Source organism: Accipiter gentilis, chromosome 2 (assembly GCF_929443795.1).
Source record: "Accipiter gentilis chromosome 2, bAccGen1.1, whole genome shotgun sequence".
Classification (NCBI taxonomy): Eukaryota; Metazoa; Chordata; class Aves; order Accipitriformes; family Accipitridae; genus Astur; species Astur gentilis.
The window spans coordinates 39,418,835-39,490,923 of NC_064881.1; the positions used below are offsets into that span (position 1 = coordinate 39,418,835).

Consider the following 72,089-nt stretch of genomic DNA (forward strand, 5'->3'; position numbering starts at 1 on the left):
ATTTGTCAGGTTATGAGCCAATTAGTCCTGCAATTAAACTTCATAAATGTAGCATCTCATTGCTACCTGTACCTTTTGGTTAAACTTGATTTCCCTATCCTGTGTTTGGAACAGAATTATTTTGGACAGCATTAATTAGAAGCTGAAGTTTTCAACTAATATACAGTTTTTGTAGCAGACTAGTCCAATGACCTTAAACCATTATTTTTTGCTTTAAATGTCGGTCCCAAATTTACTGTAACATTTTAAGTTACCTCTTTGGATTTAAAGTCTGGTGCTAACTTGGTACCTCTCCATTGGAGTAGGCAGAAAAGAGTCACGGACGAGCATTCATTACTCACATTTGAGTAACATTCAGGTGAAAGCAGCTTGATATCTGCTTAAAGGTTGCATTGTCTTCACATTCCTACTATAAAGCATACAGACACCTTTTTTGTCCACGGGCCTTGTCGTGGCATTCTAGTGTAAGTCTTACCCAAGTGATGAAGACCTGACTGTGCATCAGTGACTTGGGTGCAAGGACTCTGTCCTAACTGTGAGGCTCCTGGTGAGAGATGCTCTCTCCACCTTACTCCTCACCTCTGCCACTGGCAGGTTGCGCTGTGACGGGGAACAGAATATTGGCTTTCCTCTGCAGCTGCAATGTGCTTGAGGCGACAAGCTGTAGGAGTGAAATGTCAGGGCACACACCGCAATCATATTCACGGGGTTCTCTCACATGGGCTTCACCCTGGTTAGCCACAATTGGGCATTCTAGTAGGACAGGCTGGGAAATTCCTCTGCCGGAGGGGAAGGAGAGTGGGCGCTTTGTGGTCCAGGTGACTTGTCAAGTGCCGTTCGCGAAGGAGTGTTTACACACGTGTCCTTGCAAAGTGCATCCCTGAGAAAAACATCAGCTCCTGTGGAGCAGGCAAACCCCAAGTCCAAGGCTGTCAGGGAACTCTTGGCAGCTCACAGCTGAGTACCAGACTTGGGTCTGCCGCATAAGAGCATCCATTTTCCCTTTGGACAAAAGAACATTCAGGCCAAGGTTTTTACCCGTGTACTCGGAAATGATGTGTGAGCTGGTTGCTACGCTACAGGAATGCTACAACTGTGGTACCCTTCTCCAACAGTGCTGTCTCTCACAACCAGACGCAAACATTGATACCGTGGGCCCATTTTCTTCACAGATGACAAGTTATAAATCCCACGTACTGCACTGCCATGTATCCAGGCATTTTGCAGCCCAGCTCCTCTTACCGTAAGGAAGAAAGTGTTATGTTGAAAAAATTGCTGTTGTTTAGTTGTTAACTAAAACCACATACATCGATACAAAAATCGAAGTGCCACACTCAGGAGGTAGGAGCACATAACCACCAAAATCTAAAGAGAGTAGTCTTGTCTTTCCTTCCAGTATGGTAAGCATGTTTTGGTTGTGTTTTCCCCCTGATGGTGCCTCATTTGCGCGTGAGGTAAAGGTGTGCTTTGCTTTACAATACAGAATGAGCACACATAGCCTCGGTTCCAGAAATCTGGTCCTTTGACAGAAAAAGTCTTGGCTGTAAAATTAAGCAGAAAATTCTGTCACAGCTGAAAAACTGGGCCTCAGGGACAGCAGAAACAGAGAGAGGTTTTGAAGAAAGACCGCAGAGACAGCACGTTCATGTTTGTACCCGTGCATCCTTTGGACAGGTGGGGAACTTTGTCATATCCTTGTCCCGGCAGCCAGACTGCAGGCCCTGGCTCTCATCCTGCTGAATCCACCTCCACAGCTGGCAGACCTTATGCCTCCACCTCGTTTGCGATGAAAATCCACCGTCCTCTCACTTTCAGTCCAGCCTCAGGGCGTCAGAGTCCTATGGCTCTGCTATATGTATGCCCGGCACATCTGGCTGGATTTGGTACCCCCTGCATTTCCCTCGGGGGTGAACGATCTGCACATCACACTGAGCCACAAGGGCCTTTTCCTAACAGAAAAGGCATTACTGAGTCATAAGACCAAATTCTGCCATAAATGCAGAATACTTTTAGGTAAGGTTATATGCGTACCTATCTAGCTAGACCTAACGCTCCCCTCTGAGGTAGGCTCAGCCTTGCGTGGGGGGGAGCGATCTGCAACTGCCCTCCAGCGAACAGCTCTGGGCGCTCAGGACGCTCAGGACAGGGAGTACGCGCTGCATCGCAAACTTCCACCACAGCACCCGTGTGCGCTAGAGACGGAGCCGCTTGCTCAGTTGTGCCCCATCAAAAGCAGCACATTGGTAATCAGTAAAACCTGCTGCACATCTGCAACGCTCCGATGGTTGTGTCCCCCCTGCCAAGGGAGCAGCGCAAGCGAGACAGGGGAACGATGGCTCTGCTGCTGACGTGAAGGATGGTTTAAGCATTCCTGATACATTCCTCTTGCATGCAGTGGGTCTGCTCTTCTTGGCCTTGGTTTTAAATCTTTTCAGTATTAGGGCTACCTGCTCAGCTCTGAACAGAGCCTCCCTGTAATTCCACAGGCTCAGCGGCAAAGGCGGCAAGAGATCCCAGCCCCAATTCACACCGTGGGGAGCAGCCTGCCACAATTAACGAACTGGAACTGCTTCTGACAGATGTGAAGATGAAACTTAGCACTGGAAGCAACCAGTGTCTTCCGCACTTATTCCAGTCTTGAGAAATGATCAAGGAAAACCTGCAGCTTGTGTTGCTAAGTAGCCGCCACCATAACAAACCTTTTCATGCCTTTTCTGGCTCATTGCTGCCTCCCTCAGCATCAACAAGACCAGCTACAAGTTTGCGTTCCATGTAATTACAAAATGCAAAATGGTACATTTAGCTTATTTTCAGGATCTCTCATCAGTTATTTGACCAATCAGAGAACCATTCCTAAGTTAAGCACCCAATTTGGCTTTTGAATCCAAATGCTAAGCTGCTTCTCTTTCTATTTTTTCTCACAACATTGACTGTGGTTTCTTATTCCTTAAACATCAGCATTTCTTTTGTTTTGGAGATTAGTCCCGTAGTCAAGGAATACGAGAAGCAGCTTAATTTGTACAAAAACAAATTTAGCTGAACTTTTCTGCAAAAACGCTCAGCGGTGGGATGGTTTATGGTATTCCGATCCCTTCGTTTCAGAGTTAACAATCCACTGCGATGTGCGGTACACGCTGCCTGCGAAGCACACGTTGACTCTAATTCTGGCTTACCCTTAAGTAACGTGAGGACTGGATGTGTTAACTTTCACAAAATGAACAGAAAGCTAGTGCAGACACATCCTCTGGCAGAGGCTGGACTTGAGCTCTGCCATAGAAACACCCGATTTGAGGGAGAACATTCAACTTCTGCCTTGGAAAAGCATAATATTAATACTGGTGTGCAAGGTGACGATAAACATGCCAATCCACCAGTTTTAGCCAGCGCTGGGACTCCTGAATTCAAACAGCATTATTGTGAATAATTTTCTTAGACTGATTTAACACACATGCAAAGTTGGCACAGTCATTCGAAAAAAGAAATCCTCACCCCTTCCCTTCTCTATTCTCCTGCCTGGTGCTTCTTGTGTTATACTGGCACAAGTTTCTGTATGGCTGCCCAGTGCACAGGATGTAGGAATTGATCCAGCTGGAGCAAAGAAAACACCATGTTTCTTTTGGTGGGTTTTACTCTGAACCAGTTCCCACCATCCCCAAACCAAAATAACTAAATTGTACAAATAATTGCCAGCTCTACCTGGGCGCTGCAAAGCAGGGAAGGGCAAAGTATTCCAAGAGAGTAGCAGAACAGTTTAATTTAAGAGACGAGTCCTTGCATGGAGAATCTACTGGCTTTAAACCCCCATCTGCTCTAGAAGGATGCAAAGTCTCATGAGCAGATCTGTGTTTCTCATCGCATGTATTCTTGATCAATGTCAAATGACATTTATAAACCTCCATGATTAAAGGTCAACCACACAGTCCTCAATCATTTAGCGTTAGTTTCAGGCTATGTTATAATGTTTAATGTTTTTATTGAAAACAAACGTTGGGCAAACAAGAAAAGCAGAGGGGCTTGGGAAGGGAGAACATGTAGAGACCTAGCTCATGACAGCCAAACTACTTCTTGTATCCTTCCTGGCTGCTGGGGAATAGCTAGGGCCAAATGAAATTGGAGGGTGTGTTCTCCCAGAAAGTTTCTGGCACTTTATTCTACTTATAACACAACATTAACATTAGTATTTGGCTAATATGAATATTTTCTCCTAGCTGAGTTTTTTGATTTTTTGGGGCTCTGCATGAAAATGTTTTGAACTAAAATGAATGTAAAACCAGCTCCTGTGAGAGTAGCAAGGGAAACCCTTCCATTTTTCTACCTCTTGTTCTTGTCTCTCCAGTGGCTTTAGCGGATGCTCAGAGGTTAGCAAGAAATGCAGAGAGAATTGTCCTCTCTTCATTGTGTGTTGGGACAATCTACTTCCTGGTCCTTTAGCTTTTCTATATATTCACCTTGCAGAAGTTCACAGTATATAGCCTAGCCAATTCTTGTAGGCATAACAAAACAAAAATCTTTTTTGAAAAAGCACAAGCAGGAACACGATAACCACTTGAGAAAATATGTTCCACAATTAGAGGACACTTGAGAGCTTTGGAAACAGAAAAACTTACCAGAACGCCACTGCCTCCCCCCAAAAGTAGTTACCTACCACTGCACAGACACACATGGCAGTGGGATGACAGCAGGGAGCAGAGAATAACCCTTTGAAGTTTCACTTCCATTATCTGCAGCTGTAGGAGCACATTAGCTGGAAACACCAAAGCAGAAAAGGCAATCTAGTATTTACAAAAGATGGGCATAGCTCGCCATCCTTAACACCACATACTTGACTCTCCAACAAAGTCCCTGAAGCAAAGTTGCACACAACAGCTGCCAGTTAGGTTGCTAACCAAGTTGGTTTAAAATCCTAAAGTGTGAGTTCCAGCGATACTTTTAGCTAAGTTAGAACCTGCCTTATAAAATGTCTTGTGAATCACAAAGAGTCCTCTACTCATACCCTTCCCAGAAGCGGAGAGCTATTTAACCTACAGATGTAGATAACATTACCTGCCTGACTTCCTCCCTTCCGCCCCAGCTGGAATGAGAACAGAGCTCTCTCAAGGGAGAACTGGAACAGTATGTCTTCAGGGTGGTCAGACATGCAGGGCAGGAATTCACTCAACAACTGAATCTCCTTGCAGGAGTATTTCTTTAGATTCCTGAACTGTTTTCCTTTTCACCCACCAAAAAGGAGTAATTTGGAAAGCAGGGCATGCATAGTAGTCACTGATGTAAATACTTAAGATCTGCAGACAGAACAAACCTGCTGCCAGTGGGGAAGAGGGAGCACCGAGAGGTATTCACAGCCATTCCTTCCCCTCACAGATGCAGTGTAACACTGTAGCCAAACAGACTAGAGACATTCCAGCCTGAATGGTAAAGCAGCAAGGAACACATTTTACAGTAATGTTATCGATCAAATCTAAATCCCTCACAAGATTGGCTTCTGAAAAATAGATGGTGTTACTCACTCAACTGCTAGGAAAATGGCTTATCTAGTAAAAACTAACTGAATGCTTATGGCTAATTCCTTTAAAGACAATTAAATGTTTATTTGAAAAGGAAGTATAATAAAATGCAGATGCTGTACTTTTAAGTACTCCGGTATCTTTGTAAAGAACAGCAGTCGTAGGGAAAACAGAACAAATGCTGTGCAACAGACAGCCTTTCTGCATCTCATCATCCGTCTGCACAATAACCAAGTAGGGAAATACACTTCTTGTAGATACAGGAGAAATATAGAGAGCAAATGCTTTGTCCATCACCACTCCATAGACCTTATTCAACAGCTGATCAGTATATTACTGCAAAGCCTGCTTTCCAAGAAATGCCGAGTCTGTCAGCGCTACCTGCAGGCCGCGTTCAAAACTAGTAACAAATCCTGTAAGCTATAAACAAGAGTTTGCAAGTTTGCATTCATTGCCTCAGATTATATTTAGTGTCATCAGGAGTATACATCTGTGCAAAATCAACCTGTCATGAGTGCAGATCACAGTGGCGTAACGAAGAGCAAAACTGATGATAAAAATGTCCTAGATTATTAAGAGAAGAAAAAGGCAGAAATGCTACCTTTCATTCTAGTCTCAATTACCTGAGTTCCCGTACTTCTCTCCCTTACAGAGTTTTAATCAAAGGAATGAAAAAATCAAGTCCTTATTTTCTGGTGCAGGCGAGTTGTACACATACGCACACACTCAGGCTAGCTCAACACAGGCCAGCCTGCATCCCACAAGACTTACAGCACTAACAAAATCGCCCAACTGCTTCCACAGGTAGCTCAAAAGCAGTATAGCCACTTCTGTGTGGAGCCTGGATTAAGTCAGTTTATTGGATCCAGGCTGGTTCTTCAACTTCCAGAGACAGCCCATGTCGAAGAGAATTCATGACCCCGGGCTCTGCATAAGCTCTGCAGGTAACCTGAGTGGCTCCAAGGGAGATGCACTGCTTCCACAGGCTTGGATCCAAGTGTCTGGATCTACCAGGAGCACATAACTTCAGAAGCACTGACATACCCACATGCAGAGGCAATTCCAGAAGCAAGGGAACAGTAGAGCTAAAAGAATTCAAGCTGGGTATGTTCTGGCATTCAGAAGGGACTGGCATGCAGATGAATTGCATTTTATAGACAGTCTCCCCTAATTTTCCACAGAGACATTCCTAGCATAGAATGCCTGAACAAAACCACAGTACGGCCAGTAAAATAACTCTTCTTTCCTAATAGCAAGAAATCTGTTTACATATTCAAGCTTTAAATCTCTCAGAGCTAAATCGTTACACTTCCACTCCTAATACCAAAACAAGCAACCTGTAAATGCTAGGTCCCCACACTACATAAATGAAAGGTGTTCAAACAAGATACAGAGCTAATACGTAACAGCTTATAACACAACTTTTATTAGAAAAGTTATACATAACAGCATCAACTATTTTCAAGAATATTAACCTTGAAAAGCAACAAAAACAGACTAAAAATGTGTAACAAGAAACTAATGACCTTTTCTATAATTAAACATTCAAGTTATCTACAATGTCTCTTTTTACAAAGGGGAAAAATTATGGTTTTACAGGCACATCATGTTGAAAATAAAGCTGCAGTAACTTTATACAATTAACTTTTTCAAGGATTATTAAAACATGGTCACCATGTAGTCTCAGATTTTTTCAAACATTCACATAATTTTACAGTTGAGTACACACTGAAATTTCAGAGTCCCAAAATTATTTTGTAAAAGTGCCAACATTAAAACCAGAACCTTCAGTGTGAATAATTTTGCCCTAAAAAAAAGTTAAGACAGGTTTCCATAATCAACATATTCACATAATTTCTGGTGCTACCTGGTCTAACAGTAAAGCTTCATTCTTTAAAATCAAATGGGACTTCTTTTGCAAAACTGATAGAATGTTTTGAACACAGGAGTGTGCATTACTGGAAAAAATTGATACTAAAACCATAAATATATCCGAAGAGCCATTAATAGACTACACAATTAAGTGGAATTGTGCCTGTTTGTACTGTATATTCAAGTTTGTTGCCCTTTCGGTACAGGTGGTATCTGAATTTAGCATCTTTACAAAGGCAATCTGTTCAACTTCTCTTATCCTTATCTTCATATGCCTGCTTAATAAAAATCAGATAATTTACAATCTAGAAGTCTGTTTTAAAAAGTCTGGAGTTTATATACAGCTCTAACAAACCTAAAGCATTTGATATCTTAAAGGTTTAAATGAAATGACTAGAGTTTTTATTTGACGCTTATTAACAGTAATTAGCCATTATCAGTAGTGGACCATAACGAGGTGATAAGTGAAAAGGAATGTTTTGTCTCAAATGCTTAACACATGTTCCATCCTTTCATGTATGCAATAGTATCACGTAGAGGAAGTGCTTTCCACAGACACCCGTTTCCCCTTAGCATCAAGGGCTACAAAAATCTGACTGCAAAAACGCAGTGACAAAGCAAGCTGACATATCAGGCACTACCTTTCATATTGGCAGCTTTGAGACCCACGGTATGCACAAATATCTAGGGAAAGGGAAAAAAACCACCACTATGAGAAGCAGACTGAACATTTTAGACGAGTTTGGCAAAATTTTTAATCAGACAATAGGTTGGCCATTCAGGTTTACTTGTATAGGTTAAAAATATCACTATTGAATCAACTAGTCAAATTATCGTAAGACATTTCCATTGATACTCGACATTACATGCACCAATATTGCACACATCTGCTCTGAGTTGTTAAAACAATCTTCATCTGGGTCCTTGAGCCGTCTGGTTTCTGCAGTTGGAACTCAAGCCACCCAACCCAGCAGTTTCACTAAAAATTTAAGTGGTAAATTTAAAATACAAAACCCAAAATAACCCGAAAAGAAAACCAAGGACTTTATACAGACAATAAAATCTAAATTTTCTGCAATGGTCTTGTGGGCCCTACAGATGGGGCAATACATGTACGCACTAGTGAAATGAACACTAGCTCTGCTGTACCTAACCATTCAAATAATATGAAATCTTGGACCAGGTGTTGCAATGATGTCACTGTAAGGCTCCTCCTGTGTCAGCTCTATAGCTTGCTGTTTTTTAAGTACCAGGAAACTGTAGAATTTTGCAGCTGCTTGTTTTCTATTCGTATTTCTGCACAGCTCAAGCAAACTGATAGATTCCGCTCCAGTCTTAGCAAGAGCTCTCTGAAAAACACAAACATTGATACCATAAATTAAATAGAGAATTACATACAAACAAGAATGTCCGTTGGCAAGATTCTGTTTGTTGTCACTCCCAGGACACTGTGAGGGATTGGGAAGGACTCAACATTGGATAGAGGGGCATTACAGCATGTACATGAACATTTCTATACAGATCTTATTTAAATGAAACCAAGTAGGCTTCCCAGAGATGTGTGAAAAAAACATTCAATCTTGAATCTGTGCAACTTATACCAGAAACACTGCAGTATAGCACAAGGTTTTCTTTCTGCACCAATAGCTAGCCAGTCTTTTTTGACTACAGGACAAATATTTTTTAAATAGGAATAAAAAAAATTCTGTTTTATTTCTCAAAATAAAAATAACTAAAAAAAGTTATCTATTGTTTAAAACAAAATTTTAAGAGCTAAGGTTCTTTAAAAGATGCATAATTTTCCCAAGGTGGAAGCCTGTTTATTTCCAAAACTCTGTCTGAAACTAAGTACCCAAAGTCACTTACATTTTTTCAAAGTCTTAGCCAGAATATAAAAAAATGCAGGAAAATACATCTGTTTGCTGGCTAGAACAACAACTGACGTCTTCAGTTTAAAACAGAACCGTCTGCTCTGGAATATCTACTAGATGAAAAAATATTAGGCTGGCCAAACCAAATTACTTTATATTAAACACATCTTAAATTCAAATCTCATTACAGACTAAATGTTTCAGCCATCCAGTGTCATGCTCTTTTGGGCACATGGAAGAAAGAATCGGGGCGGGGGTGGGGGGAGGCTAGACATGGTCCAAAGAGAATTCTGAAGCTCTTTTCAGAAATCATGATGAAACATTCAGAGGAAAAAAACATTACACAACATTACCGACTAAACAGCTGTATACTTTAAAAATTTCTTTTAAGCAACAATTGTACTAGTTTGGGCTGGGACAGAGTTAATTTTTTCACAGCAGCTCATATGGTGCTATGTTTTGGATGGGAGCAAATGTTCTTGTTTTTGAGCAAGTAGGCTGGGGGTGCAGAAGAAGCTGAGAGGGGACACAGCTGGGACAGCTGACCCCAACTGACCAAAAGGATATTCGAGACCATATGACATCACGCTCAGCAAATAAAGCTGGGGGAAGGAGGACGAAGGGGGAGGATGTTCAGAGCGATGGCGTTTGTCTTCCCAAGTCACTGTTACACGATGGAGCCCTGCTTTCCTGGAGATGGCTGAACACCTGCCTGCCCATGGGAAGTGGTGAATGAATTCCTTGTTTTGCTTTGCTTGCGTGCGCGGCTTTTGTCTTACCTATTAAACTGTCTTTATCTCAACCCATGAGTTCTCACTTTTACCCTTGTGATTCTCTTCTCCATCCCACTTGGGGGCGGGGAGCAAGCAAGCGGCTGTGTGGGGCTGAGCCGATTACCAAGGTTAAACCACAACAACCATTTAAAACTATCTTACCTAAACTAGCAGAATTCTTGCAGGTGTGCAAGAGAACTAAATTAAATCACATTAGTTTACAGTGTAATCTGAACTAAATTTAAGTGTCATAAAGACTACTTAGGAGTTTAAAATTGTTTCATTGTTTAGAGATATAAGCAAGTAATTCTTATGATATAACTGTAGTAACATTTTCCAGAAATGTATACCTTTTACTTGATTATATCATACTTTTGATAAACTTAATAGAATATGAAATACTACTAAACCTCAGTTTACTGAAAATTCAGCAGTATTCCCCCCTGACCTCCAAAATCCGCTATACTGGAAATTCAGAGATACAATGACAGTGAGCTTTTATCAGCAGAGATGGAGCCTATCAATTTCACAAAAAAGTGAGGATGACTTTGGAAAACAAAAACAGCTTAGAGAGAAAGAACTGAAACACTTCAGTGACAGTAGAATCTCAGGAGTTGCCAAAATGTTTAAGGGAACAAAGGGATAGAAACCACAACCTAGACAGAAAGACAAAGGTAGTCCAAGAATATACGAAGTAGAGAGACCTAAATGCAAATGGACAGCAGTTTGTACTTAAGTTCAAGTGTATACTAGGAATGCTCAACTATCTTATCAGAAAAAAGTTCTTTAGTTCTAGCAAGCAAGAATCCATCCTACAAAGATTATCTGTCTGTGCAGACTGAAGCCACATGCTGAAAAGTAATGCTGTACCTCAGTCAAGGTCAGATTCCCACAGTTGTTAATAGATTCAGCTTATCATAGCATGGAAGTTTTCAAACTAGCCTAGCTGGGAGTAAAAATCATATAAAATGGTTTTATCCCTAGACTTTGATGGGGTTTGCCTAGGGTCACAGAGCACAGTCAGAGCTGCTATAGTTTCACTGAAAACACAATCAAACCCAATTATTTTAAAATTCGAATTTCTGGGACTCTTACTTGCACACCAAGTGTGGACATAAAGGTTGAAAAACACTTCAGCAAAAAAATTTTACTTCAAATGCTCTTTGGAAAAAAGTGACAATTATATTACCATTTAATCAATTACAAGCTCCACCCCCCCCCCCCACCCCATGACAAAAAAGATATTTTAAGTTTGTAACCTCTACTGCAAAGAAAGCTCTTTCTTAACCTTTTAACTCAGGTCAAAAGTGTCATTGGGCACACTCAAAAGCTACTTTAAAAGAAAGCAAATTATCATGTGTACCTGAAGTCCATGAAGCATTTGTTGAGTCCTCTTGTTCCATCTCCTTTCTTCTTGATCCTGATCACCCCCCGTGCCGTCTTCTTCCTGCAAGCAGCCAAAATTCACGCGTTTAGAAAACAATTATCTTTACATAAAAGTTCTAGGTATCACTGCAGCTTTTTCTTTTCATCAAGCCAGAAGGTTTAGAAAACTTGAGTCACAGGATACATCTAGGGAAGGCAGGAAGCGGGATGGAGGAAGACACAAACGTAAGCTGACGTACCATAGTACGGTTGCCTGCCACTATGATTATACCTCGAATTGTTATTTTGACAATTAGTAAAACAAAGAAGTTCAGTCATGACAGCTGAATGAGAAGAGACACTTCAGTCTAATCTAGGATTGCTAGTACTAAACACTGTATCAACAATGCTTTTATTTTGCAAACATTAATAGACACAGACATTCTCATTTCACTGGGGAAGCAGAACCATTGAAAAGGAAAATAGGTTGCTGCTAAAAATTGTGAAGGCCAGCTGTAATGACTCAGCTCCCCATGTCCTATGAAGCACTCACCTACAGAGAACAGTACTTGTTTACAGAAGATGTGTTAGATATGGCTTTTAAAATAAGAACTTTACTTCAAATCAGCAATTAAAAAAAAAATCACCACAAAAGTGACACATGCAAGCAGTGTCTGCTTTGTTTCCAGTCTTAACCCAAGAAACTTAAACTGTGCAAAGAACTGTTTGGCCAATTTTTTTATTTCTCAAAATTAAGTCAGCATGTATTTCTTCCCTTTCATTGTACAACTTTTAAAGTAACATTTCTCTGCATTCAACAACATCCTGAAGTGGTCAGGCAGTTGGACTAGACAATCATTGTAGGTCCCTTCCAACTGAAAATATTCTATTCTAACAGCTTTTTACATTGCTAGGACAATCACCTTGACTGAAGTAATTGACTAAAGCAATTCACATTTCTTTGTACATGTGACTTGTTACAGAAGAAAACTTCACATATCCAGATACATTCTTTGTCCAACAAAACAGTTTTTTAAAAACTAATTTATTATAATACATTTTGGGTGTAGAATAAAAAGAATCAATGAAGTTTGGTTTTATACCCACGGAATATTAAATATTGTAGCTATGAAACAACTTCAGTTATCACGTTTTAGGACATGGACCATCTCTCACAAAAATCCACTTTTATTAAGTGGCATGAACTATTTAAAATGCAACCATAAAAATAAGTTCAAAACTGCTTGTATAAGGTATCATAAAGTGGTTTAATCCAACCATGTGTGAGAATAGGAGAACCCTCTAATTCAAAGCAGAATATATATGCAATTTATAAAATGGAATAGTATAAATAAAATAAAATGTTCATGGAATAAATTTTAAAATCTACATTTCCAAAGTTGGTAACTTCCCAAGTAAAGACTGAAGATTTATTTCTTATGCCATTTAATGAATCCAAAGTCAAACAGTGCTGGGAAACACACAAACCCTTTCCACACAGAGTTCTTACCTCCTCTTCTTCTTCCTCCTCTTTCTCTTTTTCCTTCTCCTTCTCTTTTTCTGGCAGAAGTTCTAGCTCTGGTATTAGCTGGCAGATGTTTTGGGGCTCCTCTGGAGGCATTTCTACAGGTGGTATTTCCAGCTGTTGTGATGGTGGATGCTTTAAGAGTATGCAATACAGTTAAACCGATGGCATCATTTTATCAGTGCTTTTACAATAGAATGCTGATGCTACAAACCAGTTCCACAAAATCCAAGTCTCTACATCTTAGTCATTTGTCAGAAGTTTTCATTTTTTAAAAATGAAAAGCCATCTGTTTTGTTTTGTTGTCCATACATGTATTTTTAATCCTTTAGATTCTACCCAAACCAGAAATTATGACACCACTGTAAGGAAAAAGGCTTTTCAATAACTTTACTTAGTCCACCATCCAAACTACTGATCTTGTTTCTCAGATCAGCACATGCAACTTTAAATCCCACATAACCAGATGCAGTGCTACATGAACACACTAACACACTGGAACAAGACATCTTCAAAATATCAAAATATTGCTCTTTGCAATACAAGCATGAAGGCATTAAAACATAGGTACTTTGTAAAGTTTCCAAATATGTATGAGTGACTTTAGTGCTCAAGTATAATTCTCAGAAGATATTTGTATCAAGAGGAAGAATCCAGAAAAGCAGTTTAACAGGATTTATGTAGTTGGTTTTAATAAAATTAATATACCATATTCTCCCCCTGAATCTATATGCAGTTAAGTTTTTGCTAGTAAAGTTACCTTGACACCTGAAACTGTTTCTACACATACCCTAAAATAGCTCAAAATAACTTCTGTTTTAGAGTCACACAGCAGGTATCACTACAGGTATGCTGCTAGAGGCCTGATCTGGTTGGCATGATAAAAGAATTCCCAACACATACCAACAACATTGACTTCAACACAAGGTACAAACAGTTAATGCCAATTTCACCCAATGACATGGCCAACAGGAACAGCAGCTGCTCCCCTTTTTAATAAGATAATGTAACATCTAACACGTCTCATCCTATGGTAAGCAACCTGTTAGCCATGAAATATGTGCAAAGAGGGGTTAAAAAATGCACAAGTATGAGAAAGACATAAACCAGGACTGTTCTCCTCAGGTAACCATTCAGAAAAAGAATACACCTTTCATTTTTCCCATTTCCTCTCCCTTTCACAAATATGGTTTCCTTTCACACTGTATCACAGATTTTACAGAAGAGGTAGATATGAGCTAGTTTCCAAGTCTACTCATAACTCAACTAGGAAATCTTTCCTGAAGATCAAAGTTTTTCTTTGAACCCTTAACCCTGGAACATTAGGATTGTCTTGAAAAGAAAGTTTGTGCAGCTAGCACAATCCTTTCTTCATCAGTGAAAGCTGTTCACATACGCTTGCCAAGCAGAAGAACTTGATAGCTTTGTAAGCAATACGCTTTACTCCTTGAAGACTTTTTCTGTAGGACACAGTGCCATTTCTTTATCCTACCTGCATTTTAAATGTTTCAGTAAGCTTTCATAACTCTGTGGATGAAAAACACCATAAAGACTACCCAGGGACAAAGATTCTGATACTAGTCCACCATATCTTACACCACCACAGAAAGCTAGTGCCTCAAATCTGTGTCACTTCCTGCTCAAAGACACTACTCACTTCTTGTTCTGAAAAAAACAAAAGGAAAAAAAGAAAAAAAAAAAGAAAAAAAAGATCTTACTCACAGGTAACACTGGCTCTGGTTCTACTTGCTGCAGTTTGCGTTTAACACCTGTCTGAGGCGGTGGAGGTGGCATAACAGATTCATCCAGGTTGGTTCTGCTGCCTTCCATCATCGATTCTTGTAAACGACTTGGTTCTTCCAGAATAGGTTCATCTATATTCCACAACAAACCCAGTTTTAGATACTTTGGTACAGTTTCAAATTACATTACTAAGTCCAATCTGCTATTAATTTAGAATTGAGCACTCTCAAACAGCCTGCATAGCTTTTGCAGTGACTTAAATATAATTGGTACAAATGTGCACACAACCCAATCCAATATCTATTTAACTCACTGGATCAAATGGAATGTCTTAAGTGTCTTCTACTTCAAAAAAGCTATTTTAAGCCACAGACTGTATATCAAGCTAGACAACCATTCCAAAGCTCTTTGCTTTATTCATAATCTTTGGTGTCTTAATATAAAGCAGAAAAGAGAAAAATAAGCTCTGAGGGAAAGCAGACCATCTTTGACAAGACACAAACCAATGACATCTCGTTGCTGCTGTTGCTGTTGTTGCTGCTCCTCTCTGGGAACCTCTGGGTTTTCAAAGTCTTTAAGGAACTCGTCAAGGTTGTCAGCTTCTCCACCTTTCCTCCTCTTTCTTAGGTCTTCTGGTACCAGGGGTGTAAGACAACGAGTAAAGAGCTACAGGGGAAACGTTACATTATTCACTATTGTAGTTCTCAGTGTCCCTAACTTAGTTTCAGATCACTTAATTATGGGCCATCTTCCTTTTCTGTTTTTTAAGCTCCTCTCCAACAGGAGTAACATCAAAAAAATTCATTTATTTCTGTAACTGATATACATTTTGAGCATTGGTGTTATCTTAGTTGTTTTAATGAGTTGGGTTTTTTTTTTAAATTATGAATACTGCTATCACTACATCACTATTCATATGCTGATGTTTACTATATATGAGGCACAATCCTGAATATAGTCCATTTAGAAATGAACCTGCACAAAAACATTACCTTCAGTAGCCTGTTATTCCACAAAGGCTGTGCAGGCAGAGAGAAAAGCTTTTCAACTCCGCCAGTTTCTTTCCACATCATCAGTTTCTTAGTAGGAGGTGCCAAGTCCAAAGTAGTAACAATATCAGAGTAGTCACTTAATTGGGCTCGAATAGTCTTGCTATCCAGTTCTTTCACGCTGTCCACAATCAGTTTTCTCTTCCTCTTTGCTTTGGTTTCCTTGACTGTTGAGATTTTTAGCAAGTAATGAAGGTTAGTTTATACAGATACCACACTGTAGAAGAAGAATTGTGCAGGTTCTCTATAGGTCTTATTTACCCATGTATAAAGCTGCCTCAAGAATCTAAGGCAATTTTAGCTTTCTGAGGAGGAATGAAAAGCTATAAGCACTATGAAAGGTCAAACACTAGCAATGCTGTCCCATAACCTACAAATTCTGCTGTGTATACTTGTAGTTCTACTGAATCTACTTAAGCCTCAATGCCCTCAGCTGCACATGCCTCCCTCCCTCATGGCTTGCTTGTCAGGCTGGTGGTCTTCAGGAGCAAACCCCTGAGATGTAAGGTCCCTCTGACCAAAGAGTCAAAATACCACACCAAGTTTTACCCCTACACACTAGCTGAGCTTTGGCAGTGTTAACGTGGGTGGTTATCTTACCTGTACCTCTCATCCTGCTCTAGAATGACTTTACTGTAAACTGCTTACAGCCTGGCACTCTGCAGCAGACCCTGAAGCTCTGGCAAACGCTGTCTTTGCTGGTCCCAGCAGATCAGCTAGGACCTCTGTTGCTAGCTTGCCACCAGAGGGCAGTGCTAGGGCTTTTTAATTGGCCAAGCAGTAAATCAGGGCCTGGAGTTCAGTCTGAAAACACAGGACAAACTACATTTTTTTCCAGATCTTTTTTTTTTTTTAAATACAGCAGGGATCTGTTTATAATGAGCCAAATACAGTACCAGTTAAAATAAGTGTCTTTCATTAGAGAAAAAGACAAGGAATTTCACTATTGAGTAGAACTTCAAATACAAAGATGCATCTCCTGAATTCAGCAATTCATTAAAGCTATGAATCACTAGAAGAGCACTCATTCTCAGTGTAAACAGTCACTCCTGGCCATCAAACATAGCATATCAAGAACTGTGCTGCACTATAGGTACTTTATTAGAATTAAAGACTTGATGAGTTCTATTCCAACTCACTGTATTTTAACTAGCATTTTTATCCAAAGCTACAGCATCATGCCACTACACATACTGACTGCAGAAACAACAAACTAGTACCCTGCAAGATCATCAATGTAAGCTACCTACCTGGAAAGTACTGGAAGGCTACCATTAGAATAAAAGGAATTCAGCACTTGGTCCCTGGTTTCTCTTCCAACTGAGAAGCAGAGTTAGCAGCAGTGCTAGCCATTCATTTCCACTCCATTGAGCTAAGGTGGTCTCTGATGACCCAAGTAAAATATTCCTAAATAGCTTGCTTACCAGTTATGTCAATAGGCTCCAGAGCAAAAGCTTCCTCTTCATTGGGAACAAGCGTTGTCTGATCAGTCATAGTTGGTAACGGTTCAACTGGATCTACTGAGTCTGGGCTGTCTGGTCCACCCACTGCCAATTAGAACAGGTATCTTGCACTATGTCAAAACATTAAGAAACTGTGCTACCCTTCCCATTCCCTCCTCCACACTTTAAGGTGGTTTACTACATTTCATATTTTTTGAGCTCAACATGCTTTTAAGGAATTAGAATCCCAATTAAATTAGTTGAAAAAAAGTAATTCTACATCTAAGCCCTAGATCATACTCACTTGATACATTATCATCATCATCCATATCATCGTGGGGAGGTTGCTCTGGCATCATTACTCCACTTTCTGAGAGTGCAGGTGGGTCATCAAAAATACCACCATCATTATTACTGAGAAGTTTGTCATCTGAAACAACCACATGGAAGAATCAATTTCATGAAACAAATATAGACAGTACTGAAGTACAGACAAATTTATGACAACACAGACAAAGATGGTGCAAAGGTTAGAGAAACCTATACTTCCAATGCTGACACAAAATCAATTAGGAATGCTTTACAAAGGTGCATTTCAGCTCAAATTTTGAGCTAACAGATAACCTTTACTACAATACACTTGCCACATATTTGCATCTTACTAGGTTTTTAGTACTTCACAGAGAAGCACTCAATACAATTCTCAACATATTAATTAAGCCCTTGGAAGGAGTCAGAACAACAGTTGCATATTGATTTTTCTCTAAAGAATGTTACATATAGAATGGAAAAACTCCAGTTGATTTAATTTTACTTCATTTGAAACATGCAAACACTTAACATGCTACGCATCATCTGTATTGCTGTAGCACTCACAAACCAGAATTCCATTGCTGAAGGGATAAGCTAGAGAGGGACCCTTGACAACAAAGGAAACAACCTTCCCCCTATCCCCCCAAGAACTATTTATTGAGGCAGAAGGCAGGACAGCAGAAAAACAAATTTCTCAAACATACCCAATATTCCACCATCATTTCCTTCTCCAAAATTATCATCTTTGTATTGGTCTTCATATTCCAGGTGATTAGATTTCTCATTGAGGTGACTGGTGCTCTGTTCAGGTTCCAGTAGGAGATTGGAAGCACTGGTGCTGACTAGCATGTCATCCTCAAATGCACTACCTTCTCTCATCATCTCACGATCATCCATCCCAAAGTCACCTGCAAGAATACGATTTCACTGCTATAAATGCTAAAGAACCAAGATGCAAGAGACCTAGCTAATCAATCAGCAAAGCCCCAAATGTAAAACCAAACTTCAAGTTATCTGAATGGCAGAGTTAATGACAAGATGTAAGGAATTATGACCAGCTATACCATAGCAAAAATACCATTCAAACAACTATAAAAATAACCATCTCCTCTTCAAAGCATTTTATTATATTTATTTGAATTGATTTTAGCCAAATCTGACTACATTTTAGCTGCACTGAAAGCAAAGAATTCCAAGAATTCAAAGAAGTTGTACCTTATGCTTCGAGGTTGGGCTTCATGTATAGAGAGCAAACCAACACAAAGTCAACACCACCATCAATACCTAGATTATACTTTCAAAAAGGTTACTATATTATGGATTACATTCTTGTACTCTGGAAACTAGATATTAAAATACAACTGTCTTCAGGCTTTGACTCAGATCTTAGAACACTGTCCTTGAAAAGATACTGGAAGAAGCTAGTCACCACCAACTGCTTCAGCTTTAGAAATCTCCTAAGTTTCTGACTGAAAACATGCTTATGATTAAAGCCAACAGCTGCTTTCATATTCACACCATGTTTTGAAAATTATATTTGACATAGTTCTTCATTAATTAACCTGACTGAATATTCTTCAGCTTTATATAGGCAGCTACAAGCTTGCTGAATATTAGAGGACAGGCTTTTTGGAAAAACTGACATGTACAAACTAAAAATTAAATGTTGGAAACACAGCATCTGTGATCAAATTTGTTTTGTACTTAGTGGGAATTCCGTAGTAATTGCAAACCCATAACTTTACAGTTACCAAAACTAGCTTAGTAACATGTAATAATACACGAGGTTTTTACCAAAGTCATTATCCTGGAGGATACTGATGTTGCCTACTTCTTCTCTCATTGTAATTTCTTCCACTCTACTCTGGTTCAAACTGAACTGCTGGGCCACATCAATATCACTTAAACAAACAGAAGACAATTATTAAAAATCTCCATTTAAAGAAAAAATTATCAACAGATAAAGCCTGCCTTAGATAAATGTGAAAGTAGTTCCTAAAAAGTAAATTATACATTTAAGTCAATTAATGAAAAAGCTGATGGTGAATATAGAATAGAAAACACTACTTAAAAGAGTAAGACCATTCATGGTTAAAACCTATCACCCAAATTGCGTTAGCTTCTGGGTAACATATCAGTAACCTCTCTTACTACTTGCTGCGTAGAGGTCATTACTTTTAAAGGCCAAATTAGTAAGCAATAAAAGACTTCCCACCCCCCCCCCCCCTTCAACTTCAACAGCTATTAATATAATTTATCAAAAGGTATATCTAGTAACACTACCAATTGTGTTAAGGCACATTTCTTAGAAGAACACAGAATTTTTATGTAGTTTCAAGTTAGCGTATACTATATATAAACATACAAACTTTGCATATAAACTAAATAGAACCGTGAGTAAAACAAACTGTACCCTAGAAATTCCATTATGAGTAATACAGAAAGGTAACATCAATTTTTTTACAGATCAAGAACTATTCAAGTTGTATACTTGTTATTATGTTTACAAGTAACTCATTAGTATTAAAAAGTTTTAAGAACTAAAAGCGCCCCTACAGAAGGTCAACAAGGACATTTCCATAAAACTTATCTTGTCTAACCTGAGAATGTATGCGTTGTAGAGTGCCTAGCATAGAAGAAAAACAAAAGTGATAATACACAGCTGAGATTTGCAAAAGCTTCTGTAAGGACAGCTTTAACTTTGGTTAAAATTACATGTTACTATGAACTTAAAATCAACACAGAGATGATTGTGTACTTGCTTGGTATATTAAAAGACTTAAGAATACAAGTTACCTACAGAATTCTTTTTTTTTAATTCAGCAATGAGTTTGCTGTTTAAAACCAGCTTCTCCTCAACTAAAACCAGACATCATTTGCATGGAAATAAAAAAAATAAAGCAAGCTTACTCTAGATCAGGAAGCGGTTGGTCAAAATCATGAAATTCCTCAGGTAAGGTAATAGCATTGTAAGCAGCCTCTCTGTTTTCCTCAGGCAAATCGACAACCCCTGCAAAGAAGAACACTCAGACATGAGTTCCCATTCCTTAGGACAACAGCATTTTTCCCTGTGCCTTCAGCATTGTTTTCTCTGCATGAGCTTCTCATCTTTAAATTGTTGAATTGAACTGATGCTAGACACCTATGAAGAAACCTCAGGTAATGTTAGTATTGAGATTCAGTCTAAATTCAAAATATATACCCTCAAGCCCTTGTACTGTTTTATACAACCCTGGAAGCCTCATATCACTTGATAATGGTTGTGTAGCAATGCAGAGCTGTGCAGCTAACACAGGCACATGTCATCACAACACTATGCAGGTACCTGCTACAAAATCATTTTATCACGATACTCCAGATGAGCTAGTTAGTCCTATGTTTTGGTTTGGGTAAAGCGCAGCAACATGGCAGCCTGGTTTGGGTAAAGCAGTAGCAACACAGTATGACTAGTTTGCTACTGGTCATTTAGTCAGTTCAATTAGCTCTGAAAATCCCAGCACAGTACTGACTGTACTTGGGCCACACAAGTTTTAGGCTTCTGCATTTAAAAGAGCTGGATTACCTAAACCACATACATACCTCTTCTTAACCTACCGAGGTGCTTAATTTGCTCTTCAGTGGACACTCTCAGATCACAACTATCAGATTAGGAATCACACAAAAACAGTGCCAGTAGCTGGTGCCTCACTTTTATTCAAAGACCTAGAGGTCAGGACACTTGAAAGTGCATGGGAAATGCAGTTCAATTCCTACTGTAACTTGCATAAGATTTGAGGTCTATGTTCTGCCTCTGACCCACATGACACAGGCAATTCTGAGGTACAGATACTTCAGAAACACTGCCCACTGTGTTCCCCTCTGCAATGGATAATCAAAGAACCACTGTCCCGAGAGACCAGGAGCAAGCATGAGTCTGTAGTTTACTCATTTTGGTACTTGGCTAGGAATGAAGAAACCTAGTCCATCCTTTCAGGGCTATCCAACATTTTTACCTGGTGGTTGCTTAAAATAAAACATGTAAATGATTCTCAGAGCAGCCAGGATCAAGACAATGCCTAAGCAACAAAGCTGATAAACTGAGAACAAAGACTAAGTGCCTCAACTTGTTTCAGGTCAGCATGCCACTTTTTGTTAATCTTGTTTTAAGGCGATTCACCTTCTACATGTGCTCCGTTGGGAGTGGGAAAATTGGGAAAACAGATTGCCTTGTGAAATCAGACAAATTTATGTGTTCTCATCACCCGGGGAAGTTAATTGCAACAGTAAACAAAAAATAGGCAACAGACAACAAATTGCCACTGAAAGCTACATAAAGTTGAATGTCTGAATCACAATGTGAAGATCAGGAAACGAAGATAAAGGCATTAGATACCTTAACTTTTCTCAAGTTTACTGTTGTGCTGGCTTTCAAGAGTTGCTTTTTTTTAAAAAAAAAAGTCTTCCTTAACTTCAGCTTTTAAATCTATTACACTCACAAATTTAAAAAGGTAGAGTATGATTCAGCAGCTGTGAGTATCCAGCAGCATCACCACCACAGCTACACACCATCTGGAAAAAAGTTTCCCAGGCCAGAATTAAAGAAAACTATCAACAATGTATAAGCCAAGTAATGAATTTCTGGAAAGTCATTTCAGGTATTAATATGGCTCCCCATCTTAGTGGAAAAATCTTAGAGTAAGCAACAATTGAGGGGGAAGTTATGTGTCACATACAAAAGGGAAAACATCTTTCTTCTGCACATTACAGTTCATATTATTTCCAGAAACTAAAATGTGAAAGTGGTAAAAAACAAAACAAAACCCCAAACCAACAGCTTACTTCTATGTTTCTTTTGTAACTCATGGCAAGGCAACCTTTACCCTTGATGGAAACAAGCTCCCTTCTGTGCTCCTATTCAGTACATGCAACTGACCTTTCTCAGACTTGTGACAGAAGGTAAAAACCATGCAGTGTATTTCCATTTAACATCATAGACCAAAACCAGCCAAAATCATAATTGAGATTTTACTGAATCAGCACTAATAGGAAAAATTTTCATTTAGAATTCAATTAAAATATGTATTTCAGCATACAACTCAGTCACACAGCCAACCTGAAGCCACACTAAAGAAAATAACTTGTACTATAAACCTGTATAACTTTATGTAATTCTTCTACAGAGATGGGAAGGTAGAATTGTATACCTTCTTAACAAACATCATTATATAACAACATAACTTTTCACAGAGTGCTTAAAGACAGATACCTGGACGAAAAGCCATCTTAATCTTAATGAAAGCCTCATTACAGTCTGCAAGAAGATATTTTGCTTTCCTGTGGTAGATTCTAACAACGCCTAGTAAGAGATGTCCTGAGGTTCGAAGTGCCATCTTCACCTAAAAATATATTGCACAACCAGTGAATTAGATGTAGCCTTACTTTTTTTTCTTCAATGAAATTTCAGTCAGCTTTGCATGAGTTTTTCAATAACATCAAATATCCAAAACAAGTATAAAAATCAGCATAAAACTGAAGAAAGAAAGAATTAGGTCAACATATTATTTATAGATGACCTGGCAAATATCAGTAAATTAATAGCAGCTCTGTCTAGTAAAATAAAATAAAAGATAAGACAAAACCCATTTTACCACATCTTTTTCTGACATCTTTTTTTACTTTAATTGAGAAAAAAGTGAAAAATAAAAAAATTTGGACAGCCATAAATTACAATTTGGTTTAAAACTGTTACTTGTTACCTCTCCATCCTCTGTCCTGCAGTTAAGGAGAAAATCAGAGAGAAACAGTGGAAGATGTGGGGTGTCCATAAACAAGCACTGCCACATTAAAACAAGTTTAAGTTCCTTTCCTCTTTAACCTCTCTGCTTTACTATGTAATAAAGTATCTGCTGTAGGAACAGAAAACTGATAAAAGAGAATTCAGACTCTTAAGTACTTTAGTCTGAAAGAGCATGAGACTTCTGTTGAAGGGTATATGGAATAATTGTCTCCCAGGAACATTAAGCCATAGACGGTTTAACCTCAAGCTATAAGAATTCAACATTTTTATTGCATACTATGTCTTTCTAATATTTCATCTGATAAAAGTGTTACACAAAGTTAAATATATGAAAGAATGCCTATCAATTTCTCCTTTTTCTGAAAGAATGCTGCAGCTCACTAGTGAGTCCATGAACATTACCTTCTTCCTAAATCCTTCCAGAGCTGACACTGAAGCAAATCACTGTTCTGTAATATTAAGTATCACTGTAATTGTACTATACATTTTCTGCCTACACTTAGCAGTTCTTCCAAAATCCAGAGTAGCATTATAGAAACGTTGTTATATTTGTATCAACCAAAAGATAAAAATAAGTTTTATTTCTTTTTCAAATAGTTGCTTTTCTTATAAGACATTCAGACATCTATTAAGTGAGAAAAGTCACAACCATATCAGTCCACTAGTTCTTAAATGGAAAAATTCATTTTCATGAGTAGTAGAAGGCGGAACACACACACCCCACACCCCACACCCCCCCATTTAAAAACCCAAGTTCCTCAAAATTTCCTCTGGTTTCACAATAGTCATCCAGAAGTGTTATGTTCTTTCAGTTTTGTTGCTATCTATTCACTTCCCAGAAAACCAGAGACTAAAAGTTTCAAAAGCAAGGCTTTTACACTACAGCGTAGCGTTTTTACTATATGGAAGACCATCCTCACGTAACCAGTAACATTACAAGCTACTGCGATACCTCAGATCTTTTTGCTGTAGCTAAGCCCAAACATGCTTTGAACTTAGGTCACAAGCATAAAACAAAAATATCTTAATTATTATTTCTACAGCTCCCAGTAATAACAGCACTGAAAGAGTATCATAAGGCCTTTAAAAGTTACTTCTTAGAAAGCCTAGGCTTTCCTCTTTTCCAAACATTTGCTTCTAAATGATGCACGGTACATCAAGATACAAGTCTTCCATCTACGCAAAGCAAAACATTTTGTAGCTAAATTGCACAATACTTTAGCATTAGAAGATTGACAAGAAAATACACTTCAGAATCAAAGAGTCAATAGAGTATTTCACGTCTGAAGGGACCTTTCCACTCTTTAGAACAGCAACATTAAGAATTTTATTTGTTTCAGTGACCCAAATGCAACTACCACCTGTACACACAACTTCTTTTCACTACAAGATAATGTTACATCAGTGTAAAATAGATACCTTTGGTGAAATGATACTCTCCACGCTGCTCTCCAGATTACATTCAAAAACGTGGGCTTTGGTTAGCTTCTTATCCCAGTGGGCCGCCAGCCAGATTTTGGCCAGCGGCCCACGCTTGCTCAGAACAAAGTGGGCATAGAACATGGTCCCAGATGTCTAAAACAAGGTGCAAACCTGTAAAAACAAAGGCAATTTTTTTTTTTCCTAGAAACTTTTTAATGAGGAATGTCTTTGTAAACACACCTCTTATCCGCAGTAAGCAAAGCATGTGTTTGCTTTTCAATCATTAAGGTCAGACTATTTGTATAAAATATTTAAGAAGCCAACACTTGCAAGTGGTGGCCATGTAATAGCATATACATTTATTGCAGAGGAAATACAAAGCAGGAAGAACAGCAACCAGTGACCATTTACATAATTTAAAAATGTTTACCATCCCGCAAGGAAAAAATATTGAATATATTAAAATTTATGGTAATGATACCAAACTCATATAATGCAAACAAACATGTCTCAGTTTTCAGTCCACAGTAGTTTTCTACCACTTCCATTTCTTTCTACTCTTAATTCAGTAGCTACTACTATGCTACACCAGTATATATTCTACATTGTTTCAGTAAAACATTCAGCATTATAAAATACACAGTCCTAAACTTTTTGGACTTCACCTTATTTTCCTAAACAGAAAGTACAATTATGTCTTTATTTCTGAACAGACTGCTCTGGGTTTCATAATCCTCTTAGTAATGCTTCATATTTTTTATTCAAGTGTTAATAAAAATGGTAAGAAGATGGACTGCGTTATTCCAAACTTCCTGAAGATTTAATTTTCCTCTTTCTCCTTCACCAGAAAAACAAAATTCCTTTTATCTACTTATCTAGTAACTACCTTCTTACAGCTGATAAGATGCCAACATATCAAACCACGAGGAAGCAGAACAGCATGATGTCTTATGATCTAAACATGCCAATTTCATGCATGAGGTAAGCATACGATTCATTTCAACTACAAACTGAGAAAACAAAAAGGTTGCTTTAAAGAGGTGGAAGATTCTCCACAAACAGCTTCTTCTCCAGCAATATCTGTAACTAGGGAAAAAGAAACAAAAGATAAGAACAGGAGAAACGCAGCAAGTGCATTTCAGTTTTTACCTCCTCCATGCCTACAGAAAAACTTGCAGGGGAAGCACAGCAACCTAGCAGTAAAAGCAGGGCAGTTTAATCTGGGCAGAGCCAGTGCAAGGAGCATCAGTTTCTAGCCATGAAAAAAACCACCAGTGTTTCCCAAATCCATGCTAACACAACTTATAAGCAAATAGGGAACACAAGGAAGCACAAAGCATTGGTAAACGTGACAGCCAGAGAGAGAATCTCAGGAAGCCAACTCCTACACCATACCAATTTACTTGGAGGTGAAAGAAACAAGTTCCAAAGCAGCTAGAGTAGAGCTGTTGATATTTATAGGGCATGCTTCACAAAATACAAACAAAACAACCCCAACAAACCCAAAACAAACAAACAAAAAAGAGGAGGAGCACAATTGTGACTGCTAGAAAAAATAAGTATAGGGGCAAGAGAAGCACTGGCATTACTGGTTCAGTGGAAGCAAAGTCAACCTCTAGATACCTGGATAACAAATGAAAAACTGTAGATCTAGGGATAGATCTCTGAAAGTAAAGGCCAATAATTTTTTTTGTTGTGCCTTTTTTTCCAGTTTGTTTTAATAAATGGGATCTGAAGGAATACAAAGGATATGGAAAATTATCTTTGTAGTGGTACCATACTCTGTACTTGTACCCACTTATAGGTATCATTCAACATGCAAGATGATGAAAGCTTTGATTTTCAGCTGCATTAAGCAAAACAGCACTGTTTGGACAACAGAACTGATTATCAAGCTTATCTGTCTTAATGACAGACTGGCCACTGATTCTGTTCATCACCAAGAATGGATACAGTGGACAGGATTTAAAGGAAATAAAGGCCATGTTCAGCTTCAGCTCAAGTTAACACAATAGATAGAAGGGATTAAAACTACACTTGGGAGTAAAGTTGATAGTTTTGAGTCATAACAAAACTGCAGATTAACAAAAGGTTAAAATGCTCTTTTTATTTGTTGAAATTGTGCGAGGGCCAAGGACAGCACTGCACAAAGATGGATATGAGCAAGCTTTTCTAGGAAGCACAACGAAACAATTTTGGAAGTCTTCATCAACAAAGTTATCTAACAGAAGGTATTCTACTCCCCCCCCCCCCCCCCCCCCCCCCCCCCCCGGGTTTTTTGAAAGATATCCCACCGTCTCAAAGGCCAGCAAACAATTCAACCCCTTGTGCATTTTCAAAGGCCTCACTGTATTTTTGTATATGCAAAGACATAACTTTACAGCACAGCATTTTGATATCTTGAGTTGCTACCACAACCATGCACTGCTCTGGTAACAGCAGGCCTGTAAATTACCCCTTGTCATGGTATAACCCCAGCCAGCAACTAAGCACCATGCAGTCGCTAGCTCACTTCTCCCCCCTCCCAGTGGGATGGGGAGGAGAATAGGGGAAAAAAAAGTAACTCATGGGTTGAGAGAAGACCAGTTTAATAACTAAAGTAAACAATAAACAATAATAAAAATAATAACACAAATCTAATAATAACAATTATAATAATTGTAATGAAAAGGAATATAACAAAACGAGAGAAACTGGACCCAAGAAAAGACAAGTGATGCACAATGCAATTGCTCACCAGCTGCTGACTGATGCCCAAACAGCGATCCACCCATCCCAGCCAACGCCCCCCAGTTTATATACCGAGCATGATGTTCTATGCTATAGAATATCCCTTTAGCTAGGTCAGGTCAGGTGTCCTGGCTATGCTCCCTCGCAGCTTCTTGTGCACCTGCTTGCTGGCAGAGCATGGGAAACTGAAAAATCCTTAAGTTAGGATAAGCAGTACACCTAGCAACAACTAAAACATCAGTGTGTTATCAACATTATTGTCATACTAAACCCAAAACACACTATACCAGTTACTAGGAAGAAAATTAAGTCTATCCGAGCCAAAACCAGGACACCCGTCAATATGAGGAACAGGGGAAAACACAAACATACAGTTAACAAAACCACTTGTATTACTCCACTAAAAACTTCCAACAACAGTTGCAAAATAATGTACTTTGATTCAGGGAGTTTGGTGCAATTATTCACCAATGTTTTACAACCATTAAAATATGTAGCACAGGCTTCACAAAACTTAAAAAATACAGTTAACTGTAACCCTGAAAATATACTCAAGATTTCCTGTTAAATGTGAAACATACTACTCGGACAACTCAGACACAACTTACCACTTTAAATCCCAGATAGCAAGGGTAATGCAAGTGTTAAGACAACTATCTAAGATATCTAAGAGGAAGCAAGGTTCCCCAAAAAACTGAGGTGTCAGGATCACACCAAGGCTAATGATTTCACAAATCTTTTTTTTTTTAAAGACAGATTCTGTCTTTTAAAGAACTAACAGTCCAAGTCAAAGTACTCCCCATAAGGGGGCTTAACATATATGAAGGAGTTTCAAAACATATGCTTCGTTAGCAATTAAATCAAAGTATAGAGGCTGAAAACTATTGCACCAACGGAAGGCACAGAAACACTAAGTGGTCACCTGTGTTTGTGGTGTTTCATAGGTTTGACTACCACTCACTACTGGAGTTATGGATCAAACCTAAAACTTTCTTGTAGGACTAATGAGAAGATTATACTACACGTACAAAATACTTAAACTTTTGGAGCGAGTAAGAACCAAAAATAACTAGCTTCTGACAGAGGTCATCTGTTTCTCTTCATCCATTAATGAAGCCTTGCCACAGCAAAATACATGAAAAGAGTGACAATCAGAATACAGATAGTTTTAAAGTGTGTATTAATCTGAACTGTTATTAACAAATAATACTTCTATTCCCTGAAACACTAATTTCCTGTCACAATATGAGTCTCTGCCACTTCCAAATTCCAGCAGATGCTCTGCTCTGTAAGGTAATAGCTGGGTTACAGGAACTGTAGAAATCCCACCTTTACGGTTCTGAGCTGCAGCACTCCAGCTACTTTTGTTTAGAGCATCAGCACAATTGCTTAAAGCAGGCCCCAATGGTTGTGCTCACTTTCTCCAGAGTTTTTTTTCTTTCTTTTCAGATAATCCTTTTCCTTATTTCAGGCTTTTTGTCTGATCTTTAATTCATAGGGCAGTATGCTGATGCAGTGGCATAAAAGGAGAAAAAATAGATTTCCTGGCATAATTTGAGACCGGGATGAATGTTAAAGGAACCAAGAGTTTCTTGGAGTGGCAGAGTGCTCATGCAGACATGTAAAACATATGTTGTTGGCTGCAAAAGCAATTCTTAAGAATCCTCAAAAGAAAAAGGATAGCTGATAGCTCTTAAAAAGCTTGTAAGGCAAAATGTAACTGTTAATTTCTGAAATTGACTGGGTACAAACCAGGACCTTAAAACTTGTTCTAAGAACTTACTCATTTTTCTGTCTTGCTTGCACTGCTCTGGCACAAAAATAAGATGTACTCACACAAGACCAGGTGGGACCAAATCCTGACCTTGCCAAACTGTGCTTTTAAAAGACTTTAAACTTGATTTTAATTAACTTCAAATTTGCTTCAATGGGCCACAATTGTCCTCAGGTTCTTCTGCCTAAACTGGTCCTCAACAATTGCATAATCTCATTTTAAAGCTTTTTCTTTCTACAGAAGTGTAGAGAAAAAAACTAGGCTGTAATTCTATACACAAAGTAACTGAACACGTAAAGCGAAACTAATACAATACTGATAATACACACAGTCTGATCCAGAATCTGCCTGTTTCATTCCAAGTATCTGGTAATTGATCCTCCCAAAGAAGCAACAAGAAAATTGGGTAGATGCTACCTATGAACTTAATCTTTACCATTAATTCACAAATATTAAGTCTTAAAATCCTTCTGCATATTAGAATGACTAACTATCTAAACTCTGAAAAGCACTCTCGTGTAGCTTCAGTCCCATCCTTCAAGACATTCAGAAAGAAGCTTAATGAACTAACAGTTGACAATAATATTGCAGACAACAGGTACAATATTCACCATATTTTAATTTGGCTGTGGTTCACTCTAGCCCATTAAATCCACTTGCCGGTTACTCTACGAGGTCAAGTTATGTATACACACACCAGTTCAGAGGTTAAATTCAGTCTTCAATTTGTTCTATTGTCACCTACTTTTTTTCCTGTTGTAAGGTTACTCCAGAACCACACTCATTCACTGATCAGCAGACAACTTCCATACTACAGTTTAAAAATCAACCAGTTATTTTACTTCCTTTGTTCTTATGCTATCCTTCAATCTCTCTTCTCTCCTGGTGCCCCCCTACACACATATTTTCTTCCTATGCTGTCCCTGTTTCTGTTTTGCTAAGCCAAGCCAGCCCTGGGGCATATGGGAAAGAGTGAGCTCACTCTGCACACCTGCGGCAGTCTGAGTTGGCCCTGCTGGACTTCAGAAGTCCAGAAGAATTACCCTGAACCTGCAATTGCACTTTGAGTTCTTCAATTTTAACTCATAATCCTTCACTACAGAGTCCCTCTTACATGTCTAAAAGTTCCCTGGTGCAGGCACTTATTAACATTGTCTCACTAGCAAGTTTCATTAGCATGCTGAATACCTGATGCCACTGGGGAAAAAAAAATAATTCATCACAGGACCAGTCTTCACAAACTCCACTAAAAACTCCTTACAGCTCAAAGCCTCTTTTCAGCACTACCTTATTTCATCTCCTTCCTTCAACCACCTTTATAATTCTCCGGTTAAGCTGCATCTTTCTGAATTTTAGTGTATTTCTTCATGGCACCTGCAGCTTTGCTGAAGTTCAGTGACAAGTCACCTCAATTTCTTATGTCCACAAAATCAATTATTGAAAAGATTAAATTGAACTAGTCCAACCTGACATACCTTTGTTAAAAGCATACAGCATTTTCCATTTGTCTCTAGGTCTTGGTTTTTCCAGCAACATTTTTTCTGAAATCCTGTGGCTGAGGTTGCACTACCAGGCCTATAATTGCTTTATAGGCCTATAACTCCTTTACAGGAACTGCATTCACTGTTCTCCAGCTAAAATATACTACAGACCTACATAATCAAATGGCTAGAATCAGTGCCCCACTAAAGTTACTAATTCAGAAGGCAGATCACTCAGAATTACTGTACAAAGTTTGAGATTATTGAACCCTATGAACACTGTTCCCCCCCCAACTCCATTTTCATACCCAAACCTCAGCAGGTATCCTGCCCTTGCCCCTAGATTCACCATGTCTGCTCATCCAGTAGAAAACAATCTTTTTCATTTTAGGCCCTGTCTCGATTATCCCAACCTGTTTTGTGCAATTCCAGTTCCAAGTCAAACTAATACACTTGCAGAAACCATGTATTAACACACTCCTTAAATGTACATAAGTTGAGTAAGAGAATTCCTTATGTTACTCCATCTTTTGCAGCAGTTATTCCTCTGCACTGTTCACCCAAAGAGCCCAAATGTAAAAACCTAACTTTCTAACATTTTACCTCAAAGAAGTTAAACTCATGTATTGAGACAACTATTCTCATTTCTGTGGGAATTCCCATGATATCAGCAACCCTGATGGCAAAACAAGACTAATTTAATTGTGTGGTAATTTACATTTATTGTAGGTCTCACTAACATTGTGCTCTTCCTTTTATTTCCCCCAGCACACTTCCTCTCCAGTTAAAACTTTAGATCAGTGGGCTTTATGTTTCCAAGTTTCACAGAATGTCCAATATTTACAAGTGAGCCTCCACAAAACAAAACGCAAGCCTGGCCCTCCTAATGCTTTGATGGTTCCCCATTTTTGACGTAACGCGTTTCACTGAGAGAGAGATTAATGGAAGTGTATGCTTACTGCACACGTTCATACAATGTGGGCCTAAATGATAACTTCTCCAAATTCACAACATTTTCTTCCATGTCTAAATTTAACAAAGAGCCATTTTCACTGAAAGAATGCCGTGCCATAAAAAACCCAACACCTTCTTTTGTATTTAACGGAAGCCCTTCATTCGGGATCAGGGAGAAATCTTAAAAGCTATAGCAAGATTTATATCAGAGAATCCACAGCAGCTGCCAGAGTAAGGTCTTAATTCTTCAAGAGATAGGCATTTTTAAAGGGGCCTTTTATTTGCAGATCAACAGTCACGGTGCCCAGAAGGTAGTTCATATGTTACTAGTGAGGCTGGCGAGAACATTCAAGACTCCGCTTTATCTAAGCGAGAAATTAAATTACACGAGAAAACAAGAGACAGGCAGATGCGACTTTGCTCCTCTCCCCCTCCCCAGACTGCAGCAGCCCCGCAGCTACGCCGTCCCTTTTGCCAACCCACAGCTTGGGGATCTGCTACATTACTCCGGCCACCGGACCCCGACACGTTGCTCCCTCAGCTCCCCCGTGAACCGGCTCTCCCGCGGCAGCGGGGAGGTCACCGCGCTTCCGCGCGTGTGACCGCTCCAGGCTTACAGACCGTCTCCACCACGGAGCGCACACCCGCCTCTGCCTCCCCGCCCGGGGCTCTGCCCGTGCCGCCGCCAGGCCGCAGACCGGTTCCCGCTGCGCCCGACCACGGCGCAGGTCACCCCAGGCCCCCCGGGCCCCCAGCCCCGGCCCCGCCGCCCTGCCCCTCCCGGGCAGCCCCAGGCGGCGCCGCGCAGCGGGCTGCCAGGCGGGCCCGGCCCTCCCCCCCGCTGCCGCTCGCCCGCCCCCGCCGGGAGGGCTCGGCCGAAGGGCCGGCGCGGCCGTCCCCGGCCGCGGGGGGCCGGCGGCCGAGCCCGAGTAGGCCGGCAGCGCCCCGAGAGCCAGGCTGCGGCCGGCCCCCGCCGTGCCCCCTTCGGACGGCGGCAGCGAGCCGGGGCGACCGGCGGGAGCGAGCGCGGCTGGAGCCGCTCCTTACCCTGGTCCGGGGCAGGGGGAGGCTGGTGCGGCGGCTGGCGAGGCCGGGCTCGGTAACCGCTCCGCTCCGCCGAGCCGAGCCAAGCCGCTCACTCAAACAAACAAGATGGCGGCCGCAGCCCTTCCTGCCGCCCAAACCAGCCGTTCAAATCGGCAGGATGTTTACTGTTAAAATGCCCCCTCCTCCCCGCGGGCCGCGGCGCCGCCGCCCACTGCGCCTGCGCGCCGCCCCGCCACTCCGCGCGGCGGGCCGCCAGAAGGCGGGCGCGCAATGGGAACCGGCCAGCTGCGCATGCGCCCGTCCCCGCCGCTCCCGTCCGGCGCCCGGGAGAAGGGGCGGGGCAGCGGGGATGACGAAAGGTCGGATGAGTGACACCGGCACGCAGGGCTTCGGGGTGGGGCGGGACGGAGGCGGGGTGGGGGGAACTGCGCCTGCGCGGTTCCCCGAGCTCTACCGCGCCGGTCCGCCGGCCCTGGGGAGCGGCGGAAGTGGCTGTTGGGCGGGCGCGTGGTTGCCGTGGCAACGACGTGGCAGGCCCGGCCCGGCCCGGCCCGGCCCGGCCGCCCTCCGTCCTTTGGCGGCGGCGGTGCGGTGTCACGGACCCAGCCGCCGGGCACGGGCACGGGGGTCAGGCAGCCTGGCGGGCCGGGTAGCCTGCCTGCGGTGTGCCCGAGCGGGCCTCCGCGCCCCGGGGTGCTGCGTGGCGGGGCCCAGCCCCGGGACGCCGTTCGGTCGGGGGTGCATAGCGCAACCTCCGGGGCGGGGGGGGACGACACCAGCCTGGCTCCGTGTGCTGCTCGGCTCTTTCATTGCCCAGCAAAAAAAAAAAGCGCTGTCTTGAAGGTGACTCCTGATTTTTTAGTTAACTTGTTTTAAAAAACAGAAGGGTCTCGGTTAAAACAAACATCCTTTCTTTCAGCCTGCTTCTTTGAGGAGGTTAACAAACCAGGTCTTCCTTCTGAGCTTCGAGACTTACTCCTGCTATCTGGGGCACTGCGGGTGTTTATTTTATGCTGTGGGGGTGTTTGTTGGCTACGTTGGGAACAGCTGCACACACCATGCACTTTCTTTGTTTGGATTTTTCTGGTCTTCTTGCCGAGGCACTAGGAAATCTGAGGCTACGAGTACATAAAATAACATTCTGGATCAACAACAAACAGTCTTTAGCCCAAACAGACCCAAGATACAAAAAACTCATTCAATTAACCTATCAGAAATAATATTTTTTATTGAATGGGGCATGAGTTTACAAAAATAATGTTAGAATACCAAGAAAATCTGCCTACCAAGGGTTTAAGAATTATTACTGTTATTTGTGACACTCAGATGATACATCTTGGTGGATGATAACATCAACAAATAATATGTAAAAACATGCAGGCTCAGGCTCCCAATTCTCTTTCCTCAGATGCAATTTTGCAGATTCCAGCATTCATTTTCGTTCATAATGTCTCACTAGAACCTTTACTCAGAACAAACATTGATTCTCCGTATGGCCCACATGGAGCTCTGCTAGGTATAGTAATGCTTCAAGTGGTTTTTTTTCTGCAAGAAAACATCTGCTGTATCACTGCTATTTATTCCCTCCTTTATCCCCATATAAAATGAGTTAGTGATACATTGAACCAGAGCGTGCCAAGGCTATAGGCCATTGGACCACTCATTAGAAACTTAAATTAGTTCAACAGTGCTGATCTACTGGGTTGCATCAAATCCACCAAAAGTGTGGAACCACCAAAAGCAAAGATGCATCATTTGCTGCTATAGGAAAACAACCACTCACGGGGGGTGGGGGGGGGAAGCCACAGCAGTAAAGTAATAGGACAACTGTGCGAGTTGAAATCTAAACTCTGTACCGTGACCCATGCTATTACTGGAAAGTCTATAGCATAGCCCTGCTTAGGCTCTTGCCCTGCTGAGTACTTCTCTCAGTTGCATGCATTTTAACAAGAAATCCTTTCTCTGTCTTGGCAGATGCTGAGTACTAGTGGCTTTTGGCCAAAACTGCTTTTCTAGCTAGTATTGGCCAGTGTGTGCTGGTTGCCTGTCTAGAAGCCCTGTATCAGATTGCCTTTGACAGATAGCAGAAATTAAGGATGAGAGAGAATTATGATTTTTTTTTTAAATTGTCACTACCATTATCTTAATCATTGTCCATTTTTAAAATAAAATAATTACAAATGGGTCTCAGATTTTTTTTTTTTTTCCTCATGTTCTATACTGTTTGAGCATGCAATTCTGCTTATAAAAGACCTCCTTTTTGGAACCAAAACTAGGGTGCTTAAAGTCAAGTTTTTGGTAATACCTACCATCTAATTAAAAACATAAAGCTAGTACCTGGGTCCAGTCCTTTCCAGATGACTCTCCATAGTTAGAGTTTGCAATTCTTCAAAGTTTAGTTTCCAGTCTTTCCATGCTTAGTTATTATAGGGCTTTAAAAGTACATACTTCAAAGAAGCAAGTAGATGCAAATCCCAGAGAGTTTATAGTCTAAATTTGGCTCAGTTTAAATCTAAAGGATTTGAATTGTTATCACATCTGTTTCTCATGGCAGTATGTGACTACTGTGAAGATCAGTCTGTAATCTTGTCCTCTAATTTATTCTTGAATGTATTCTAAAATGATGCCAGTCTAATTTAATATGGCTTATTTTTTCCAAGGTCTTTCAGTCTGATACTTTTCTGCTTCATCTAACAAGAATGCTTCCTTCCGTCAAAATTAAGACAGTTCATTTGCATTGTCCAAAACTAAGGTTAATTGCCCCATATAAAAATGTTACATTTTTACTGTGGAGATGATTGCACTTCATGAGCAGGTTGATATTTGAATTTCAGCATAATTTTCAGATATTCTGCTAAAAATTAAACCAATTATAGTACAGTAAACAAGGAAGACCAAAATACAGTGTATTGGAACTCATGTCCATGAGTTCTATCCACTGACCTATCAGTTTTAAGTGACATAAATGAGATCTCTTAATTATTAATCATATATTAAATTATTGCATGACTCCTTCAAATGTTTATGATCAAGTCAAATATTTTTCAATGGTAGCCTTTTGCAGTTTGGTTCTCATGAAGATCAATTCTTTAAAAAAAATAATATTCTCCATTACTAATGTTTGTTTACGGTTTTCTTTTCACTCAGATTGGAAAGTGTCCTGAAGGTTCTGGCCTGAGACAGATGGCATAACTCATCTTCCTGCCCCAGTTTTTTTTGTTTTTTTTTTCAAAGAACTACCACAACAAGAGAAGCACACTGTTTGATTTGTATGTGGCACTCAGTACTTTGCTGAATTTCTCCTCTGGCTCTGCTCAGACACATGCATTCCAGATGGTACTTAAAAAAGCAAGTTTGTGACTATTACCTACACTCTTGCTAGCATATAGCAGATCACATTATGCAGTGACATTTGGAAAGAAACTGAGGCAAAAAGCCTATTTTTGTTTCCAGCTTCGGTCAAGTGTATCTATCAGGAAACACAACCATGATTTTCAAGTGCAGAACAACTTAGTTCGTATATAAATAACTTTCTCTTAGGAGAAAGGACAACATGTTGTAATTCCTTTTGAATAACTGAAGTAATAATTTTTCCCCGATAAACATTTTCCCTTGAAATTTGAGATCCAGATCCTTTCTTAAGTCACACACCCATCTTCCAGTTCCTTCTAATCTAAGCTATTTTGCCCAATCACTTCAAAGTACTAGCAACATGGTTGCCGGATAAATTGCTTTTTTGTGCCATCAAAGAAGAAATTCAGGACAGTCACAGTAGTGCTTCTATCATGTGAAGCAGAAGAAAAAAACATAATTTGTAATTTGATTAGAACCTGTGTACTCTAAAAACTTCAACATTTCAAGGCAGATAATCCAAAGTTTGTGCAATATGTCGGACCTTATCTGAGGAACAATTTCAGCCTCTGTTTACAGCAAGTCAGCTCTGCTGCAGCTGTATGGAAGAGCAGCAGGTGCTAGAAAGGGACCTCCTACTGCAAGTGCACACGGACAGAAGTTTTCAACTGTAAGCCACAACTGCCTTTGGGTGATCCATAGGTGTAATGGTTTCTGAAACGCATTCAGCTGCCACCACAAAATCAGCATGGTACTCTACTGAACGTTAGAAGACAAACATTTGCACTCTAGCTGGTACTTTAGACTTCCTATTTTCAGTATGGGCCACCTGGCACAGATCCCACATGAAGTACATGAAAGATACAAATAACCGAAAACATTGCATTCTTCCCACTTTGGCTTTTTGTTCACAATACATCATTTTTTTCAGTAGCTCCAGGCAGTAAGGTTTTGTTATTTGCTGGGAATTCTTTAGATGGCAAGTGAAAGATGTTTTCTGCCACTTTATTTCATTTGAAGAACACAAAGAGGCATAACTGAGGCCAAAACAATGTTTAGATTTCTGAAATTGCAATGGAAATTCAGCTCTTGACATTTGCTACTACTGGATAGGTAGAATGTTGTTAGGATCTGACACAGCAAATCATGCACCACATAATCAGTACAAATAAACTTGTTTGTATTGGGGTTTTCAAGGTCTCTGTAATTTTGTTTCTTAGAGTGAAAAGTATTTTTTCCCAGCTTAGGAGAAATGGTGTAGGAATTTCAAATATCTGTAGACTCAGCATTCTTGTACTGGCCTTTTTGACTCAATTATGTATCAGCCCACTTCTGCTGAACAATTTTTAAAAGATTTAAGTTTGTTGTTATTCAAGAAGAAAACTTTGAAAACATCCTCCCTTTCTCCTCCTAGCACATTTTGTTTCTAGTAAACTGAAATATGCATTTAACCATTTGTAATATTAATTTTCTGGGAAGTATGGGGTTTTTTAAACTGCAGCTTATAGGATGAAGTTTTTCTTGCAGACTGGCACTTAATAGCTTTCAGATTTAACCAACAAACACCAGTAGTGCTTTCTTGGGCCTGAATGTTTCAACCTGCTGCTCAGTTGCAGTCTTTCTTCTCTCCCGTCTTCTGTTACACTCTTCCCACACATTTCTGCCTTTCTCCTCCCAACCTGCTAGGCACAATTTGTGGTCATTTTTAACTTGTAAAGTTGATCAGAAGGGTGAAACTGATGAAACTGGCTGGTAGTAGTCCAGGGAGAAGAGCACAAGGGACAGCTCTGCAGGGAAGGGAGGGGCTGAAAGCAAGCATCAGAAATACAAAAGAAACATTGATTTTTTAATAGATTTTCAGTCAAATCCACCAACTTTATACATACTTTGAGTGCTGATGCTCTACAGCATTTTAATTGAGAACAGTCTTACATTAATGTAAATGTTGCAGAAATGAAAGTATACATGAGATCTCTATCAGCGTGGTGATATTAATGTAATACTTGCCCTGGGAGTAGTTCAATAGTAAAATGCTGTTAGGATAATTTTGTCTGATCCATAGAACCAGAGAGGTGTATAATGCTGATGTATATGAAAATTATCTGTTATTGATAATGTCTGAAAGCATTCCCAAAATGCAATGCAGAAGGAGTTTCACCGTTTCTTACCCATTATAACCCACCATAAATTTCTCTATTTAGAGAACTTTTTAAAAAGAGTACATAATTAAAATCATTTAGGAATCATGAAACCTTCTTTAACTGTGGCTCTGAGGCTAGTACATCTCTGGAAGATAAAATACAAATTAACTAGATTTTGGCACACTGTAGTAATTAGATGGATTAGAATATTTTAGAATTCATAATGAGTGTGTTAAGTATATATTGTTGGTCCAGTTGTCGTTAGGCTATTCAATTTTACCTCCCTCCTTTTTATCCAACTTCTCAGGCTGCTGTGATGTAATTAATATAATTATTTTCCATGTATTGACATAAAAGTTATATTTACATCAAAACTACTGTTTTACTTATCTACTCATAACATAGTTGTGCTGTGTTGGTAGGCATAAGTCTTTTGAGTTAAAATTGTCAAAGGAGACAAATCTGATTCTTTGGCAAGTGTGTACTTGCAGGCTTTCCTACAAGTTTTGCCATACAGCAGAACTATTAATGGGCTCCTGGTAAGCCCTAAAACCTGTGGGTATCTATTAAATAATGGCACCTGTCTTCATCACAGGATTTCTTACTGTCTCTGCCTCATAACTTCCCAGTAGCAACGCAGAGTGCTGAGCTTTCAGAGGAAAATAACAACATGTTTCAGCAGAGACAAAGAAGCTTTTACGCCACTGGGCTTCTGAGGCAGGCTCTGCACACATCACCGGGAAAGAACCCACCTTCCTTCTGGATATATTACAGCTACAGGGCTAACTGTACCGAATGTACCTATCGGTGTTTTTCACAAGTTTGGGAACAGTTTTGCACAGAATGAAGCTTCTCCAACAGCCTTTCCCACTGTTGGGTTCTGTCTCTGACACTACAGTGGCAATATGTAGGTTATGTTTTGAAAACCGCCGTCAGCGGCTGTGTCTGGCCCCCAAAGGTGCAGTCACCCAGTGGTGACATACCAAAAGACAGAAGGTACAAGTTTTACCTTGCTCCCAAACACTGTTGTTGCAGCACAGAAGACTCTTTTGAAAGAGCGTGGAAAATTATATCAGGATTATACCTTGATGCAATTATAAGCGATGTCTGGAAACAAATCCTGACACTTTAAAAATTTGATTCCATACTCAGAATTACATTGACTTCCAACCTAACTGGCTTCTGTTAAGTGTCCTCCAAGCCTTCATAGAAGCTGTCCCCCAAAGCATGGTGTTTGAAAGGGGAGTGAAGAGAGCAGCATACGTTTTACCCAAGTTGAGCGTGTCATTAAGAATAAATTCCATGACCAACGCGTCATGGTAAAGTAAAAGTCACCTCACTGAACGTGGATGAAGGATCCCGATTAGTGTGACATGACTTTAATGAATATTCTTACTGGAAGGTAACCTTCTTGAAGGCAAGGCTGAAATCTTGGGAAAAAATGTGGAATAGAGATTCTGAGTCAAACTATGTAACATTAATGGATGTTGAGCAAGGTTTCCCAGTGGCATAAATCAGCCTGCCGTTACATCAAGTACTGGAAGTTAGTAGAAATACAGTATTTCATGTCAGATAAGTATCAGGTCTTAAAATCTTTTACTTTTAGGAATGAAAAGGCAGTTTTCTCACTGAATGAGCTTTTTCTTTAGCTATGCACTTTTCCTTTGTGAGTTCTTACATTTCACAATTCCTGTTTGCAGTTGCTTTACACTTCAAAGTGGTCATTTAAATATTTTTCAGTACAAAGTGTCTGGGACTATATCTGTTGAAATTTTCTTCTGGATATTTTACTGTTATATATAGGTATGGCTATATTTATTTCTTTCATCAAATAGAACAATTAATTAAACCATTTAAGTGGGCTACATGATTTATACAGAATTATGATAGAAGTTAGAGCAACACGGTGGATCAAAATAGCTATTAAATAAAGAATGAAGCCAAATGCTGTTCAGCCATAAAAAACTATATATTATATATATAGTATAATAGCTGTACTATCCAATTTCTAGTACTATTAAACGTCAGCATAGTTTCTCTGTCTTTATAATCATAAATGATTTTTACAGGATACTGTAATTTTATTCTGTTAATAATAAAGATCTGCTTTATACAATATAACCCCCAAACAATAAATTGCTGTAGATGAATGAATCATACTTTATATGAAAGGTACATTTATAAATACTTCATGTGGAATTAATAGAAGATCAATAAATGTTATTAGTAAGTTACAGCTACATATAGAATAAGCTGAAGGTGCCTGGAAGCTTATAAGTGGAAGACATATACCGAGGTCATAAGGAAGCTATAGACATACTGGCTTTTACGGCGGTCTTGAAGAGTGACCAAGATGCAGTTTGATGTACGTTTGTAGACTGATGAACCAGAAGAGTCTCCTCTGGTTGTCACTCTTCTGTGGACAAATGACATGACCTTGAACAGATCAGGGATGATGGCGGCAAGCTAGGGAGAGATGCTCAGGAAATGAAGCCTCTCGTTCCATTTGCCCTCTACTCATTTAGCCTTCATTTACCTTCTCCTTTTACCTTCTGCTTTACACTGGTGAGGTCACATCTCAAACACTTATAAAGGCTGGGCCCTGCCCCATACAAGGAAGTTGTTGGCAGACTGCAGAGGACTACTAAACCGTTTGGTGAGGGAGTTGGCATATGTGGCATATGAGGATAGGCAAAGCAAACTGGACTTCAGCCTAGAGAAGAGAAGGCTCCGGTGGGCTCTAAGGGCACTCTTCCACTATTTAAAGGGGGCTTCAGAAAAGATGGGGCTTTAGTAAAGAGAGAGGGCCAGAATAGTGAAAGAACAAGAAGCAGCAGTTGCAGGCTGCAGTGAGGGAAACTTTGGTTTAAACATAAGAAAAAAAGCTTTACCATGATCATGGTTTAGCTCTGGAACAGGTTGCCTAAGGGTCTGTGAATCTTTGGCCTCTGAGATTTTTAAAAATCAACTGGATGAGTAGGAAATAATGTTTCAACATTGTTAACAAATCCATGTGAAAGATCCCATGGATGTCAGGGCCCTGAGTGGCCAATAAGCCTTAATTGCCCTGATGAGCCTCACTTGGGACCCTCACCCTCTTCCCAAGGGCCCTGGAGTCCCATTTCTGCTCAATCCTGCCTGAGCTATGCTATAGGTAAGTTTTTACCCAGCCCTGTCCCTTGCTGATTTGCTAATGGGACTTCTTGGGCTGATCTTGGAGCTGACCCATCACTTTGCATTCATCTGATGGTCACTGGATGGTCACCAGACCCTGTTCCCGTCAACCTGGCCCTGCTCACCTTGCTCGGGGGCGGCAGGAAGGTGCCTGGTTGGTGAGGGCACTGCCTCTGCCTGTGCGTGGTCACCCTCAGCTCCTGGCTCGTCTCCCCTCATGGAGCAACCACGCTGTTGCTGCCCCCTGAAAATGGGACTGGAAGGTGATTTACTTTAAAACAATGCTGAGTTCACTCACGCTCTCTCATGCTCTCACAGGCAAGCACCAGGACATGTATACCCAGGTAGTCTGTCCAGCATGCAGGCATCAGGATGCTTCAATCCAGGTGGTCTGTCCAGGAGTCCTGTTGAAGGACAAGGACACTGGCTATTGAGACCTCTTCTTGTCTCCTGGTCTCTTCTTAGGTTGGGAGCTATGTGCTGATTTTTGCACGTGCCTTTTTGTACCCTTTAGGTCATCTCAGTGATGAGTTTCTCCATCCTATCCCACCTCTCACCTCCATGAGTTGTCAGCATTTACTCACTGTTCTTTGTCTCTGACCTGGGTGTTCTGACAAGCTGATATCTATGTGCTCAGAGCATGATAAACTGCTAATCCCTAGGTGCCTTCAATGCGAGGTCATTCCTATTGCTTTTGTCCTGCCTTTGGTCCTTCCTGCTACTGCTTCCGCACCCCATGATCTATCCATGCAACTGGCCCTGCCTTGAGCAGCAATGTTGGACTTGATGATCTGCAGCAGCTCCTGCAGTTTACCTTTCTTATAGTTCTGTGGCATAGTCATAATAATATAATGCAGGCAAGGCTTGTGTCTGTTAAAAAAAGATTTTAGGATATCCATCTCCTAGAAAACATTTATGATAGCAGTACTAAGCACCAGGGATACTGGCCTCTTGGGAGTCTGTTATGCGAGTGAAGTGGTGACAGGAATTATGAGGAGTGGAAAAGACATCTGGTTTTAGCACAAAGAAAACAAAATTTGATTAAAAAGTACGCAAACAAAAGAAGGAGTAAGTTAAAGAGTAGGAAAACATTGCTAGCTAGAAGAAAGTATATTAATAAAAAAGGGATATAAAAAGGACTGTGTCTCATCTGTCTGAGAAATTGGATATAAACAGTAAAAAGCAATTGAAGTATCTATACAGTAATTATGAGGGGGTTACACAAAAGAAAGAAATTAGAACAACCAATGCAGAATATGAAACTAGATGTTATAGGAACAACAGAGACATAGTGAATAGCAATCATCTTTGTAAAGCATAAAATGTTCAGAAATAAGTAACTAGAAATCGCGCCTTCAGAATAAATGTTAAAGGCAGTTTGCAGTGGAACAGATTGCTAAATGCTAGAGCCTATAAATGGGTATCACCTATAAAAGGGCATGCAAAGAGAAAAAAAAAATAGTTTTACTATCCCTTTTGATAATTGATTGCTAAGAAAAGAAAGTTTCCTGAAGGGATTGAATGAAGTTTGCCAGAGATCTCCCCTCAGGTTTCGATTTAGACAAAGATGCAATTCACTTAAGTGTTAGTCTGTCATTCTAGTATAGATTGGGGAACAAATGGTAAAATTTAGAAATTTCTGAGCCTGGTATCTGACAAGAGCATGCACCAAACAGCCACAGAACCAATCAGTCAGAAATGGTGCTGTATTAGACTTGCTTCGTTAATGAAAAGGTGGTCATTGAAAAATACTTTGAAATGAGTGATCAGAAATTAGATCAGCCATAATTAAATGGCAGTGTAAAAAAAAAGCAGCTTCCAAGGGCCTCAACTGCAAAAGGTCAGTTGATGTGATGTCACCCATGTAATGTGCCCATGAAAACAGAAAACGCAATCATGTATCAAAGTACCTCCAGTGGAGATACTGACAGAATGCAAATGAAGTCTCATTAATGTCTGAAATTCTGTGGCTATGTCTATATTAGTAAATAAATGGCTCATAAGCTTAAATTGCATTCCCCCTTCCCAACAGCCACACCTAAAAGAGAAGTCCAGGATTCATCTCAAAGCAGCTACTGGGAATGGCCATAACTTGCTGTGTCCCCTGAACCGTGCATTGTCCAGAGGGACATTGGATGGTGTGGGCTAAAGTTGTGCCAGGGAACAGGCTAGTGTTTTGATAGTATGGCTGATCCTGTGCTTGTGCCCTCATGCCCTGGTAAGACATAATTTTTTATTGGTATAAATATCACCTGTACAGCTTTCCATTCCTAGAAACACAGAATTGACTTGCAGTACTGGGAGGTGGGAGTACTGAGAGGATCGGGAGAACAGGGAGCCGGTTTATGTCAAGAGAATAAAAGGGATTGGTGTATTTAAGTTAATGAAACAAAAGCACAGAGGGATATGATGCAAGAGAGGTAAATGCCAAAGAAGGTGAAGATTCAGTTCAGCCAACTGGCAGTAATGACCCAAGGACAAACATATGTAACCTTTTCACAGGAAAACTGAGGCTAGAAATTAAAATTTCCAAACATCAGAAAACTATGACTCTAGGATGGGAAATGCAAAAGTCAAAAGAACTCCCCAGCTGGTTTTCATATAAAGCTTGGTTAGTTTGTGAAGGGGGAAATATAACATGATTGGCAGGTTGTTTCCTATTCGACATTGCTAAAACCTGTGATTTTATTTCCTAAATCTTTACAGATAATCTCTATTCAGGAAGAGCATTTCTATTTCAAATACAGATAGCTAAAACCTGTTTAAGCTATTTTGTTATCGTTTCAGTGCAAAAAAGCATTAGTAATTTTTCTGAGTTGTAACCTTTTCTAAACTCATATACTGTGGTGGGCATGATTATATTTGTTCCTAAATTATACTAGGATGGGCCTAGTTCTGAACTGCTTTCTCCATCACAGCTTCCCCTAAGCTGTGAGAATCTAGTCAGCAAAGAAGCAAAGCAATCGAACTGAGATCAAAAGACAGGAGGGGCTGGATCTGAGTAGGAGTTAAGCAAGGCATACTGGAAGACAAGTGAAAAAAGAGGAAAATACACACCGTTAGCCTACTGGAGACCCAGGGTGCCAGGAAACAGTAAGGTTTGTAATGCCTCCAGCTGCTATCCAGAGAGATCAGTGGAAAAAGTCTTACTTACATCTTTGGGATTTGAAATTTCCAGTGGAGTTTCTCTTGCTTAAGTTGTCCTAGTCTAAGTGGACTAGGCCTTCTAGTCTTAAAGAAGGTCAATAAATGGGTAAGACTGAGGAGACGAGAACATAGCCTGCCCCTAGTTTGTAATAGGCTGCCAAGGTTAGCAGCTAGCAAAAGCTTACAGTGGTACATCCAATGCAATTAGAAGGCAATATTTATAATATTAATACAAGAAAATATGAAGCATCTAATGCAAGACTGACCCATGGCACTCATGGTCAGACTCAGGTCAAGCGCTAAGTAAGGTACATAAAAAACTTGGTATTTATGTAGATAATATCCCCACATTTAGACAGAATTTTCTTCAGTAATATAAACCCTGCATGTCATTGCGTAAAGCCAATACTACTGTCTTATGATGACAAGGGAACATTTTCTCCCATATGCAGGTTGTCTCCAAATTGTCTGCCCCATAATTCGTCACTACAGGGCTTCCAGCACTTTCTATTGACATCTATTACTGGTCAGTGTTTCATTCCGTGATACTATGGCAACACATTTTAATATAAAATATACACTGCCTAATAGAAATAGCAGCAACATGAAAGCAGTAGCAGAAATTAAGATATAGTGCACAATAATAAAGGATGCAGTAAAATAAATTGGCATTGCTGTACTGGTCTCCCTTCTCTGTAGGTCTGCAGACTCATCTGTTACATTACGGAACATTTTTCAAGCTTGCCTTCTATTGACATGGTGCAAAAGATAAAGGAATTCTTGACTCTGGTGATAGTGCAGGTATTTTAGAATCAGTTTTAATTTGCTGGAAGAGCTTTCATGCTCACTGTAATAGTTATGTCAAAAAAGCTGCAAGTAGTGATTTCAAATTAAATACTGCAAGCCCAAATTTCATCTTACAGTTAGGAAAGAAGAAGGGAATTTTCACTTTTTACTGTTGTTCTTCCCTTTGCCTAAAGTGCCCTTCTTGTTGCCATCAGAAATATCTTTGTGTACCTGATGTTCAAATAAAGAGGGGTTAATCAGATCTAAATATATACATGTATATATGTATATGTGTATACATATCACAGTACTGTTTAATAAGCAGGAAGCCACATGAGCCATAGAACTACTTAAATCTTATTTCCTATCAGTTTGCATCTCTGTTACTATATATTCACTCTGCCCTCCCCTGGGAGAGCACTAGTCTCCCTCACAGCCCCTAGCACTTTGCCTTTTCATAAAATATTCCCCCCTCATTTCCATTAAGCCTTTTTTGCCCCCACTTTGTCCTCAGTTTCCTTCCATGGGCAAGGCAAGACAGAGCGTGTACTGTGGCTGATCCTGGGCTGCCGGGATGCTAATTCCCTGGATGTACTGGGATGCTAATTCCCTGGGTGTACCACTGCTGAGGGGCTGCCTGGCAGGCCAAACGCAACAGGTAACTTGAGCTCATTTGTCTACTCCACTGGGTATGCAATATTTAATTCTTCCTTCTTTCTGTACTTGCTTCTTTTCTGAAAGCTTTTAGGAACTTCAGACTGCAGAGACTTCAGTCCCTTGTCATTTTTTATTTTAAACTGGCCATCTGGTTCAAAAGTTATTAGGGAAGGATTGACAGAGACCTTAATTGAATAAGCCTCATTTCCTTTCAAATTCAGGCTAACAGCTTGCTCTGCTGTAGGCAGCATTTTGCAGAGAAAGCCAAACACAGATCAGTAGGACTATGGGTTTATTATGCTAGACTCCAAATTCCTGCTTCAAGCCATTGGAAAACTAAAGCTGCTAAACCCATCCAAATTGTTTGATATGGAATAAATAACTATTTTTCCTATCTTGTGGCTCCCTCTATTCCAAGAAAGAGGTGAATTGCCTTTGGTTGAAATTTGGAAACAATACTAGTATATAATCACCTACCTACCTACTTACCTACCTATGTTCTAGTTTAACAAATCCTGCTTATGTCTAACTCTGATATATAACAATCTCAACATCAAGAGCTGTTTTTTCGGTTAGTAACTGTATCTATTAGTGTGAACATTTACCAGGTTAACTGGGGCACAACAATCCCATTTTTTTTCTTGCCTTTATCAGTATAGTGTTTTGAGGATGAAAGCCATATATGTATATACACCCCCTCACATCCTATTCTGAGGTCTTTATGTATCCTCAGAATAAGGTTTTGCATAAACCTTATACAATCTTTCAGCACAGCAGAGAAGTTCACCTAGTCAGCACATTATTTTTTATAAAAAGGAAGCTTTTCTTATATAGGAACAAACCAGTACTATTTGCCTGTAGTGTGATAATATTCCTTTGGGGATAAAATTGATGTCACTGAAACCCACCTGAGTTCTGATTCAAAATCTAAATGTTCCCAGAGGTGTAATAACTAATATGCAGAAATCCCTTAGCTCTGAGCTTTCCAGTAAGCTTCCTGTATATAATATCCTTGACTCGCAGCAGTTAAACACCACATGCTGTTATAAATTTGGTTTTAATGGTCCTTCAAAGTAAGGTAAGTTTACCTTCATATTGTTACCTTACTATGGAAAAAAATCAGACTGTAGGAAAGCACTTGAAAATCGCTGGTGATGGGAAAATGTCCACAGTGACCCAGGGAGAGCCCCAAAGTCAATTTATATGAAATGTAAATGTTGTAAGAATATTATTTAGAAGCATAAAAATCTCTGTTCCATGTATAGGGAGAAAAGTAGCTTTTAATCCGATCATTTTTATGAATTGCACTGCATCATGATTTCTCTTTATGTATTATTTGCGTATGTTTTCCTCAGATGTCAGTAGAATCCTGTTTTTACTTCAATGATGAAACGGAATGAATGAACAGGAGGTGACTTGCCGTGAGCCCCTCCTGCATGACTATATGGACAGTTTGGTAAGGAGATGCAGTCAAAGGAGAAGGGGAAGGAGGAGGAGCAGGAGAAAGAGAAGAAGAAGAAGGAGAAGGAGAAAGTGGGAGGTATCTCATTTTCATTAATGAGGTTTGTAGAGTTAAGCAGAAGGACTGGACCAATCTGGCCTTGGGTCTTTGCATAGTGGACGCCAGCCCAGTTTAGCAGCAGCATTGATTTTACTGTGCCATGATCCAACAGGACTGAGATAACAGTAGTTAAACTAGCAGTAGCAGAAATAACCAAGGAGCTGCACTTGAGTAGGACTTGGACTAGGAGAAATTGGTGAAGGAAAGGTATTTCTGCATTCAGCTGAGTCTGCTTAGCCCTGAGAGTGGTGTTACAGGTGAGCAGAGTTTGTGGGGTGGACAAGAATGCTAAACCATAACAACTTGGAGATATGGGGTTAGCCAGACTCCTGGTGTGCTAGTCTGGATACTTCATTTGGATACTTGACTTTGATAAGGACTTGACCAGGACAACCTTTGGGCCAGAAACAATTCAGTAGCTTTTGTCTGAAACACAGGCTCTGTTCATATTTCCGTGAACCACACTACTGCAAGCAGAAATACTGGGGAATATGGTGCACAGACATCTGAATGGCAAAAAACAAAGCTAAAATGGCTCTGCACTGAAATTAACAAACATACCAGGAGACCACTTGGCTCCAATACTTCATGCTGGCTGATGTTTTTAAGCTGCCACTTAAAAATAAGCAGAAGTGTAGTCATTAAGGAAAAATTCTCTCCTTGGACATATACCGATGACTTAGCAGAATCTGTGCGAACAGCTGAAATCCTATTGTACTAAAATTTTTAAAACAGTTTATCACATCCATAAAGTCAACATCTGGTTTGCTCTGCTATAAGAAAACTCTCTTAAGAGCTACTATTTCAGACAACGATGGATTTGCCTTACTAGTGGGTATTGTTTATCTTACAGCAAAGTATGACATTGCGGTTAGTGCTGTACAGTACATGTGGAAATCCACAGTTTAGTGGGGTTGTTCTGGTTTCGGCTGGGATAGAGTTAACTGTCTTCCTAGTAGCTGGTACAGTGCTATGTTTTGAGTTCAGTATGAGAAGAATGTTGATAACACACTGATGTTTTCAGTTGCTGCTAAGTAATGTTTAGACTAAGTCTAAACTTCAGTTTCTCATGCCCAGCCAGCAAGAAGGCTGGAGGGGCACAAGAAGTTGGGAGGGGACACAGCCAGGGCAGCTGACCCAAACTGGCCAAAGGGGTATTCCATACCGTGTGAGGCCGTGTCTAGTATATTAACTGGGGGGAGTGGGGCTGGGGGAATCACTGCTCAGGAACTAACTGGGCATGGGTCGGCGAGCGGTGAGCAATTGCATTGTACATCACTTGTTTTGTATATTCCAATGTTTTTATTAGTATTACCATTTTATCATTGTTACTGTTATCTTTATTAGTTTCTTCCTTTCAGTTCTATTAAACAGTTCTTATCTTAACCCATGAGTTTTACCTTTTTTTCCCCTGATTCTCTCCCCCATCCCACTATATGTGGAGGAAGTGAGTGAGCAGGTGTGTGGTGCTTAGTTGCTGCCTGGGGTTAAACCATGACAGGGGTTTAAGCTGGGATTCATCTCACATATTGTTAACCACTTGTCGAGGTTGCCTGAAATGGAAAAGACTCGTGCTTGGCTCCTGCTGTAGTGTCTCAGCAGGTCTTAGGTAGCCTGAATAGACTCTGAGAGCGCCTTTCTCATGTTCTTCTGTGCAGCCCAGTGGTATGTCTCACTTTCAGGATGTGCCTGTCATTCTCCAGTCTCTATTGAAGGTCCCTCAGTCAAATGACTCGTCCCATAGGTACCCTGGAAGTGTACCTAAACAAAGGTGGAGTGAATCTCAGCCTTACAGCAGCCCCAGTGCAACAGCACGTTTGTGGTGAGCTTTATCTCACAGATCTTCAGTCACGTAAAGGTTGAGATTGCCTAAGCTAGCTGTCTTCACTGTTAGTAGGCTGACACAGGTATATCCAGAGGGCAGTTCCCCTTATTGGTGCCAGACACACATCTTGAGAGGTGTGTCTTTGCCTGGTGAAGATACTTGTCTCTCTCCACTGACTGGAGAGGTTCCCTGGACAACCGTTTTGAACTAGATGGCCAACTTTTAGATAACAAATGTGAACATAAATGCACCATGGATGACCACACAAACATCCCTTTGGAATGTTTAGAGAGACTTTACCACTGATAGCACTGGGTGCAGACTTAACATTTTAGGAACAGATGTGCATGACAGGTAGTCAAAATATTGTAGCTGAGGAAGATAGTCTGTGGTGGTGCATTTCTTCCCCCTCTCCAGGCTGATTTACGAACTCGGGAAGGCTCGCTAGGCCTTAGCGTAAGTGTGATGAGTGGGGCAGTTAAGCGCCCCTTGACTGTGCCAGGAACTCTTACGGAGCTAAGACAGGGAGATAGGCTGTGCGTCTCAAGGACTCCCGCTGCCCGGCGGAGGCGGGGGACGCCAGTAGAGATAGCCAGTTCTCATAACAACCTGCAGCCAGCTCTTTCTCATAACAACCTTGAGACATCACAGTCCTCCCCTGACAGTCTTGGAGCATCCCGTATCTATGTTTTGAGTTTTTCTCAGGCAGCCTCGGAATTTCCCAGCGCAGCTGGGATTCTAGAAGTTTGTTGATGACAAAAGTCAATCATCTCCCGAACCTAGAAACAGCGGTACTGAGTGAGGCCCTTGGAGCTCTCCTGGACCGCAGCGGGCTGCGACCAGCACCTCCCTCCGAGTGGGACGCCTCTCAGAGCTCGCAGACTTTCCTGTTTGTGAAAATCGGAGGTCTGTCGCCAAAAGCCGACACGACCTGGGCTGATTCTCTCCATTCCTTGAGGCTTGACCCTTTGCCCGTTAAGAAAGAAGCTGAAGCATTCGACGTGAACATTTTCAGTGACCTCGAGGGGAATTTTTAACATGTATACCTCTTTTTCTCTCTCTTTTACTCTTATGTATATCTCTTAGTGTCTTTATGCATGTGCGTGTATTAACCCGAGTAGTCTATAATAAGCATATTATAGCAAATATATTATAAGTTATTACTTTCAAATTTATACTTAAATTACTGTCGTAAATTTCATTCAACTGTGAATGAATCTTAGGCTGCTATTATAATCCCTTTAGATATAAACCATTGACCAAGTGTGGGACTAGTAGTCGATCCAGCCGCACCTAGACTCCGACAGGAGTTTAGACAGCAAGGGGCTATTCTCTGAACCTTGTTAGTCAAGGGAATGGTCTCCCTTACCCTTTCCCACATTCCCTATCTTTGCACAAATCACAAGAAATTAATTCTTTGTAACATTCCCTTTTACCCTATTATGTTTTTGGTCACTACATACATAAGTTTAGTTTGATTCTAACTTAATTTTCCTGTGTGCATTTCATCCATGCACTAAGTAATAGAGTGAACCTGGCCATCAAATTCTGGGAAGTCACACTTTCATATAAATTTCTATTAAATCATTTTTCTATTGCTAATACAATTGGAGGTGATTCTTTAAGCAATCTGAACCCTTCCTCTCTCTCTTTCAAGTCCCCCCGTGACACAGTCCAATGTAGAAAGGGACTTTTCTTGTAGCAGCTTTATTTCTTCAGCTAGATCTTGATTTGAACATCTACCAGAAAAGACAAGTAAGTGCAGAAGAGAACTTCTATATGTTGGGTCCTCTAACATATTTTTTAAGTATGCCTTTATGAAAAAGTATACCTTTATGAAAATGTGTATCTCTATAGTTTGTTTCCTGTGGCATTTTTTTGTATCTTAAGGTTTTTTTCCCTCTTGTCTTCCTAGAATAGTGTAACACACCTTTTGGGATCATCACTGAAAATAAACTAATATCTGACTCCAGCTCAGATGATTTCTAAAACTGTGCTGTGGTAGTATATGTCACATCAAAGAAGAATTTTGCCCCCAACATGATATTACATTGCTAAGATACCATTTCACATATAGAAGAAACAGAGCACTGAGAAGACATGAGACAGAAGGGATTTAATGGAAGAAAATGCAGTAGAGGCCTGTTACAGAAAATTACAGGTTTTTAAAGATGACCAACAGAGAATTTTTTTAAATGCTGTTTGTAACCTGTTTGTGTTTCCTTACGATGTGCAAAGAAAGCTTGAAATGTGTTATTTTTCTGAAAGCCAGTAACAATTTCAAAGAGGAAGTGTCTTTTCAAGGAGTAAATTTCATGCCTCCTGTGGAAAACATAACAGCTGTGAGAAACACATACCCGACTCCGACACCCTCTTCATGCCAGCAGTTTGTACTTCCAGCTGACTCATCAGTTTAACCACAACCATTCAAGTACCAGCGTATGTTTGTTCAGAGAGAGAGGGAGAGAAAGGCCCTTATAGTTGTGTGTGTGTATAAAATAGGCTATTATTTTGCAGCATGAACAAGAATGAAGAGAAATAATGTTTTCACTCTACCTATTTTTTGTAGAACTTACTTTTGGGAAACAAGTTAATATCTAAGGCTACACTTGCATATCCTTTTAGAAACCAGGAGAAAACTGTGAAGTTTGGGGCTGGAGGGAGACATGAAGGCAGTTCTAAAGGCCTGTTTTGGGGAAAGAGAAGTGGTGATGGGAGAGCGGAGAGAGCAGAGCAACATTTAGTACCCTTCTGAGCTGTGCTGCTGAAGACTGCACGTGTGCAATGCTCACATCTCACTGGCCGTGCTTCCTCGGAATGGTGGACCACTGCTGTAGGCTTGTTGACACTTTGCTAGTGATTGAGTTGAAGTCCTGACAGAGAGGTTCAATGAATTTTCTTCAGCAGTGCTGCTCCCAGTCACGAGTCAAATCACCTGAGGTATAAAATTACATCCAAATTAACCTCTGCATTTCTTTTCAAAGTCTTCACTGAGGAGGCTTTTCTTCACACAGCTAAAACTTTGGCAGATTATTATTGTTTGGAGTTTATTTTATTGTGGAGATTACTGTGTAATCTTCTGATCCAAGAAGCGACAGATACCACAAAAGCTGAAAACTCATGGTCTTTTCTGCTCCTTAGGGCATCTATCCAAACTGATTTTGCCTCTGGAGAGGAGAAAGACAAGAAATGTGTAACAGATACACTGATTTATTTTCTTGTGTACTAAAGCTAAGGTCTGGCAATTCTAACACAGAGGCTGGAGGCTTGGTTCTCTATTATATCAGTTTTACACTGAAATAAAACTCATACAGTGGAGTAAAGAAGCAGGTCCAGTATACATTACATGTGCCAGGGTGGTGCCAGGGGTCTCGGGAATGTTGCTGAAAGAAGCTCTAGGGAATCCCTGTAGAGTTGAAATAAAATGGAAACTATTTAATGTTGAAGGTGATGATAATGTTTGAGATTAATGTCAGAGCTTATGCTTTAAATCCTTGCATAGTAGGACAGGGTTTTTTTTAAAACTTCTTTGGTCAGTGGGTGGCTGTACAGCATCACAGTGAGATTGTCTTCACCCACAGAGTGTCTTCACCCACAGAATATCTTCACGTGCCGACTCGCCCTGCTGCCCAAAGCTCGGCAAACCTCACCCATCTCTTGCCATAACGTCCTCTGCGTGCACCCGTGATGCGCACCTTGCACTCCTTTACCTCTACCCTGTCTCTTCTCGGGCATGAATGACCTTGGTCCCAGCTCTGCGATGCCGATACCCAAGCACAGCCATTCTCTGTGAGGAACCTCAGCTTCATGAACCTCCAACTCCCAAGCTTGGCTAGTACGTAGTGTTTCTGCTTGTGCTATCCTGTACCAGCTAGGGATGGGGAGGTGTGTGTGGGGGAAGCCACCCCGCTAGCCAGCTGGGTCCACTGAGCTGTCGTAACTCTGAAGAAGAGTTTTGTGTGAAGCCATTCGAAGCCTCCTCGCAGAAGGCGTTTGTCTGGCATTTGCTGTCCTCCCACTAGAGGCCTCTGTTAGCGTAACAAAACTGACAGGAGCGTTTCAGTTGTGATGGGTGACAAAAGAGTGTACAGTGGGACGAGTGATCCTGAATTTATCCACTAAGCAACAGCATCAGGATCATTAGATGCCGGTACCCGTATGGTATCCACGCTCCTGGTCTTTTGCCCAGCTCTGCACTGCTCTGCCTAGTCCTTCCTCCTGTCCTCAAGGCCTGCTAGGGGCATTGCAGTGTCTGTCTGTCTGTCTGTCTGGGGCTCTTGGGCTACCTACTCCTTCCCCTCGCTCCCCAGTGAGAATTGCACTAGGGTAATGTCTCCAGTACTCAGGTGAAGGGGGACAGGGGGAGGACGGGGAGCTCCAACGCCGTCTTACAGGCTGAAATCTCCCTGGGACAGCTCCTAACCCGAGCCAGGTCAGGTCAGTTTGAAGAAAGGCTTAGTAATAGGAAAGAAATTATAAGCATGAAGTCCAAATTTGTAGGTCCCACAAAATTATGTTGCTAAAAATAAGTATATCCTATTATTTTTTTTTAAGGTGTATAATTAGAATCCTAGTGGGTTTAAAATAAATGAAATGTAAATCCCCAAATCCAGAGTTCCATTTGTTCTCCATGGGTTTATTTCTTCTCATTTATAAAATGATCATGTACGTAGTTTTGTCACTTAGCTGCTACTTAAAGGTGCCAGCATAAGAAAATTGAAGAGCAAAATCCTATGGTGATTCATAGAACAAATAAAATGAAAGTTTCAAAATTTCAAGTTGCCATGCACCATCAGTACAGGTCCCCTAGTAATATTTTGAGTAATGAAATCTTTCAGTCTTGTAGCCATGTGTTTCTTAGCTCCTGAAGAGCCACCACCACACACTGTTGACTGCATGGTCCAACATCGTGCTGGCTTTTCCATGCAAGAATAAACTCACAAGGACTTGCAATTGGACCACAGCTGGTTTTCTACCAAACAGCCAATCATTATTAATGAATTCCAGTCATTAAAATCCAGCCTGGATTTGTTTTGGATTTCTGGTGCTTGGGATATTTTTCAGCTGAGGTGACTGGTTTCTGAATCATGGAAAAAACTGCAGGTTTGTGAGTTGTTGTATGCAATGCATCTTCTCTCTACATTTCTGATGCATCTGAGGATGACATGTCTTTTCATCAGTCATGTATGCTTTTGATTTTCAAGCATCTTGTGCCAAATCTCATCTACCAGATTTTATCATCCTCTTATACTTCCTTTAGCTCTTCTCAGAGTGAAGATTTCAAAAGCAAGTTAGAAGTTCTGTCAACATCTACATGAGAGACAAGACCAGAGAAATTATATCTTTCTGTATTTCTCCTTAGCACAGACTAGTGCAAATAAGATAAAACAAACATTTTCTGGAAGGAGATTCTGTGTCTCTTTCTGACTAGAAGTTTTACCAGAGTTCTTGCCTCTTATTAGATATAAGTGGATCTGAGTTGTGAGAAATTCACACGCTATTAATCATCAGATGTATTAACGTATAGATTTGCATAGATTCTCTGAAGTTTTTGCCAATCCAGCTTCCTAACAAGGCTAGGCAGTCTCTGTACTTAAACCATAAAGAATATGTAATCTTTGAAAAAAACCCAGAAAACCTGAAAGCATCCTCCTACCATGCCGTTTTTAAATAGAAAGCTGACTACTGTGTTGCTGATTTTGTGTTGCATAAAAAATTATTTTCAAAGCAGAAAAAATTCAGTCTTCTGGTTTGCGTGATTTGAAGGGTGATAGTTTTTTTAAAAAAATGTATGGCTTGTTTAATAACTTTACTGAGATCAGCCCTCAAGAGGTCCTGTAGAAGAGATGTCATTGCCCTACTAAATGAATTTAATTATGCTAAGGCATCCAATGGCAGGTGGCCTTTTTTTAAAAACATTTTTTATTCTCATTTGTTATTTGGTACTCTCCTACACGGGGAAGAGGGAACAATATATTTAGAAAGCTCTTTTTATAATTTCTTTATCTTGTCCTGTTGCGGGAAAGTTAAGTGTATCTGCAAGGATATAGTTCTTGGTGATTACAGGGAGAGTGCCCTAGCATTTCCAACATTTCCAACATAAAGTCACTTTTATATTTCAGATTAAGACATGAGCCAGCCTGACAACCTTAGTCAGTGGTTTACTGTAGGTCAACAACTTATTCTATACTCAACTAATGCAATGCTGTTAGCATGGCTAACGCTCTACCACATACAATGAGGATGTGACAAACACTGTGCTGGCACTGACGTGATGGATATTTTAGTGCCTGAGGCAAACTTATTGAATTTGTAAGGGGACTGTAGCCTTCACGGCAGTACGAGTATAGCACCCAAGTATGAATACAGCACACTATATCATTGTCGCACCTTGCCTTGGAACGAGAGCATAAACGGTACCAAGCTGCAAGTAGAGCCTGTCTCATCAGCAGCCCTTCTGAGCAATGTAAATTGTTTGGTAGGCCACAAGTAGCTTGGAAACTGGGAGTTGGCATGCTTTGCCATGATTATTTAATGATTGGAAAAGTATGAAAGATCTGTGCTGACTTCCTAAACTAATCATCTAGGCACAAGTTCTCCTCCTAGACCATGCCAGGTAAGTTGATCTTCTAGTAACAGCAGCCTGCCTTGATACTTCAGTCTCAAGGCTGGTGTGGCCTCAGTAGTCCCTGTAGTCTCCTCAGAAAAAGAAAGACTGAAAATAAGGTCCCCACAGAGTTTTATTCTGTAATTCACAGGGCCTGTAAATCTATTAATCAACCTTAATGATTCTCCAAAATATTTTCACCTCAACGCTAATGGCTAGATTGCCCAATAAGTGAGACAGATTTTATGATATTTTGTCTAGTTCTATTGTACTTTTAGTGGCTGGAAAGCTTCCATATAAGTTAATCTCTTGTCTCTCCTTCAGGATACAAGGTCAACTGTAGCATCAGTTTAATATATGGCACAACATCTACTGAGATTTCTGGATCTTACAGTTGCAGGGGACAGTTTCAAAGTGTGCAATCCTTTGCTAAAATTAAATAGCAAAATCCCCTTAAAGACAATTAAAACTGCTTTGATTTTTCTACCTCCTCTGTTTGTCTACTAATTAAATCCAACCTCCTTTTGCTTTCTGTGCCTTGGAGGGTAATATTTCTTTGGAGTTACCTCTCTATTCCCTGTTTGACACAGTCCTACTTCCCCTTGTTCCTTATTCCTCAGCAGTTTCTCTGCTGCCCTGCCTCCCTTCTCCGGCTTCTTTCAGTCAGCCTAGAAACACGGTTGCACTTTCCGCCCTGAGCTTTTCCCACACCCAGTTAGACTTCCAAAATTTCATTTCTGGCTGATATTTATCAGACTTTCTTTGTTCTCTAGTTTTAGTATCCACTGAGACCCCCTTCACCAATGTTCTTTCCTAGCCAAAGCAGAGGGCTTCTTTCAATTCAGATCCCCCTTAACGCAGTCTTCAGGACCACTGGCACTTCTCCATGTCTTCTTCCTTTCCACCTTATCCTTTGGTGAGCCTGTGATCTCTGCTTTCTACTTTTACCTCAAACACTGTTCTCTTCAGCACCTCTTCTGGTAGTTACTCCCACTCCCTCTCCACTATCTGTTGGCACCCTTCAGTTTTTCACCCTCAGTCCTCCTCCTTTTATCTTTATAGTCTCTATTTTGACTAACTCATCCTCTTCAACAGTTTCTGCTACTTACAACTTTTTTTCCTCCTTTTGTGAATTTTTGCCTCTGACATACCTTATTTGGTGTTACCTTGCTATTTCAACCTCTCTTCAGATGAGACTTCTTTAGCTGTCCCAAGGATGCTCTTTTCTCCCTTTTTTGTTTGTTCAGAACTGTACTGTCCTCCTTGTCTTGCAGCCTTCTTGTTACCTTTGATTTCTCATTCTCCCTTTGCCTTTCCATCTACACATTTATTAAATCAAATAATTTTATTCCATGTGACATTAGCAAGCATATGTATGACAATTTATCTTCATTGCTAAAATACTTGTCCATTTCTGCCCTCATTTCCAAACATCTAAAACAAATCTGCTAAACTCATCTTCACCTTCTCGTTTCTAACCATATCTTCCTCCAATCTGAATCATTTCACCTGCTTCGTGAGTATTAATCTGTAATCCTTTTGAATGCCTTGCATAATCTGTCCCTCCAAGAACCTCTCTGAATTTACCTACACCCCCCCCCTGCTTTTTTTGACTCCCAGGTCTTCATTTCATTGTCCTTTTTTTCCAGGCTCCTTGCCATTTGGGGAGGAGTAAATATTCTGGGTCCTGTTTCTTCATCCTATCTCTGACATTAGCAGGCAGATTAATGCCTTTAATGCTGTTAGGATGCTCACACCTAACACAAGCACATACATACTAGAGGGACTAGAGATAGATGCAATGGGGTGAGGCTTCTGAACTGAATTTATTCCGTCCCTTTGATTCAACATTGATTTATTTACATTGCTTTCCAAAAATCTCATATCAGTGCTAGTGATCTGCAATTAGTATCCTTTTGTCTCGCTAGCCCAGGGAGATGGGGAGGAAAAAGATAATAGGGAGACAGTTTTTCTGTGTTTCCTATATGAATCATGTTGCATGAAGGAACAGTCTCATTCCTTTGTGAGAAAAAGTAAGCACTCTCCTGCAGAAACCAGCTGGGAACATTAAAACAGTGCAACGGGAACATGTAACCAGCATTTTAGCCCTGAAATAAGCAGTGTGACAAGTAATGTCTTTGTCTTTTTATGGACTATTTTATAGGATTGTCCTTCATTTTATCTTACAGCAATAATGTTCACGGCATTCCAGCAAAAAATGGCTTTTGCAGTTATTAAAATGCTGAGGTGTTTACTCTCAAATTCTATGTTGCAGCATTTTTTTTTTCTCTTGGACACCAACTGTTAAAGAGACCGTCATCAAAATTCAGTGGTACTGACTTAAGTCTGTCTCTTTCTAATTACTCAAGTTGGTGTAATGTCCTTCTGCAGACAAAGCCTCAACTGCATTTTTAAGGACTTTGTGAACTAGCACCTTTGGTAGGTATCACCCTGGCAGCCTTGGAGAATGAAGCTCAGGTTATTACTGTGGAATATGCACAGTGCAGATTTCCTGATATTATTGTCTTACCTTACTCTGACCTGCAAACGCTGCCATCAACAGCTAATGCAATAGTTACTGGATTTCCTGCTGAGTTTGCCAACCAGGCTGTCAACTGTATATCACAAGTCTGTATCACAAAACTGTGATTAGTTTTGTGATAGAGAGTTGTGATATACAGTTTTGTGGTACAGACACCAGTATGCTTTGAACTAGATGACACTAAAACCATTGGACTCACTTCTTGTAGGACATCAAATAACCATAAAATGGTAATTTCCATTAACGATTAGTCTGTTCTGGAACTGAATTGGGGAGCTTGGGTGGAAGAACACTGTGATGTTAGATCTCTATGTGTATGAACTCTCCATCCTCGACTGCATTAATTTTGCTGTACCTTTAAATGTTTCCAAGATCATATTTGATTTGCTTATGGGACTGTGTTTTACACAGCAAGTTGATGTAGCATAAGTGGATTATTCATACATTTTCATAACTTGTAAATAAATGACTGTATAAAATGACAGTGAAAGAAAAAAAGAATTCAATAATGTAATATTAGCAGGATGCCTCCCACCTACCAGTCTGCAATAATTTAAATCCTTTTCTTTTGCCTTTTGGGGGAAAGTACCTTCTATTTTGCTGGATTTACACTGAAAATTTAAATGGCTGTTTCCTGTTCTGTGTCTGTAAAATGCCTAGTACCACCCAGCAGGTTTACAGCCCAGGAAAAATCTGCAGAGTAAAAATAACCAGTGATTGAAATTTACTGGAGAACAGGCGATGTAAATTGTTAACATTCAAGTGTGAAAAGTTCACCCAGTTTTTAAATTTATCATATGCACAAATGTTAATTACATTTTTAAATGTCTGAAGTCTGCAAATTTTAAGAGCACAAAAGAAACTATAGTAACCTGTTAGACACTTGTCCTTTTCTTGGACTTTTCTTTGGCACCCTCGATAAGTGAGTGCTAATAGAAAGGCTGACAACACAAGTGCATTTCTGATGCAAAACACCACGGACAGGATGAACGGTCAAACCTTTAAGAAAAGAATGGAGCCTTTTTGTTGTGGAAATGAAGCTGCGATAATGTTCCCAGACTATAAACTGGCAGTCTGGAATGGCAAAAACCATAGGAGCTTTTTCAAATTCTTTATCAATGTCAGCAGATTCTTTTTTTTCTTCCTGTTGGGGTTTTAGCTAAGAAAAATGTGAAAATTTATGTGAACATTTGTTACTGTATATAGCTCTTAGCAACAGGGCTGGAGAACATAAAGGCAAACTTTTTATTGTCCATTCACAAGCCGATTACCACTATTAATGAGAGAAAAATGCTGTGGACTGAGGTGTTCTGTTTCCAGAAAGTAAACCGCATTCAAAAATGAGTTAGTCTCTGCAAAAAGTCATCCGTGTACGGGAATACTTAGTAATCTTTACATGCCTACCCACTTATATCTGCTTTACTCACCGGCTGAAAGAGGCAGAACAACCTGTAGCACCGTCCACCTAAGGATCTTGGTAATTTAATGCCACCATTATTATTAATACATGTACTATATTTCTATAAGTACGTAGATGTCATGAGTGACCTCAGTGAGCCCAGGATGCCTGGGGTATGTTGCTGACCTCTCCTTCCCTGCCCCCGTAAAAGCCTTCCTCCCTCTTGCCTCCCCGCCCCAGAGCACCGTCCCTTCCTCCCCCATCCCCTACAAAGCCAGTATGGCATCTTCTATGCATTGCCTCCTTGTCTCCAACCATGGGGGAGAAGGAGGTAAATTTTCCAGATAGGGGAACCAGTCAGGGGGAGATACAGACTACTACCACCGATATTTATGGGAACACATTTTATGAATTAAGCTATTAGTAATAATAGAAGCAAGCTGTCACTGTTAATAGCAGGTAACTATTGGTACCGTCCATTCAATTATCCCCCTCAGTCCTTCATTTTACCCAGCTAGAGCAGCAGTGGGGAGGCCAGCCCTGTGTGTTTACTGAGAAGTAGAGGGCCATATCAATGTACCCGTGGTTTTTAGGAAGGTGTTCAGAAGTCCCTTCCTTCCCCTGGCATATATGAACCCTGTAGCCTGTGGTCTGTGTCTGTATATAGCAGCGGCCACCTCCTCGGCTATGGTCTGAGTTATAAAACCCAGTGTTGATGCTCCTGCGTGCTGATGGCCTTGGACACAGCCTGCAGACTCTCGCTGTTCTGAGTTTATCAGCTATCAGATTCAAGAGGACCGCAAATCTCCAGGGCTTATCAGCTTTTGGGAGACTTTCACACACTACCTTTCCGTGTGTACTTTTCCTCTTGCTGTTTTCTGGTAACTACTTCTGTATGCACACAGGTATGTATCTACAGAACCCATTCACACAAATTCACCAAGAAGAGGGGTTTGTGACAAGGATCAATAAAGAGTAAGCAGCCCTTCCTGTGTCCCCTGCAGCATGAGGTGGATGCTCTGTTTGTACCATCCTTGTAGAAAATTCCTGTATGGGGATAAGTCTATGCTGCATATTGCATCATGGCTTGGAGCTAGCTCAAGCATCAAAAGTGTCTTCACCACATCAGCATGGACCTTTGTCCATCTCGGAGAAGCCTGATGACTTTGGCTGTATGAGTGTCCTCTTTAATGAGACATATCGTTTAAAGATAGCACAGATGTCTATCCTGTACTGCTATGTCCACTGTACACATACAGCCAGATAGACCATTTGCCCTGAAGACCACAGAATTCTAGCCAGTACATAATAAAGACAAATGGCAAAATGGATATAGAGAAGAAATGAAATACACTGAAGCTCTCCTAACCCAGCTTGCAACATGACCCTACAGATGATGCTGCAGTGAATCAAACCTCCCTGTTTTCTTCACATTCTGATTGTTGCATTTTCTTTTCTTTAAAAAAATAAAACAGACCCACAAGATATAATCAAGAAGTCAATGACAGACCTGGGCAAAAAGCCCAGAAATGCCTTGTGCCTAGTTGCCTGACCTATGCATTAAAAATTCTTTATTCTTTTTAATTTCTTTTTGCTGAAATGAAAACTGCTCTTAAATTCAACACAACAGAAGCTTCACTGCTAAAAACTTCAGACTCAATTCAGCTGAGGCAAAGCACAGTCTTTACACACAAGGTCTGAATGTGGTCTTTCCCCTTCCCTTTGATGATTTTTTTTTTCCAGAAAGGCCAGCATACATCTATCTCATGAAATAGGAAACGCGAGCTACAGATTTTTCAGCACTAATTATCCAACCAGTCTTACCGGGTCTACTGAGGCACCACCTATCCCTGCAAGTGTTTGAAGACAAGATCAAACCCCTTAGTGGTCAATAGGATGGAAATGTAACGAATATTGCCAGTTGAAGGATGAACTAGCTCTTCAGGCATTTTTGTACTGGAGATGGCCAAGAATTGATAAAAAATGTATTTTACTAGTAATTTTACAGAAGCTTGCAGGTATGGTAAGGCAAAAGATTGAAAATACCCATAAGAGACGGAAAAGCAGCTCTCCCATTCTCTAGCCATGCACAACCATTTTCTGAATCTGTTGTGCAGAGACTAAAACAAACAGCATAACAAACCCCTCTGTTTTCCCATCTCTGCCTATCAATAGTCATATTTTTCACTCACATCTGTATTTGTAACATTTTTGACCTAATCGTCAGGCAATATATATGCAAGGAAGGTAAAACACAATTTCTGCTCACTGACCTTTCAGTCCCTTAACATATAAATTGTTTAACAAAACCTGCTGAATATTTTCTTATCTTCTGTCATCAGAAATTTCACGCTCCCGATGGGACTCGGTAGGATGTTTATTATAGACACTGCGTGGTGTGCTGATTGATGGGACACGCTGCAACCCCAACAGCTTTCTGTGATTTAAAACAAAACAAACCACAAAAAACCCCAACAACCACACAACATTTCAGAAACACACATTTTCAGAGCCACGTTTTCCTCTGGGGCTGGTTTCAGCAGAGAGAGGAGGTCTGGGTAAGGTCCCTCCCCAGTCACCAAGCAGGACACACGTCCCCATCCCTGTCCCTCATGGCCAGAGCTCCAACCCGTTAATACTACTGCTTAATCCCTCACGTGTATTACGCAGAGGTGAGATGAGAGCCGAGGGACCACGGGACCATACTCTGTAAACGCTGGTCTCCAGGGCCATATTCTGGTGTGGTATAAAATCTATCCAAGGCAAGCTGTAAATGAGGGACGCTGAGTGCTGGAAGCAAACTGGTTGCAGTAGTGCTGTGTTTTGCATCAGCAGTCTTGAGTAAAATTAATCCATGTGGACCTCCGTTCTAATGCGGCAGTATGGCTTCTCCTACTCATATTTTTTATTTAAAAGTAGTTCAGGTATCTGCACATCCCTGCAGCGAGCAGTGCTGATGTGCGCTGTGAAACCACACTAGACCTAGCCTACGCAGGCTGTTTCAGTTAATGGAAGGAGAGGCTGGATTTAGCAGCAGATGAAGTCTGACTTGAGCTGTGACATCCCCACTGATTGTGTAGTTAGTTTAAGCTATAACTTAAATTTTGCCCATCTCCTACTAGCAAAAATCATGATCAGGTGATGTTTTTACTTCAAGGTAGCTGAGCCGTTAAGAAAAGCTCAATCCTAGCCAGCAGATGCAGTGAGAAAAATGTTGCGAATACAAGAAGTCACTAATGCTAAATCCAATCATTCTGGTAATCGTCTTACTCATTTAAGCTAATTGATGAGCTTATCTTAGTACTTGTAAACAGGCAGAGCCAGCTAAGGTGCAAAACTACTGTCCAGGTGCAGAAGAGAGGTTTGACTGGAGTGGAAGCAGGTGGTGGAGCTCCTGTGCTAGCACTGCTTCCCAGGTTTCAGCCCCTCGGACCAAGCAAACAGCCCGGAACGTCCCCGTCATAGAGGGTTCAAGCTGAGACGCTGAGGAGCTCAGCACGGGGCGCACGCTGCAGCAAGGGCTTTTCAGGCAGCAAACTCCAGCAGAGCGGGTGGTGAGGGCCCCCTCAGTAGCTCCGAATGTGCTGCAGGGGACTTGCAAAGGCTCCTCTTCCAGCACGCTGAGAAGGTTCCCTCTATGCTGCTGGTGTTCGTAAATGCAACTCTCCACCAGGCGATATGGTGTGTGCTTATTTCATTTATTCTGTATTTGCTTGGTGCTTTTTTTTTTTTTTAAAGAATCTACTCCATGTAAAACATAGGAAGGAGCTAGCACCGACCCTTTGAAAGCCAAGTTTCTTCAGTAGTGCTTCCATTATGTCAGCGAATGCTAAATCTCCAGTGTATCTCTCTGCTCTTAACTTTCCTTTTAACAATATTCTGAGAAATTGAAATGTCTGTAGCATTGTCATATTTAAAAAAGGATTTAAATTTAATTGGAAGCAATTATTCAAAGAAAAGTTCTAATAAAAAAGTTATACACTCCAGTTAAATGTTAATAATATTCGATATATTAAAATACTGACAATGCTTTATACTCTGTCATAAAAAAGGACAGTCAAGTAGCATCCCTTTTTACAGTCAATTTCATAAATCTACATCAGAAAAAAGCACATTCCTAGTCCAATTAAATGTGTGTAATTAAATATTTACATGCAATTTATGACTTTGGGTTATAGAATTGTTAAGAGTTAAATCCAAAACTGGGATTGTATTTCCAGTAGATATATTTTATTAATTGTGCCTACAAATTCTATGTACTTTCAGAAAGCTACTTTACTTTCAAAAGTTAGGATGGGAAAAATAAGAACACAGAATTTAGGAAAAAGCAAGATCCGGACTATTTATTCCTTAAAAGTTAGAGCTATAATTTGCTTGCCCTGATTATGATACATATGGTACAGTCTCACAAATTAACGTTCTTAGCGTTGCCAGCAGGTCAGGGAGGTGATCATTCCTCTCTGCTCAACCCTGGTGAGGCCACACCTGGAGTGTGCTGGGCTCCCCAGTACGAGTGAGACATGGACATACTGGAGAGAGTCCAATGAAAGACTAGGAAGGTGATTAAGGGTCTGGAACATCTCTCCTATGAAGAAAGGCTGAGAGAGCTGGGACTGTTCAGCCTGGAGAAGAGAAGGCTCAGGGGGATCTTATCAATGTATATAAATACCTGAACGGAGGGTGCAGAGAGGACAGAGCCAGGTTCTTGTCGGCGGTGCCCACTGACAGGACCAGAGGCAATGGGCACAAACTGAAACACGGGAGGTTCCTCTGAATGTGAAGAAATACTTCTTCCCTGCAAGGGTAACTGAGCAGTGGCAGAGGTTGCCCAGGGAGGTTGTAGAGTCTCCCACCCTGGAGATTTTAAAAACCACCTGGACGCTGTTCTGGTCAAGCGGCTCTAGGTGTCCCTGCCTGAGCAGAGGGGTTGGACCAGATGACCTCCAGAGGTCCCTTCCAACCTCAACCATCCTGTGATGGTGTGAAAGGGACAGGAGCTGAATCAGTCACTCCTGTGTTCCCAAAGAACTAAAATAAATGAGTTTTCTCTGTTCTTCTGTGCTAATCTCCAGTGATGCTTCTCACTGGTGAAAGCGGTGGTCAGTTCAGGCAACTATCGTGTTCATGTAGTTACAGCCTTTCAGGCTATAGTTGTTGTTGCCCACGTCATCCACGTCAAATCCACTTGTAGGGAGACACTTCAAGATAACGGGGATGGCACAGTTAGAGCTCATCAGTCCAGCACATCTCTTCCCAAGTGACAATTTATAAGGAGTAACGTTAATCTTCATATTTCCTAACTTGAAATACTCAGTCTTACAGACAACGTAGTCTTCTAACACTTTTAAAATCTCTTAAAAAATAATTATTTTACCACATCTAATTCCATTTAGTAGATCCAGAAAGGACAGTCAGTAACACTGCTCTAAAGACATTTAGTTATACAGCCCAGAATTCCACGAGATGAAGCCAAGAAATAGCTGGTAACACTGACACAGACACCTTGAAGGTGTGAAGGACACCTTGGGAGTTGCTGAGATCAGTGTGTTAACTGTAGGACAGCAATGTAGATCGTGAACTGTGGGTTCAGTTCTTGGTTCTTATATATATATAAGAAATATATATATTTTAGAGTCTCATCATCTGCCCAGACTAGGGTTTTTTTCATGGCCACAGGACAAATTTTGCTAAGTTGCATTTCCCTATCACTATCTGTAAATGTAAAGAGCACGCTAAAAAAAGCATCTAAAATATTAGTTCAAGCTCTTGCAAAGTTATTGACTTTTTTTCCCCGTAGTTCTCAGAAACAGCTGAACTGGCTCTACCAAAACCTAAAAATTAAAATAAAAACATAACCAGCTAGAGTAAGGAAGGAAAGTGTAGTTTAAATGGTTGTGTTTGGCAAAATATAAGCCACTGAAAACAAGAACTTCATGGGAAAACATTAGACAGCTAGAATTACCAGTATCACCTATCATGATCCACTGATCATTTAATAAGGTTAAAATGGAAATTGGTGTCGACTGTAATGAAATCACATTATGGTTTCATTTTGCATTTATAGGAAACATTAGGGAATGCTGGAATTTAGTCATACTTGATGTCTCTTAACTCTTGTACCTCATCTCTGAATTTTCTGAGAATCTCATAGTAGTCGGCAACTTTATCCTTGCAACAGAACTCCTGCCTACATCTAAATCAACCTGAATTTACTAAGAAATTAAAGGCATGCAATAATCCCTAGGAAATGTCCAACATTTTCTGTGACATGTAATTCTCTTCTAACAGCTTTGCATAATAGGCAAGATGTGGTAGTTATTGCTAATAAGAAAACGTTAAAGAAAATAGAGAATGATGGAAAAAGTACCTGTTTAGGGACAAAACTTTCATAGAGGTTGAAGAATTAATTTTAAAAGGATTTACAACTTGATGGGTGGGCTGGAGGTGCTTTTAACAAAAATGGTGTACTTTAAACTTAAACTCTCTCTCTAAATTGTGGCTACACAAACATTTAAATTATAATAGCCACTATATAAGTAGAGAAGCAGACTTCAGGATCTACATGCTTATGTCTGTCTGTAGATATTGTATATTTGGAAGGTATATAGTTAAGTCTTACACTCCAGGACATACAAAATGAGCATAAAGGGTGCAATCCTGCAAGATGCTGGGTACTGTTTCTCTATTCATTGCCACACTAAAACAACCGCCTGCAGTCATACCCTGATGGGTCTCGTGTGATGTGTTTGTAGTTAGAAAGTGTGCTTAAGAGACTTGCTGGGCTTCGTTCTGAGATCAACACTGTACAATACTAAGTCTGTATTAATTTGCGTACTTGTGTTTTGAAGGTATATTTCAGCTTTCAGATTGTTCACTTTTTGATCCTGATTATTTTTGCTTCCTTTTCAGATTATTTAGGTAGCTAATAAATATACATCCAGTGGTTGCTTCTCCAGTGAAGGATTATTTTGGCTGCCCTGTAGCTAGCAAGGAGGCTATATCACTTGAAAAACTGTATGAGAAGTGCCTATTTTTGTGATGAGTTTTATGGCAATTACTTTTACGTTTCCACTCAAATGTATCTATCTGTCCTTAAAGAGTCATGGTGTAATTTAGTTTGATGGTTATCTTCTGCTAATAAAAATCTTTTCCTCCATGTTTTTAGCTGGAGGTGCACTCCTCGAGTCGTCAGCTTGCCAGGACTCGACTGGATTTAAACACAGAAATGCAGAGACTGAGAAATGAAAATGAACTGTCAGCAGCTTTTGAATCCAAAGCCCTGAACATTGCCGTGAGCCCAGAATAATAAGCTGTGTTTCAAGACATAGACCCTGCGGATGAAATATACGTTCCATAAACGGTTCTGACAACAACATTATGGATAAGCTGCATGAGCTTCTTGATCCAATTTGGTAGCAGAACACATGGCATTGTTTGGAAATTACAGAAATATTTTAGCGAGGGTGTAAGGGAAAGTGATGTTTATATTAGAGTTTGCAGTTTCACTTGTCTTTTGGGGACAAGAGTTGGCTTTGTAAAAAAAGTGTCTACGAAGTATGTATGTATAGGAAAGGGTCTTTGTCTCATTCTCAAGATATTCTTCATACATTTAATTTTGTACAATTTTTAGTTCTTTAAATGTCTATGCTGATTTCACTAGGATACGTGTCACTTCAGGTATTTGTTTAAACATTCTTTCCTGAAAATGAGAATTTTTAACTGTGCCTTGGATTTAATCCTTTGCAAGTTGCTTTTTTTTTTTAGAAAAAACAATGTTAGTACCATCCAGCAGTTTAACTTTCATTCCTAGATTCAAATAGCTAAGGGATCTGAGGATGATTCATAAATGCAGAATTGTCTAGGCAATAAAAATCAGTGCATATAAAATGTATGTAACTGTAAAATTTAACATTTAGCCATAAAAACTAATGTCTACAGGCACGGGAGAAGCTGACTTATTAACCCTTTTATTGCATGCAGGGCTTTTTAGGAGGTTTGTGGAATAGGCAAATTTTATATTCATTTTGGTAAATGTGCCGAGGAAAGACCATATTGTATTCTCCGGGGATAAAATCTATTAGAAACTCTGTATTGAGTTCTCAGTTGTTTCTCAGAGAGGGCAGCAAGGAGAGGCAGGCAGTTTGGCCCTTTGAGTTCATACATGCTCCCACGCTTCTGGGATTCTCTTGCAGGTCTCTGGGCTTTTGTAGAGGTACAAGAAAGCTGCACCTTATGATCCAGTACTTTGATTGCATGTCAGAAGAGCACTAAGTGAAAACAAGAAAAACAAAGCTCCAAGGCAGGTCAGGACAAGTTTGGGCAGAGTAAGGCATGCAAGCCTCTGTTCTGAGACCCTGCAAACTCGGTGCATGCCCAGCAATGGCAATGCTTGGGCTGTTGGAGACCATGACTTCGTATCAGCCAGAGCTGCGTGCTGGCTGGTTTTGCCCTGCCTTACCTGCCTTCCCCTCTGCGGGGGGTGGCTGAAGGAAGCGGAGAAGCCAAAATAATTTGTATTCTGTGACCGTTAACACTTCTGCGTTGCCTCTCTAAATGAATGTGAGTTTTATCTCAGCCTGGCAATGGTAGGCTCAACTGCGGTTTTGATGGGTGAAGCTAACAAGCAATTTGCTTAAATGGGTATGTATTCAAGGCCCAATTTGTTCCTGACTGATGGCAATAGTAGTCTACCATTGGCTTCAAAGAAAGTTAGATGAGTATTACTCAGTGACAGTAATATTGCATCTCCTCCTATATGCCGCAATTAAAGTACTAGAAGTATCGCACAGATCTCTGTAATTGCTTTACAGTGTAAGGCAGCTTTTGTCTTTGCAAAAGATTTTGCCTTAAAATAAACTGGAAGGCATATCAGTGTATCTGCCATAATAAAAAACGGGCTGTCGAGCCTTACTTCATAGGAAAATCAACATCAAAAAGGAGAGCAGGGAAAACGTGTTTGTTTATATAGGGGAAACTTAAAAAAAAATGTAATCCAATTGGTTGAAAACTTAGAATGACAGGCTCTTTAGAAATGCAGATATCATGACAATAAAAATGATGAAGATTGGATGGGAAAGTTAATATGATAAAGAAAACCTGATATTATAGGCTGGATGGTTGAGCCCTGCTGTCTTCAGTGAGGATGGAATGATGTAAGATCCACTCTTAAGTTAAGAATTTTAATATGGCAAAGGATGCTAGACTTCTGAATTTTCATTAGGGAATTTGAAATGTCGTATTCATCCTGGTCTCAGATTTTAGTGGATTTTAAGAGTGACGATATCAACGCTGCAGACTATGGTCTCACTGCAGTGTGGCTGGTTACATTCAGCATAATGGCATTTGGGTGAGATGGTATTGCCCTGTGCTATGCAAATACAACATTTTCTGTACAAAGGAAAAATATCTGCTACTTAGACCAGGCATCTTTAGAACTACTGTATATGTTCTTTGCTAAATACTGTAGTGTTTAAATACCTTTAATACTTCAATGTCTTCAATACCACATTCACGTTAATAAAGGATGCTATGTAAAGAAGATTTACATATGTAAAAATATGTAAAAGTATATGTAACATACTTTAAAAACATATGAAAAATCATATGTTCTAAGCGTGAGGGGATGCTGATCATCAGTTTTGTGCACATTGTAAAGAGTTGCTTTTAATGATCAGTGATTTTTGTTGATATCTACTTTAAAGAAACTCATGCATTTCTTGAAAGCGATCTAATTAGCCTGCCAAATAAGTACAGAATCATCTTTTATTTTCATTGCTGGTCTTGCCCTCTGCATAAGTGGTAATGCCATGGTTTTCAGGACGATCAGTCTTACACACACGATATCAAAGTAGTCTAAAAGTAAATAACAGGAACTGCTTGAGCTTTCAGAGGTCAGTAACCAGATATTTATAACACTACTTTTTCTACCCTCGTGGATTATCTACTCGGCAGTTAACTTACTCCTCCTCCTCTTCTCTTTAAAGTGTGTCCCGTTTGTTTGAAAAGGAGCAGGGGAAAACCAGCACGATGTGGCTCCCGCACTGGCTGTTGGCCAGCTGCTTGCCTGGCTCTGCTGGAGAGCATCTCCCGAGCTGCTGAGCTGCGGGTGGCTCAGTCCCCCTGACCCCCTGAAGGAACCCCCTCCTGCTCTTCCTCTCTCTCTCTTTACAAGCTTCCCTCGGCCCATCTGGGTTTTTTTTGGTCCTGGCAGCTCTGCCTCTGGCGGATGGGACTGCCGACATGCACCAAGTGACCATCTAGTGTCTGATTGTTATTAATCCTAATGGCAGGAGTTCTCTGAAGGCAAGGATTTGAACCACCCAGTCCGTGCTGGCTGGCCCTGGGAGAAAGCTGGTTTCAATCTGAACAACCTCGTGTTGAGAGACTTGAGCACTGTGTAGGTGTCCCAAGTCTGTCTGGCCTCTGCTGGCAGTCCCCCCGCCGCAGCCGTGTCAGCAGGGGCACCTGGCCGGGACCTCTCTGGCAGGGCTTGCTTCCAGCCCAGCTCAAACCTGTCCCGAATGACACAAATTAAACGAACTGAAGTATCCTCTGAAAGCGCAGTTTTGCCCAGATCAGGGCTTTTGCTGGCACTCCTAGGTGTGATTTTTCCACGCTCGTAGCCAGCTTCCTAGTAAAGACCTGGCCAGAATCCTTCAAATCCTCGATCGCAGCCTTGGCAAAACAACCCTTTTAACTTTGTTGGAGCCAGGACAGCTCTACTCTTCCCAATTACAAGTCCAGACTTTGTTCTCTCAGTACCAAAAAATCGCTCATGTGGGATTGGCTTATCTCTCCAGTCACTGCTTCATATCCTGCTTGAAATATTACCCTGGCACATCTGTCTGCCTTACTGGATGCTGACGTCCGTCCTGTGCTTTTGAAAAGGCAAATCAAATTCTGTGCACACGCCTCTTCTGGCATGTTAAAAGCTTTGGTTGCCTGTGTCCACGGGGCATACTTGTATGTGTGTGTAGTGCTGGGCTTGCTGTCAGTATACCCCACATCTCCAAGCCCTCTGTGCAGCAGCAGTGCTGAAGTACTGCCTTCCTGGCCTTGCCTTGACATTTCCTCGGCTGATGTTATGTTAGCATAAGACTTTTATTTGCCCAGGATGATGCTTAATTTTGTCCATGTGTAGAGGTGATAAAGTACTTCAATACACTAGAGGACATTTTCCTAACACCATGTGGTGTGTTTATGATGTGTTGACAGTTTTTAGAGAGAAAGAGTGGCTGAAAGAACATCAGAACATTGCAGCAGTATGCATGGGTATTGGATTGGTGGCAGAGAAGAAACAGAGAGATATGAAAGACAATGGATATTGTGGTTGGTACCTTATTTTCATGCTTCACGTTGGCATTTCTGGAAGAGAACTAGTGTGATATGGTGAGATCAAGTCCCTCTGCAGAGATGAGATATACAGCAATAATCTCAAAACTTCTTGTCGTGGTTTAACCCCAGCCAGCAGCTAAGCACCACGCAGCCGCTCACTCACTCCCCCCCACCCAGTGGGATGGGGGAGAAAATCGGGAAAAGAAGAAAAACTCCTGGATTGAGGTAAGAAGGATTTAATAGAACAGAAAAGAAGAAACTAATAATGATAATGATAACACTAACAGCATGACAACAGCAATAATAAAAGGATTGGAATGTACAAATAATGCGCAGGGCAATTGCTCACCACCCGCCGACTGACACCCAGCCGGTCCCCGAGCGGCGATTCCCCGCCCCCACTCCCCAGTTCCTAAACTAGATGGGATGTCCCATGGTATGGAATAGCCCGTTGGCCAGTTTGGGTCAGGTGCCCTGGTTGTGTCCTGTGCCAACTTCTTGTGCCCCTCCAGCTTTCTCGCTGGCTGGGCATGAAAAGCTGAAAAATCCTTGACTTTAGTCTAAACACTACTGAGCAACAACTGAAAACATCAGTGTGTTATCAACATTCTTTGCATGCTGAACTCAAAACATAGCACTCTACCAGCTACTAGGAAGACAGTTAACTCTATCCCAGCTGAAACCAGGACACTTCTCCATGAAAAAATTAGGTAGAGATGACTGAAGGGAGTTTGCCCCAGTCCCCTCTAGTGCCCCAGGACCTCCTCCCAGTGGTGCTGCTCTTAGTAGTCCCTCATTCATTTGGACAGGACATCTTCCCACACATTAGGATATCAAACTTGGCCATCAGGGGAGGTGCCCAGATAATTCACCAGCACTTTTAGCACTGGCAGAAGCTGGTGATCACCAAAAAACAGGGTGGTTG

General features: G+C 40.6%; 1 protein-coding gene across 2 annotated transcripts; it reads right to left on the reverse strand.

Annotated features, from left to right (window-relative positions):
- Positions 1-6,935: 6,935 nt before the first annotated feature.
- RAD21 (RAD21 cohesin complex component) lies at positions 6,936-32,840 on the reverse strand. 2 transcript variants are annotated; one of them, XM_049824760.1, is made up of 15 exons: positions 32,641-32,840; positions 25,541-25,657; positions 24,652-24,825; positions 22,702-22,831; positions 20,367-20,466; positions 19,251-19,357; positions 18,161-18,364; positions 17,449-17,574; positions 17,127-17,249; positions 15,646-15,869; positions 15,157-15,319; positions 14,633-14,784; positions 12,896-13,045; positions 11,384-11,467; positions 6,936-8,725 (listed from the first exon to the last, which is right to left on the reverse strand). In XM_049824760.1, the coding sequence occupies exons 3-15, from the start codon at positions 24,793-24,795 to the stop codon at positions 8,534-8,536; spliced, it is 1,899 nt and encodes a 632-aa protein (XP_049680717.1). In that variant the 5' UTR covers positions 24,796-24,825; positions 25,541-25,657; positions 32,641-32,840; the 3' UTR covers positions 6,936-8,533. The 2 variants fall into 2 exon arrangements, with proteins under 2 accessions (XP_049680717.1, XP_049680708.1); XM_049824751.1 differs by lacking the exon at positions 25,541-25,657.
- Positions 32,841-72,089: the final 39,249 nt, after the last annotated feature.

Coding starts and splice junctions, on each gene's coding strand:
- RAD21 (XM_049824751.1), bottom strand. CDS start 24,795: ATGTTCTATGCCCACTTTGTTCTGAGCAAGCGTGGGCCGCTGGCCAAA. Junction 18,365..19,250: donor CCTCCAGGATAATGACTTTG/GTAAAAACCTCG, acceptor GTATTCTTGCAG/GTGACTTTGGGATGGATGAT. Junction 17,250..17,448: donor TGATGATGATAATGTATCAA/GTGAGTATGATC, acceptor TCTAATTGGCAG/TGGGTGGACCAGACAGCCCA.